Source organism: Dama dama, chromosome X (genome assembly GCF_033118175.1).
Source record: "Dama dama isolate Ldn47 chromosome X, ASM3311817v1, whole genome shotgun sequence".
In the NCBI taxonomy this organism is placed as follows: domain Eukaryota; kingdom Metazoa; phylum Chordata; class Mammalia; order Artiodactyla; family Cervidae; genus Dama; species Dama dama.
Genome location: NC_083714.1, coordinates 165,188,524 through 165,258,678, shown reverse-complemented (window position 1 = coordinate 165,258,678; position 70,155 = coordinate 165,188,524). Strand labels below are relative to the sequence as shown.

General features: G+C 51.7%; 2 protein-coding genes across 3 annotated transcripts in view; both read left to right on the top strand.

Moving 5' to 3' along the window:
* AKAP17A (A-kinase anchoring protein 17A) overlaps positions 1-3,267 on the top strand; it is a 10,596-nt gene extending 7,329 nt beyond the window's left edge. Inside the window, exon 5 of the mRNA XM_061136128.1 lies at positions 1,246-3,267. Within this exon, the coding sequence (XP_060992111.1) occupies positions 1,246-2,205 (960 nt within the window). The 3' untranslated portion in view covers positions 2,206-3,267. The remainder of the gene's footprint in view (positions 1-1,245) is intronic.
* Positions 3,268-13,639: 10,372 nt separating this feature from the next.
* Positions 13,640-43,392, top strand: ASMT (acetylserotonin O-methyltransferase). Of its 2 annotated transcripts, XM_061137137.1 has the most exons (8): positions 13,640-13,708; positions 16,553-16,727; positions 19,283-19,412; positions 20,011-20,079; positions 31,583-31,701; positions 32,726-32,866; positions 34,747-34,869; positions 43,181-43,392. In XM_061137137.1, the coding sequence occupies exons 1-8, from the start codon at positions 13,640-13,642 to the stop codon at positions 43,390-43,392; spliced, it is 1,038 nt and encodes a 345-aa protein (XP_060993120.1). The 2 variants fall into 2 exon arrangements, with proteins under 2 accessions (XP_060993120.1, XP_060993121.1); XM_061137138.1 differs by lacking the exon at positions 32,726-32,866.
* The last annotated feature ends 26,763 nt before the right edge of the window (positions 43,393-70,155 follow it).

Sequence of the window (70,155 nt, the reverse complement as noted above, 5' to 3'; positions counted from 1 at the left end):
CCAGCCTATAGGGATGCTCTACCCTGGGGGAAGACCCGCCCATGGGGGGGGCTGCCAACCCATAGATAGGCCATAGCCTTGTGGATGCCCGGGTACTCGGGGAGGCTCAGCCCTTGAGACGCCCCGTCCCGAGGGAGGCCTGGCCTTCGCAGACACGCCGGTTCTCGCCGGCGCCTGGCTCAAGCCCCGGGGTGGCTTTCGTCGCGGGGGCCCGTGGTTGCAGCACCCCGTGTCGCCCCGGGCTGTGCCGTGAGGAAGCCGCAGCACTGTGGGTCCGGGTCCCCGCTCCCGGACGGTTGGGGACCGTCTTGACGGCTGGCCCCACAGCCTCCGTGGGGCCGGGCTCTGCGATTCTCCCCACGCTGTGGCCACGGCGCCAGTATCCCTCAGGCCAGGTAGCCCGCGTGGAGCCCGGGCAGGTCAGGCAGGCGCGGGGCGACCCTCACCTGACGTCTGGTTACAGTTGTGACCAGTCTGCGGGAAGGAGAGTGGGGTGCATGCCGAGACCTGTGGCTGTGTGTTCTTGTTGTGTGGTGAACACTGAAGACCCTGATCAGGCTGGGCCTCCGCGCCTCCCACACCCATGCGGAGCGTCAGCTGCCTGGGCCATAATCTGGGGCCCACGTGGCAGGGAGCGTGCACCGGAGGGCCCGGGCCGCCCTCGAGGCTCCCCCCACCCAGGGCTGTGCCGAGGGGGTTTGCCGGGCTTGCTCCTGGCTGACGATCGTGGCCTCCGAGCGTGCCATTGGGAGGGCCCTGGGCTGCCTGAGAAGGGCCCCCTTCTCGAGGGCTGTGCCCAGGAGCTTTACTGTTCTGCTTCCTGGCTGACGAGTGTGGTCTGCGAGCGTCCCATTTGGAGGGGCCCGGGCTGCCTGAGAGGCGTCCCCCCCTGCCCCACCCCGGTTGTGCAGAGGAGCTTCGCCGGACTTGTTCCTGGCTGACGATTGTTGCCTGCAAGTGTGCCACCCTGAGGGGCCTGGCCCCGGGTAGGTGCCCCTCCCCAGGGTGGTGCCGAGGAGCTTTGCCAGGGGTCCCGGCTGACGTTCGTGGCCTCCAAGCGTGCCACCTGGAGGGGCCTGGTCCCCAGTAGGCGCCCTTGCCCGGGGACTTGCTCCTGGCTGACGGACGGTCGCAGGACCCCCAGTGTGGTCTGACCCGGCGGGCAGTGCTCCAGCTGGGCCGTCCTCGGAGCGCCCGCCTGCGCTCAGCCTGGCTCAGGCGCCGCCGCCCCCCTCTGTCCCGCAGGCCGCGAAGCTGCACGAGCAGGAGCACAAAGAGGAGAGCCTGCGGCTGCAGCAGCTGGAGGAGCGGCGGCGGCTGCAGGAGGCCGAGCTGCGGCGCGTGGAGGAGGAGAAGGAGCGCGCGCTGGGCCTGCAGCGTCGGGAGCGCGAGCTGCGCGCGCGCCTGCTCAGCCTGCTACTCAGCAAGAAGGCGGACGAGCCGCGTGCCGGCGCCGCCGCCGCCGAGCCGGGCACCGCCTCCCCCGCCGACCTGCTGCGGCCAGTGCTGGACATCCTGCACACTGTGTCGGCCTCGGCCGGCGCCACGTCCCGCGACCGGGAGCCCGCGCCGCGGCCGGCCGCCCCCCAGAACCTGAACGGGAGCGTTGCCGCCGCCCCCGCCGCTGCCCAGGAGGAGGCGGCCCCGGACAAGGAGGGGCAGGACCCTCGAGGCCCGGACGACGGCCCCTCGGAGAAGAGGTGCCCCGCCGTGCTGGCCTGCATCCCGGACAACACCCAGCAGCCCAAGGCTGCGCCCGCCGCCTGCGAGCCGAGCGCGCCCCGGAAGGATGTGCGCTCTGAGCAAGACAAGTGCAACCGGGAGCCCAGCGGGGGCGGGGGCCGGGCCGGCAGCGGGGTGGGCCGGGACGACGGCGGCGACAGCGAGCACAGGCACAAGCGCGAGCGCAGCGCGCCGCGGCGGCGGGCGGGCAGCCGCGAGGACGGCAGGCCGCGCAAGGAGCGGCGGGCGCACCGCAAGCGCTCGCACCAAGGCCGCAGCGTTAGCCCCGAGGAGCGCGGCCGCTCCCGCAAGTCCCGCAGCCGCAGCCGGGAGCGGCGGGGCCGGCGGGAGAAGAGCCAGAGCCGCGGCCGCGACCGGGACCGCAGGGCCAGCTCCAGCCGGAAGCGCAGCCGCCACCGGCGGGGAGACGACAGGCCGCGCTCGGGCTCCGCCGGCCGCCACCGCAGCGCCTGGAATAGGTAATGCAGGCCGCGCGCGCCGGGGCCGCCTTCCCAGAGACCGGCCGTGCCGCCTGCGCCTGGAGCGTCCCGTCGAGGAACGCCCGGCCCCAGGCTTTCCCGTGCCTCCAGGGAGCATCCCAGTGAGGAGCGCACGGCTCCCGGCTTTTCGTCCAGACTTTGATCCAGGCCGCGGCCTTACTGCGTTTACCTCGTGATCACAAGCTTTGGTTTCTCCTCAAACTTGATCCAGTTGCTTTAATGTTGCTGGTCCTCCTGGATCAGGAGAAGCGCAGGGGGCTGCGAGCCTTGAGCATCGGAGAGCCAGCCAGGCGCACCCAGACCCGCGGCGCGGCGTCGGGCCACTCGCAGGGAGACACCGGGTCCTGACCTCATGGGAGCGGAGCCAGGCCGCGGTGACGGGACATAGCGGGTTCCAGTCTGGCAGCCGCGGCCCCACCGGGCATTACGAACACGAAGCCCCTCGCTGGAGGTCTTTGGTTTGTTTTTTTGTTTTTTTCTGTTTTTTTGTTTCGTTTTTTCCCCCTTTTCTGTAGGGTTAATGTATCAGGAGTGAAGTTTGGGTGGGATGCCAAAGGCAAGTGTCTAGTAACGCGTTTAAGTTACCGGAGAGGAAGCTGCGTGCTCAGAAACACGGAAATTCTTTACGGGCGTGGGCTGGTGCGGAAGGGATACAGAAGGGTCCCAAACACACTTTCTATGAGTTAAAGTCATCCAACATACAAGAGAAAAAGTGTCAAGTGATACACAGGGATCCCAAACATTCACTTTTTACAAATTAAAGTTATTCAGCATAAAAAAACAAAAAAGCAGGTTGGTTTAAAATTAGCTTTCGTTTCTAGTCAAGGTTAGCCTGTGTGGTTTTTTTAAGAAGCCGTTTTGCTAAATTATTTTTACTTGGAACGTTTCAGATTTAAGGCTGCAAACTTGTTAAATTTTATAATTGTTGGCTTCTCCAAGGGAAGCTCAGAAATACTTAAAAATAGCTGTAACGTCCACCTTAGGGGAGAGGGTGTTTATTCCAGTTTGCATTTTTATGGTAAAATAAAATCTTTTTTCCAATGAACTAATGTCTCCCTTACGTGGGATTTTTTGTTTCGTTTTCAAGTTCTTTAGGCTGTGTCACTAGTTGAGCATAATCTAGCATGTTTGAGATCACTTGGTCATTTGTTCATTTCACATGCTGTTACTGTGCTGAAATAACTCCGTGGAGGACAACATGGGTCCCGAGAGGCATTTGATTTGTTTGCAAGTGAAAGTGTTAATCATTCAGTCGTGTCCTACTCTTTGCAACCCTGTGGACCGTAGCCCGCCAGGCTCCTCTGTCCGTGGCATTCTCTAGGCAAGAATACTGGAGTGGGTTGCCATTTCCTCCTCCAGGGGACTTTCCCAACCCCAAAATTAAGCCCTGGTCTCCTGCATTGGCTGGGAGATTCTTTGCTGTCTGAGACACTGTTTAGCGAGTTTACAGAAGCCATTTTTGTTCTAAAGCTACAGTGCCATCTTGAAAAAACAGTGGAAAGAAAGTGGTTCTTTTCTAACCTTGAGGTGGTAGGTAGGTGCTGGCGCCCCTGCAGGGACCCTGGTTCTGAGAGAGGGGAGACTGAGTCACTAACTCGTGTCCCTCTCTTTGCCAAGCCATGGACTTGTGCACACTCACTGTCTCCCAGGATTGGCTCAGACCCATGTCCATTGATCTGTGACGCCATCCAACCATCTCATCCTCTGTCGTCCCCTTCTCCTCCTGCCTTCCATCTTTCCCAGAATCACTGTCTTTTCCAATGAGTTGGCTCTTTGAATCAGGCTGCCCAAATAGTGGAGCTTCAGCTTCAGTCCTTCCAGTGAATATTCAGGACTGATTTCCTTCAGGATGGACTGGTTGGATCTCTTCGAAGTCCAGGGGACTCTCAAGAGTCTTCTCCAACACAACAGTTTGAAAGCACCAATTCTTTGGCACTCTACTTTCGTCATGGTCCAACTCTCACACCCATATACGACTGCTGGAGAAACCACAGCTTTGACTATATTGGCCTTTTATCGGCAAAGTGATGTCTCTGTTTTTTAATAGGCTGTCTAGGTTTGTCAAAGCTTTTCTTCCTAGGAGAAAATTAATTTATTTCTGGCTGCAGTCCCATCGGTGTGATTTGGGAGCCCACCTGTTACTGCTTACACTTTTTCCCCTGCTATTTGCCATGAAGTAACAGGACCGGGTGTCATGATCTTAGTTTTCTGAATGTTGAGTTTCATGCCAGTTTTTTCACTCCCGACTTTGACCCTCATCAAGAGACTCTTTAGTTCCTCTACAGTTTCTGCTGTTAGAGTGGTGTCATCTGCATATCTGAGGTGGTTGATATTTCTCCCGGCAATCTGAATTCCAGCTTGTGCTTCATCCAGCCCAGCATTTCGCATGATGTCCTCTGCATAGAAGTTAAATAAGCAGGGTGACAATATACACCCCTGATGTACACCTTTCCTATTTGGAACCAGTCTGTTGTTCCATGTCCAGTTCTAACTGTTGCTTCCTGACCTGCATACAGATTTCTCAGGAGGCAGGTCAGGTGGTCTGGTATTCCCATCTCTTTAATTTTGCACTGTTTATTATGATCCACACAGTCGAAGGCTTTAGCATAGTCAGTGAAGTGTAGAGGTAAACGTTTTTCTGGAATTCCCTTGCTATTTCTGTAATCCAGCGATTTTTGGCAATTTGATCTCTGGTTCCTCTGCCTATTCTAAACCCAGCTTGAGCCTCTGGAAGTTCTCGGTTCACTTACTGCTGAAGCCTGGCTTGAAGGATTTTCAGCATGATTCTCACTGGCATGTCAAATGAGTAAAATTGTATGGTAGTTTGAGCATTCTTGAGCATTGTCCTCCTTTGGGATTGGAATGAAAACTGACCTTTTCCAGTCCTGTGGCCACTCCTGAGTTTTCCAAGTTGGTTGCCATGTTGAGTGCAGCACTTTGACAGCATCATCTTTCAGGATTTGAAATAGCTCAACTGGAACTCCATCACCTCCACTAGCTTTGTTCATAGTGATGCTTCCTCAGGCCCACTTGGTTTCACACTCCATGCTGTCTGGCTCTAGGTGAGTGACCACACCATCATAGTTATCTGGGTCATTAATATCTTTTTTTGTACAGTTCTTCTGTGTATTCTTGCAACTCTCCTTCATCTGTTATGCTTCTGTTAAGCCGTTACTGTTTTCTGTGCTTTTTCATGCCCATCCTTGCATGAAGTGTTCCCTTGATGGCACCAGTTTTCTTGAAGAAATGTCTAGTCTTTCCCGTCCTGTTGTTTTCCTTATTTCTCTGCATTGTTCATTTAAGGAGGCTTTCTTTTCTCTCACTGCTGCTCTCTGGAACTCTGCATTCAGTTGGTATATCTTTCCCTTTCCTCCTTGCCTTTCACTTCCCTTCTTTCCTGAGCTGTTTGTATAGCCGCCTCAGACAACCAGTAACTCTCCGGGTGACTCAGCGGTAAAGAGTCCGCCTGCAATGCAGTAGCCCCGGGACATTCAGCTTCTATTCCTGGGTCAGGAAGAGTCCCTGGGGGAGGAAATAGCAACCCACTCCACTATTCTTGCCTGGAGAATCCCATGAACAGATGAGCCTGGTGAGCTACAGCCTGTGAGGTCACAGAGAGTCAAACACGCCTGAGCACGCACGTATGCAGAGAACCACTTTGCCTTCTTGAAGTCAGAACCCTGCACACGTCTGCCATCCACAGATTCCACCAGCCTTGCCTGAGTACGGTATTTACCATCTAAGCTTTGTTGAATCTGGTGATGCAGAACCACGGATGCAGGAGATGGAACTGTGGGACTTTAACATCAGAGAACTTTGACACCAACGGTGGGTCCTTGGAACCCCACCCAGGGTGATGGTGTCATGAGCCGGGGAGGCGTTTGGGAGGTGACAGGTTATGAGGGTGGAGCCCCCGTGCCCGTCTTCATAAAAGACTCCGCAGGGAGCTCCCTCATCCCTCCCACCACGGGGGGACACAGCTAGAAGACAGCCTCTGAGAACCAGGAGGAGCCCTCAGCAGACGCTGAATATGCCCCCGCCAGGATCTTGGGTGTGCAGCGTCCGGGAGCCTGAGGAGTGTCCTCTTGTTTCTGGGGCCCCCTCACCTGCTCTGAGACAGCACGGGAGCCGCAGGTAACCGACCCCAGGTGATGCCTCAGAGCAGCCAGCCGCGTCCCCTCCTGCTTTAGGGCGGCTAGCTGCATCATCCCACCGTGCAGTCTCCAGACTGAAAAGAAACGAAAAATGTTACTCCCTTACAGAAGAAAACCCGAGGATAGCAACAGTACTTGCCACTGTCCTCGCTGACTGTAATACAAGGGGAGAGTGCTGACAGGAAGGTGGAGAAATTGGCTCCTTTGGCGCCGCTGGTGGGAGGACAGGGCAGCTGCTGCGGGAGACAGGTGAGCAGCTTCTGAGAAAAGTCAAACATGGGGAAGGAGATGGCAGCCCACCGCCGGATTGCTGCCTGGAGAATTCCACGGACAGACCCTACATTCCATGGGGTCGCGAAACGCTTGAAAAGTCAAACATAGAAATTCCGTGGGACCTACTTGTCCCACTGCTACACATACACCCGAAAGACGTGGAAAGAGTTGTCTGGGAAAGACGTGGACAGCAGTTTTCCTAACAGCGATGTTTACAACGGCCACAAGTATGGAAATTACCCAGGTGCATGGATGGATGGATAGTTGGGTGGGTGGATGGATGGGTGAGTGAGTGGATAAATGGGTGGATGGATGGGTAAGTGGGTGGATGGATGGGTAAGTGGGTGGGTGGATGGACATAAGTGGGTGGATGCGTGGGTAAGTGGGTGGGTGGATGGATGGATAAGTAGGTGGGTGGATGGACATAAGTGGGTGGATGCATGGAAAAGTGGTTGGATGGATGGATGGGTGAATGGATGGCTGGGTGAGTTGATAAATGGATGGATGACTAGGTTGATGGATGGATGGCTGGGTTGATGGATAGGTGGATGGGGGGATAAGTGGCTGGGTGGACAGATGGATAAACAGCACGGGGTCCATGCACACAGTGGAATATGATGCAGCCAAGGAAAGGAGTGAAGCTCCGACAGGCTACAACGTGGGTGAACCCTGAACACTACGATGCCTGGTGAGACAGGCAGACGCAGAAGTCAGACACTAGTGTGACTCCGTTGACAGTAAACGTCCAGAACAGGCAAATCCACAGCGACAGGAAGTGGGTTCGTGGTGCCAAGGACGGGACGAAGAGGATGAGGAGTGACTTCTACTGGGGACAGGGTCTCCTTGGTGGGGTTGGGAATGTGATGTGATAGACGTGATGTCTCCCCAGCACTGTGAAAGGCCTGAGATCCTGCCAGTTCACTTAAAACAGTTATACGGTATCTGCATTTTTGTTGTTGCTCACTCGCTCTTTGCGACCCCATGAACTGCAGCACGCCAGGCCTCCCTGTCCATCACCAACTCCCGGAGCTCACTCAAACTCATGTCCTTCGAGTCAGTGATGCCATCCAACCATCTCATCCTCTGTCGCCCCCTTCTCCTCCCGCCTTCAATCTTTCCCAGCATCGGGTTCTTTTCCAGTGAGTCAGCTCTTCACATCAGGTGGCCGAAGGATTGGAGTTTCACCTTCTGAATTAGTCTTCGCAGTGAATGTTCAGGGTTGATTTCCTTTTGGATGGATTGCTTTGATTCTTCACTCAACATTGATTATTTTACTTGAATAAAAAAGTAAGGAGGGTGTTTTGGCTTCCACTTTTGACTTCTCCTTTCCCTGGGCTCTGGAGGATCACTTGGTCTAATGACTGGACAAAACTCGGGTCCACTCACCTGCACAGAGTTAGAAGCCAACCTCCTGACCGTGGGTGGTGGTGAAGGAGAGGGGCAGCTTTATCACAGCAGGTGCTGGACAGGTGTGGGCGGGTGCTCAAAAAGGGCAAAGTCCTCCAGAAGGGTTTCAGGCAAACTTCTTTAAAAGGCCAACGTGCTGCCGGAGGGGCCGTCTGAATGTCTGTGATCAGCTGGTGCAGTGAGACAAGGTCACAGCCCGGGGTCATGGGGGTGGAAGGTTCACAGCGTCAGTCCTCAGGCGCCAGTCTGTCTGAGGGCTCCTTGCTCCTGGGGTGCTTAATTTCAGCCACCTAGTGGTGGTGTTCGGTGTCTGCAAAACAATTCCGGAAGTGTGCATCAGAAACTGTTAGCCAAGAACTTTAGGGAGGAAGTGAATCGGAGGGCGTGGGGGAGGGGGTCTCTCCCTGCAGAGGCGCCTTGGGATCCTGCTCGGTTACAAGGATTTCCCTGGGCGCTTCGGACTTTGTCAAGGTTTCCGTTCAGTCGCTCAGTCGTGTCCGACTCTTTGCGACCCCATGGACCGCAGCACGCCAGGCCTCCCTGTCCATCAACTCCCAGAATTTACTCAAACTCATGTCCATGGAGTCAGTGATGCCATCCAGCCATCTCATCCTCTGTCATCCCCTTCTACTCCCGCCTTCAATCTTTCCCAGCATCAGGCTCTTTTCCAATGAGTTGGTTCTTCGCATCAGGTGGGCCGGGCAAAGGACTGGAGTTTCAGCTTCAGCATCAGTCTTTCCAATGAACATTTAGGACTCATTTCCTTTTGGATGGACTGGTTGGATCTCCTTGCAGTCCAAGGGACTCTCAAGAGTCTTCTTGTAATCCCCAGACATCGGGCAGCCCCGCCCTCTCAGGCCAAGGGGAAAAGACAGGATGGTGTGGCCCCCACCCTCGCGCCCCCAGGTCCCCCCCACGTCCCCACATCCCAGGATCAGAGGGTACCATCTTCCTCACGCCTGCTCAGCACCTCCTTACCATCAAACCCCCGCTGCAAGACAGAAGAGTTGCGGGTTCCCCCTCTGAGAGATGAACCCCGCCATCCACCAGTCCCCCAGCGCTCTATGACCTCCAGTTACTCGTAATGTAGCCACGCGTTCCGGGAAAACACTCACTCAGACGGACAATGCAGATCGTGGAGTGCAGTTCGTTACATGGGCGGGCCCAAGGCAGAGTCTCCTCGTAGCCGAGGACCCTGACCAGTTTTTGTGAAAACCTTATATACCCTAAGTGTACGTGCCCAAACCCACCTCCCCAAATTCCCTGAAAGGAGTCCGAACAAAGGAAAAAGAAAGATACAATCAAAGTTAACCCGTGATTCATATGCCTTAAGCCTAGGTGGTTAACAGTGGACAATTATCAGTAGGCCTGTGGTCATACCCCAATAAGCAGAATAGAATGTATGATTCTATGCACTTACACAGATAATTAGGGTCTTCTTTGAGGCGACGGAGAGTCTAGGTACAAATCCTGGGGCTCTTCCATCGGGGGGGGGGGGGGCCTGGTTTTCCAGTTGGTATCGTTTCCATAGATATTGGGCATAGAGCTCAAAGTCCACAGTCCGGCCCGAGATGGAGTCCTACTCTCAAGGTGGCGCCTCTTCTGTCTGTTCCCCGCTTCAGTAAGAAATCCGTAGGGGTTTTCTGGGGTGTGTGTGACAAATGGCCACGAGCTGGGGGCTTAAATAGGAAACACTCGTCCTGTGTGATTCTGCCCAGGCGTGTCCGACTCTTTCGTGACCCCAGGCCCTGTAGCCCTCCAGCCTCCTCTGTCCATGGGGATGTTCCCCTGTAGCTGAGATGGTGAAGAATCTGCCTGCCATGCAGCAGACATGGGTTCAAAGAGTCAGACATGGCTGAGTGACTAACACATGTACTGCAGTGGGTTGCCGTTTCCTCCTCCAGGGGATCTTCCTAATCCAGAGATCGAACCTCGTCTCCTGGGTCTCCGGCATTGCAGGCAGATTTTTTTTTTTTTTTTTTAACTAGCTGAGCCATTGGGGAAACTAAGAAACACTCATGCTCCCCCTAAGATCGAAGAGTCCACAGGCCACAACTAAGACCCAGTGCAGTCAAATAAATAAATGTTACTTAAAAATCCACACGTTGATTCCCTGCAGGGCCCCTGCGGTAGGAAGTAGGAATGTGGAGTTTCTTCAAAGTTAACCGGAGGAACTGAGGGCACTCTTGCGAAAAGGAGACCAGATGTCTGAGGTCAAGGGGTCCCAGGGCTGAGCTCCATCCAGCGGCTCCAGAGGAGGGTCCTTCCCGCCTCTTCCAGCTTCCGGGGGTTCCAGGCGTCCGTCCCTGGGCTGGTGGCTGCCTCCCTCCCATCTCCGCCTCCGTCTCCACGCGGCTTCTCCTCTGTGTCCCTGTCTCTCCCCTTCTGTGTCTTATAAGGACCCTGTCCTTGGGTTTAGGGCCACCCCCATCCAGGAGGACCTCATCTCAGACCCTTCACTCCATCACATCTGCAGAGACCCAGGAATTTTAGGGGAACAGTCTTCAACCCAGAGCAACATCCCAGTTTCAGAGATGTTAGATGTTTTTGTTTTATTATTATTTTTTCCTATGTTGTGGCCACCTGCAGTAAGTGGGTTCTTAATTCCCAAACTAGGGATTCAGCCTGTGCCCCCTGTAGTGGAAACTGCACTACCAGTGAAGTGCCTTAAAAAAATTTTTTTTTTTAATGTGCATTTTGGAATTGTGCAACCATTTCTCATGTAATGACTGGTGGTTTAGTCCGTAAGTCACGTTTGACTCTCTGTGACCCCATGGACTGTCACCGGCCTGACTCCTCTGTCCGTGGGATTCTCCAGGCCAGAACACTGGAGTGGGTAGCCATTTCCTTCTCCAGGGGACCTTCCCGCCCCAGGGATCGAACTTGGGTCTCCTGCACTGACAGGATAAAGTGGATACTTTATTGACCGAGCCACCCAGTGACTAGCTCGCGTTGAATCTCTGATTTTTACACATCAGACCTGGAGTGTTTTAAAAGCCAAAAACCTGATTTCTGGATTCAGGGGATCCAAGCTGGCCCAGGGGCAGGTCTCTGAATGGCCCCTCCCCCAGGCAACTCGCACTCGCCGTCAAGGTTGAGGATTCAGACAGATAAACATCCTGTTCCTCCAAGTCCTATCGTGGGTCCTGAGGTCAGAGACTGTGGCCACCAGGAGGGTGACCGTCCATCTGGAGAACGAGACGTGCTGATGGTCAAATAGTCAGAGGCCCTGAGTCCATGGATCCAACCCCCATCCTTCCCTAGTTGTTGTTCACCTGCCAGTCGTGTCCGACTCTTTGCGACCCCATGGACTGCAGCACGCCAGGCCTCCCTGTCCATCACCAGCTCCTGGAGCTTGCTCAAAGTCATGTCCATCGAGTCGGTGACACCATCCAACCATCTCATCCTCTGTCATCCCCTTCTCCTCCCGCCCTCAATCTTTCCCAGCATCAGGGTCTCTTCCAAGGAGTCAGTTCTTTGGAGAATTACTCGTCTGGCCTCTGATCTGTTCAGTTCAGTTCAGTTGCTCAGTCGTGTCCGACTCTTTGCGACCCCATGGACTGCAGCACGCCAGGCCTCCCTGTCCATCACCAGCTCCCGGAGCTTGCTCAAACCTCATGTCCATCGAGTCGGTGATGCCATCCGACCATCTCATCCTCTGTCCTCCCTGACGAGTTTCTGTTGATTAAGGAGGCGAAGAAACGCTGGTCGCGTAACACTTTCGGCTCCTGGAAGAGTGAATCCAAGGTCCGACCTTGAATTTCACAGTTCAGTCTCAGGGCGGAGCTGATCCTCTTCAACCCTCCATCTCATCAGTAAACTAATCGCCTTAAGTGAAGACCTGGGATTGATTCCACAGCCTCAGGAGATCTGGCTGAGAAAGGGCTGCTGGCGGTGTAATCAAGCAAATGCACTCGGTGGGCCAGTTGCTCTGTCCTCCTGTGGGTCCCTCCCGAGGGTCCCCCCGCCACCTTCCCCTTTAGGCTTTCTGACAATAAACCTTTATTGGAACCCTGTCTACCACCTGTTTTGTCAGTAAAGCTTTATTGGAACCTTGTTCCAACACATGTCTGGTCAATAAAGCTTTATTGGTATCTGTCCAGCACCTTTTTTATCAATAAAGCTTTATTGGTATCTGTTCCACCACCTTTTTTGGTCAATAAACCTTTATTGAAACCCTGTTCCACCACCCTTTTTTGTCAATAAAACTTTATTGGAACCTTGCCCCAACACCTGTCTGGTCTATAAAGCTTTATTGGTATCTGTTCCACCACCTTTTTTTTCTTTTTGGTCAATAAAACTTTATTGGAACCCTTGCCTGCCCAGCCACGAAGCAAAGAGGACCTCTCTGAGACAGAGTGTTGGTTCATAGTTGGAACTTTCCCCCAGCCCCTAATCCAGCAGGGCGTCCCCAGAAACAGGGCATGAGGTATGGCGTGGTCAGCGGACACCGAGGTCCTGCTTGCTGGGGTTCAGGGTGGAAGAGGGCAGGGAGCCCCTGCAGTGGGGGGTGGGCGGTGGAAGCTGAAGCGCCCATCTGGGCTCTGAGTCTATGAAGCTGAGCGTCAGGGATGGCTGGGAAGGAGAGAGTGTATGCCCAGTGCGGCTGGGGCGGCCCATGGCTGGACACCAGCTCAGGGCAGGTTCTGGGCTTCCTCCGGCAGCAGCAGGGCTCACCATGGTCCCTGGCGATTGAAATGCCGCTGCTGGAAGTAACTGATCACCCCAACAGAGGGGGATGCATTGACCACGCCGGAGTACAAGGTTGAATCACGGCTCCCCAAACAGTTCACGTCCTCACCCCAGAACCTGAGAACCTGACCTTGTTTGGACAAAAGTTCTCTGCAGACGTGATTGACTGAAGGGTCTGAGATGAGGTCCTTCCTCGATGGGGGTGGCCCTAAACTCAAGGACAGGGTCCATCATAAGACACAGAAGAGGAGAGACGTGGACACAGAGGAGAAGCCATGTGGAGACGGAGGCAGAGACAGGAGGGAGGCGGCCACCACCCCAGGGGGTGGAGGCGTGGAGCCTCCAGAAGCTGGAAGAGGTGGGAAGGACCCTCACCTGGAGACTCTGCAGGGAGCCCAGCCCTGGGACACCCTGACCACAGACGTCTGGTCCCTGGGACTCGGGGAGGATGGATGTCTGTGGTTTTAATCCCACAGTCTGTGGTCATTTGTTACAGCTGCACCCAAGACAATTAATAAATGCCTCCCCCCCTCCACACCCCATATGAAGGGCCCAGAGAGTGAGTCATCCTCCCTAGTGATTAGTGGTCACGCGGCTTTGGGCCTACAAGGTGGGACAGGGGCTAGGGGTGACAGGCAATTTTCGGGCTGTGTGCTCATGAGAGACAGAAGGCGTGAACAAAAGCCCCAGGGGTCCCCCGTAAGCTCTCTCATCCCCGTCACCAGGCTGACAGAATCTCCTCGAATGATCTGTCTTGGGCTCGCTTCCCGGCGTCCAGCTTGTGGGGTCAGCAGTGACGCCCTGGCCATCCGCCCAGGCTGCTCACGGACTGGTGAAGCCCAAAGCTTAGAGAGCCGGGGTCCCTCCAAGCCAGACCGGCCCGCAAGGAAGATGTGTTCCCAGGGGGATGAGGGCTATCGTCTCCTGAAGGAATATGCCAACGGCTTCATGGTCTCCCAGGTAGGAAGAGGCTCCATCGGCCGGGGTTCTGTTGCCGGGAGGTGAGGAGGACGACGGGGACTCAGTGCTGAGTGAGGACGGGGTCTCCTCCGGGGGTCGAGAGAGTGTGCTGGAACTCTTGGCGTGTCCACGGGCAGAAGCTTGGCCATCGGGGCCTGGGGCCCTTCTAGGGATGTGTTGACCCTCATGGAGGGGCGTCTCAGAATGACATTTGTAGGGACTTCCCTGGTGGTTCATTTGGTGAAGGATCTGCCTGCAATGCAGGAGGTCCAGGTTCCATCCCTGGGTCGGGCAGATCCCCTGGAGGAGGAAATGGCCACCCACTCCAGTATTCTTGCCTGGAGAATCCCACGGACAGAGGAGCCTGGTGGGCTGCAGTCCCTGGGGTCACAGAGAGTCAGACATGACTGAGTGACTAACACTTTTTTCACTGTTAGTGAAACAAGGGTTCATGCCATCTTACTAGAATAAAACAATATAAACCGAGTATTCATAAATAGCATCTCAATAGAACAAAAGGTGACTCCAACGTTGAGAATAAAACTTAATAGAATTTGAGCAGAACAGCAGACTTAATAAAATCTCGGATGGGTTGGGAGACTGGGATTGAGACATATACACTGTTGATCATGTGTATAAAACAGATGCCTAATGAGAACCGACTGTACAACTCAGGGAACTCTGGGTTTTGTGGTGACCTACATTGGAAGGAAATCCAAAAAAAGAGGGGATATATGTATAAACGACAGCTGATTCCCTTTGCTGTCCAGGAAAAACTAACACAACGTTGTAAAGCCACTGTACTCCTGTAAAATCAACTTTAAATATTTCAACAGAACAAGAGTGAATCCAGTGTGAAGAGAATAAAAGTAAATACAACGTGAGTAAAATGAGAGACTGAATAAAACTCAATAGAAGGACGTCCCTGGGGGTCCAGTGCCTGAGACTCTGCGTTCCCAACGCAGGGGCCCCGGGTTCAACCCCTAGTCGGGGAGCTAGATCCCACATACCACGACTAAGAGCTGGTGGAGACTAATGAATAAATAAATAAAAATAATTTAAAAACTCGATAGAATAAAATCTGAATACAACCTTAGTAGACTGAGTTCAAAACATCTCACTCGGACAAGAGGGACTGCAACTTTCCTATAATAAGAGTTAATACAACCTCAGTGGAAAAGCCAATGCCACGTTAGTTGGATAAAATGTAACACAAGCTCAATGGGACCATTGATAAAAATCTCGATAGAAGGAGAGCGCACCCAGCTTTCAGAGAATAAAACCTACTACAGCCTTACAGAATAAGAGTTGATATGACTTTAGCAGACTAAGAGCGGATACCATCTTAATAGAATATGGCTGAATACAACCTTCGTACGAGGAGAGCTAATAAAATATGAATAGAAGAAAACCTGAATGCAATCTAAATGGGGTGAGAGTTTATAATAGCTCAATAGAATAACAGTGCACCCAATGTTAAGGCAGGAAAATGTACTACAATCACACAGAATAAGAGTTCATAAAATCTTCATACGTAGAGAGTGAATGAAACCCGAATACCGGGGCTTACACAATCATAGCAGGTAAGTGTTAGTCACTCAGTCGACTCTGACTCGGCGACCCCACAGACTGCAGCCCTCCAGGCTCCTCTGTCCATGGAGTTCTCCAGGCAAGAATGCTGGAGTGAGCTGCCATTTCCTACTCCAGGGGATCTTCCCGACCCAGGGATCAAACCCGGGTCTCCTGCATTGTCAGGCAGATCCTTCACTGTCTGAGACACCAGGGAAGCCCCAGGTGTGCTTGTCCGTGGAAAGCCTTGAACAAAGAGTGAATAAACCTGAATACAGGAGCTTGTGCAATCACAGCGGAGTAAGAGATCATGCCAACTCCACAGAACAAGGATCAGCGCAACTTTAACAGGGTGAGAACTGATTCCATGTTAATAGAATACGACTGAATACAACCTTCGTGCAAGGAGAGTTAATAAAACCCTAATAGAAAAAAATCTGAATGCACTCCTAATGGACTGTTCATGACGTCTCAATAGAACAAGAGAGATTACAACTTAATATAATTAGACTTAGTATGAAGCTCACTGCAAGAGCTGATACCATCTTAAGAGGATAAAGCTTAAAACAATCTTAACAGAGTAAGACTTTGAGCAATCTATTAAGGATAACAACTAATAGAACCTTAAGAAGAGTAGATACAATCTTAACAGAATAAGAGTTAGTACAGTCTTAACAGGAATGGATATGGTCTTTTTAATGTAAACAGTTAATTTTGTATCGGGGTATAGCCGATTAACAGTGTTCAGATGGGCAGCAAAAGGGACTCAACTATACACACACATGCATCCTTTCTCCCCCATACTCCCCTCCCATCCCGGCTGCCACGTGACATTGAGCAGACTTCCCTGTGCCGTCCAGCAGGTTCTTGCTGGTTCTCCATGTTAAACACAGCCGTGTGTCCATGTCCATCCCAGACTCCCTGACTGTCCCTTCCCCCGTCCTTCCCCCTGGTGACCATCAGGTTATTACAGAGTATTGAGCAGAGTTCCCTGTGCTGTCCAGCAGGTCCTTGCTGGTTCTCCATGTTAAACACAGCAGTGTGTCCATGTCAGTCCCAGACTCCGTGACCATCCTTTCCCCCGCCAACCATAAGTTCATTTTCTAAGTCTGTGAGTCTCTCTCTGTTCTGTAAGTTCTTCTGTGTCATTTCTTTACAGACCCCACATATGAGGGATGTCGTGTGATATCTCTCCTCCTCTGTCTGACTCGCCCTCCTGAGAGTGTGAGTCTTCTGAGAACTAAAGCTGACCCAGGCTTCTGTCATTGCCCCGAGGTCCTCTTTGCTGCCTGTGAGCTGGGGGTGTTTGAGCTCCTGGCCGGGGCCCCGGAGCCCCTGGACTCAGCGGCAGTGTCTGCACGGCTGGGCGCCAGCCCCCGGGGGACAGAGCTGCTGCTGGACGCCTGTGTGTCCCTGAAGCTGCTGCAAGCGGACGTGAGCGGAGGGAAAGGTAAGCGCCCTGGCTCTTCAGAGGAAGGCGTTTTCAGGGTGCACCCTCAGCACAGTTTTCTGCCTTTTTTTTTTTTTTATTTTCTGGAAACAGCCACAGAGTAAGTCTTCTCAGCCTGGTGGCCCGGCCACGGGGTCTCTGCAGATGCCACCATCTCTGCCTTGGGAGCATCAGAGCTGCTGGAGGCAGACAGGTGGGCAGGGATGAGTCCTAATAAAACTTTATTGGGCAGACAGGTAGTGGAACAAGATTCCAATAAAGCTTTATTGACCAAACAGGTGGTGGAACAGGGTTCCAATAAAGCTTTATTGACCAAACAGGTGGTGGAACAGGGTTCTAGTAAAGCTTTATTGGCCAGGCAGGTGGTAGAACATGGTTCCAATAAAGCTTTATTAGCCAGACAGGTGGTGGAATAAGGTTCAAGGAAAGCTTTATTGACCATACAGATGCTGGAACAAAGTTCCAGTAAAGCTTTATTGTCAACACAGGTGGTGGAACAGGGTTCCAAAAAAACTTTATTGACCAAACATGTGGAACAGGGTTCCAGTAAAGCTCTATTGGCCAAACAGGTGGTGGAACAGGGTTCCAATAAAGCTTTATTGTCCAAACAGCTGTTGGAACATGGTTCCAATAAAGCTTTCTTGACCACACAGGTTTGGAATAGGGTTCCAATAAAACTTTATTGATCAGACAAAGGATGCAACAGGGTTCCAATAAAGCTTTATTGATCAAACAGGTGGTGGAACAGAGTTTGAATAAAGCTTAATTGGCAAAACAGGTGGTGAAACAGGGTTCCAGTAAAGCTTTATTGGCCAGACAGGTGGTGGAACAGGGTTCTGATAAAGGTTTATTAACAAACCAGGTGGTGGAACACTGTTCCAATAAAGCCTTGTTCACCAGACAGGTGGTAGACAGGGTTCCAATAAAGATTTATTGATAGATGCATGGTGGAACAGGGTTTTAATAAAGCTTTATAGACCAGACAGGTGGTGAAACAGAGTTATAATAAAGCTTTTTAGCAGAGCAAGTGATGGAACAAGGTTCCAATAAAGCTTTATTGACAAAAAACACATGGCCGAAACCAGGTACCAAAGTCGGGTTGTCATTTGCTGACTGTGGATCAGGAGGCTTCCACTGGCTGGTGTTTGCACTGAAACCCTGATGAAATATCCAAGGAACAAGACAGAAATGTGAGCAAAAAAGTTACACGGGAGTAATTTTCCCATCATGCTCAGGTGCTTCATTTCAAGGGTCACCCTTTGTGTTAGGATCACATTCTTGCTTTGGTGTTGAAGCTGCTTTTCTCTTATGGCAGATGTTCCTTGCCAGTTTTTACTTTTAATGCCCTTTCTTTGCAAAATTAAAAATTGCAAGCCCTATCTCAGTCACTCAGATTTTTTTTTTTTTTTAGAATCTTAAGAGTCTGAATTTGCAAAGTGTAGGGACCACTGCCTGACAGAACAGGAGTGGGTGGGCAGGCAATGGTAGGGGTGGGTGATGGGCTTTCTTCTTGAAGCAAGGACTTGCGTAAATCCTTGCAAGGGTGCAAACAGCGAGGGTGTGTTAACTTGAACAGGGGGACATTGTTTGGGGGTTGATGGTGCTCAGATGGCCGCGGGCTTGGGAATCAATAAAGTCACACCCCATGAGTAAGCTTTGCAGCCCCGTCCCCGCCCCCGCACTGGGAGTGCTGACCTCAAACCCCCCGCTTGGGCTGCGGTCCGGCCAGGACACACGTGTGGAGGATGGCGGACGTTCAAGGGGAAGCTCCTGGGGGCGGGAGGCACCGGCTGCCCCTGCAGACCCTCGGGTAGGCACGTCAGCACGCGGGCTACCCTGCCGGCCCGGAGACGCTGGGATGCTCGGCTCAGAGACCAGGTTACAGGACCGCCTGCTGCAGCTCTGTCTCCCTGGGGACCCTTGCAGCCCTGCAAGCATTCGGCAGGTACAGATTGTGCAGAAACAGTGAGCGGATTCAGTTCAGTGCAGTCGCTCCATCGTGTCCGACTCTTTGCGACCCCATGGACTGCAGCAGGCCAGGCCTCTCTGTCCATCACCACCTCCCGGAGCTTACTCAAATTCAAGTCCATCGAGTCGGTGATGCCATCCAACCATCTCAACCTGTGTCGTCCCCTTCTCCTCCCGCCTTCAATGTTTCCCGGCATCAGGGTCTTTTCCAAGGTGTCAGTTCTTCACATCAGGTGGCCGAAGGGTTGGGGTCCCATGGACCTGTATTATGTGTAGTCCACGGGGTCGCAAAGAGTCGGAGGCACCTGAGGGGTTGAACAACACTGGGGCTCGCCGAGCCTTTCCATTTGCCACGTCGGATCTTTCCGTGGGATTTACAAAAGCGGAAGGCAGCAGGCAGAGTGGGAAGCCACTGCACCACAGGTCACCCGGTCCTTCGGGATGAGGGTTCAGCTGTCGCAGTTCTGACAGTGCCAGGCGAGAATCATGTTTCCATCAGGATGTTGCCAGCATCGCTGTTGGCATCTTGACGACGTCTGGGTGTCTAACTTTTTTTTTTTTTTCCCCTCCGTTCTATTTGTTTTCAGCTGTATATGCAAACACGGAGCTCGCCAGCACCTACCTGGTCAGAGGCAGCCCCAGGTCCCAGCGGGACATGCTAATGTACACGGGCAGGACCACGTACGTCTGCTGGGGCCACCTGGCCGAGGCGGTCAGGTGGGTGTCGGTCACACCCCTGGGTCCCCAGGGCTGCCTGCGGGCTGGTTTCAGGGCGTCCCAGGAATCACCATGTTAGGCTTCTTATAGCGCGGGTCTCCAAACTCCCAGATCTAATGCCTGATGACGTGAGGTGGAGCTGATGGAATAATAATAGAAATATAGGGAATATTCACTGGAAGGACTGATGCCGAAGCTCCAATCCTTTGGCCACCTGATGCAAACACCTGACTCCTTGGAAAAGCCCCTGATGCTGGGAAAGATTGAAGGTGGGATGAGAAGGGGGCGACACAGGGTGAGATGGTTGGATGGCATCACCGACTCCGTGGACATGAGTTTAAGCAAGCTCTGGGAGTTGGCGATGGACAGGGAGGCCTGGCATGCTGCGGTCCATGGGGTCACAAAAGAGTCGGATATGAGTGAGCGACTGAACTGAAACGGAACTGCAAACTAGAAAACGATTCCTGAGTGGTCTTGGGTTACCGTTTCCGGCTGATGCCATCGGTGGTGCCAGGGCAAGGTCTGTGAGCACAAGGGTGCGTTAACGGTGTGCAGTGGAGTCTCAGGGCCCGAGTGACGGTCTCCTCCTTGTTTTCAGGGAAGGGAGGAACCAGTATCTGAAAGCCTTCGGGATCCCGTCCGAGGAGCTCTTCTCTGCCATCTACAGGTCACGCCGCCCACCCACGCCGATAGCGTCCTGCTTGGCGTCATGTTTGTGTGTTTTTCACTGAACGATAACCACTTTGCAGTGTTGTGTGGGTTTCTGCCAGACATCGGCATGAATCAGCCATCGGTTTACCCACGTCCCCTCCCTCCTGAAACTCCCTCCCACCTCCCTCCCCATCCCACCCCTCAAGGCTGTCCCAGAGCCCCGGTCTGAGCTTCCGGAGTCATCCCGCAAATCCCCATCGTCTGTCTGCGTCACATATGGTGACGTATGTCTCCGCGTTACTCTCTCCACACCCCCCACCTCCTCCTTCTCACTGCCTCCCGGGGGCCGTAAGTCTGTATCTCCACTGACGCCCTGCAAATACGTTCATGAGTACCGTCTTTCTAGATTCCATGTGTATGTGTCAGTATACATATTTGTTTTTCTGACTTGCTTTCCTCTGTGTAGCAGGCTCCAGGTCCATCCACCTCATCAGAACGGACTCAAAGGCGCGCCTTTTCATGGCTGAGTAATATTCCATTGTATATATGTACCACAAATTCTTTATCCATTTGTCTGTCGATGGGCATCTGGGTTGCTTGAAATGTTACGGCAGTAGTGTTGATTTACAATGTTACATTGTGTTCCGCTCTACAGTAAAGGGATTCAGTTATGCAAATATACACATTATTTCATTTTGTTACAGCTGACTAATAGTCCACCCTATGTATGTAGCATATCTTCTTTCTCCATTGGAATCTCTGTTGATGGACATTGAGATGGCGTCCATGTGTTTGCTATTGTGAATAGTATTGAGATGAACCCTGGGGTGCACGTGTCTTTTCTAATTATGGTTTTCTCCAAGTGTATGCCCCAGCAGTGGGATCACAGGATCGTAAGATAGCTCTATGTGTAGTTTTTTTTAAGAACATTCCTTACCGTTTTCCATAATGCCTGCACAGGTATACATTCCCACCAAAACTGCAGCGGGCTCCTTTCTCTCCACGAGCTCACCAACATTTAATGTTTGTAGAGTTTTCGATAGTGGCAGTTCTGACTGGTGCGAGATGATACCTGCTGTAGGTTTGACGTGCATTTCCCTAATATTCAGCAACTTTCCTGGTGGTTCAGATGGTAAAGAACCAGCTTGCAATGCAGGAGACCTGGTTTCGATCCCTGGGTGGGGAAGATCCCCTGGTAGAGGTCATGGTCACCCACTCCAGGATTCTTGCCTGGAGAATCCCACGGACAGAGGAGCCTGGTGGGCTACAGTCCATGGGGTTGCAGAGAGTCGGACATGCGTGAGCTACTAACACTTTCAATAGTTAGTGATGCTGACATATTTTCATCTGACTTTCTTAACAGGGTGTGAGCTAAAGGTACCTCTTGGCCTTGGATTCGTGCATCTCTGCCCAGTGTTGAATTCTTTCCGCTGACCACCCCCAGAAGACTTCTCGGGGGGCAGCTCTTTCATACTTAGAGCGGAGCGGACCTGGGGACGGTCAAGGGCCCTTCGGCTCAGTCTTTAGGTTGTTGTTCCAAGCTCCGGCACGAGGTGGCAGCATTTCTCCATGTCCGCCTTTTTTTTTTTTTTTTTTTTTGGTATTTTCATTGTTACTTTGTATTGGAGTAGAGTTGATTTTCCACGTGGTGGTTTTTTTTTTTTTTTTTCTTCAGGTATTCGGGAGTTTGATTCAGTTACACATAGAGGTTTATTCTTTTTTGGGCTCTTTTTCTCAGAGAGGTAATTACATCATGCTCAGCCGACTTCCCTGTGCAATTCAGCGTGGACTTTTTGATCATCTATTTCATGTATATGAGCGTGTATATGTTAATTCCTAACCCTTCATTTGTCACTTTCCCATACATTTATTTTTTTGATAGTCTTAAGTTCCTTTGGGCTTCACTGGTAGCTTAGCTGGTAAAGAAGCTGCCTGCCATCCAGGAGACCCCAGTTCTATTCCTGGGTTGGGAAGATCCGCTGGAGAAGGGAAAGGCCACCCACTCCAGGATTCTTGGGCTTCCCTGGAGGCTCAGCTGGTAAAGAATCCGCCTGCCATGCGGGAGACCTGGGTTCGATCCCTGGGTGGGGAAGATCCCCCGGAGAAGGGACAGGCTACCCACTCCAGTGTTCTGGCCTGGAGAATCCCACGGACTGCAGAGCCCACGGGGTCACAAAGAGTCGGACACAGCTGAGCACCTTTCACACTATAAGTTGCTTTGCTCACTTTCAGAGTCTGGCCATGTTGTGTAAATCAGCTCGTTCACCTGAATACCTAGGCTCCCCCCTTCATGGTTCTATAGCATCTGTGTTTCTCTGACTCCTGTCACTTCGTACAGTATTCGGCCGGCCCATCCATGCTGTTGGCAGCGGTGTTATTCCGCTCTGCTCCGTGGGTGAGCCGTATTCCTACACGGAGGTCTCCCCACCACTCTGCCTTCATTCTCCCGTCGCTGGACGTTTCGGCGGATTCCGTGTCTTGGCCATTGTGGATCGTGCTGCCCCCCCCCCCCCCCCCCAAAAACAGGACGGCGCATGTTATTTTGAAATATGACTTCTTTTCTGGATCTGAGCCCAGAAGTGAGATTGCTGGATCGTACGGTTTCTGGATGCTTACATTTTGTGAGGAAGCTCCACGCTGTTTTCCGCGTTTCCGGCACCAGTTTAGCTCCCCACCAAGAGGGCAGGAGGATTTCGCTTTTCCTCCGCCCTTTGCGGCACTTTAGTCTTCATAGATCTTACTGCAGATGGCCATCCTGACCTGTTTGAGGGGATGCCTCATTGCACTTTTGATTTGCCTCTCTCTAGTAATTACTGATGCTGACCATCTTTTCATGTGTCTGATGCCAACCTGTATGCCCTCTTGGATGAAATATCCATTTTGATCTTTGGCATCTTTTTTTTTTCTTCTTCTTCTTGGGTTGTCTGTGTTGGTCATATTGAGATGCATGAGCCCTTTATAAGTTTTGGAGTTGAATTTCTTGTGACTGTCTTTCTTTGCAAATACTTTTTCCCTGTCTGAACACTGTCTGTTCTTTCATTTAGGGTTTTCTCTGCTGTGCAAATGCTCTTCAGGTAGATGAGGTCCTGTGTTCTTCTTTCTGTTGACTGTTCATTATACTAATATACACAGTTCAGCTCAGTCGCTCAGTCGTGTCCGACTCTTTGTGACCCCATGAACTGCAGCCCTCCAGGCTTCCCTGTCCATCACCAACTCCCGGAACTTGCTCAAACTCATGTCCATCGAGTCGGTGATGCCGTCCAACCCTCTCATCCTCTGTCGCCCCCTTCTCCTCCCGCCTTCAGTCTTTCCCAGCATAAGGGTCTTTTCCAATGAGTCATTTCTTCGCATCAGGTGACCAAAGTTTCAGAACTTCAACTTCAGCATCAGTCCTTCCAATGAATACTCAGGACTGATTTCGTTTAGGATGGGCTGGTTGGATCTCCGTGCCGTCCGAGGAACTCTCCGGAGTCTTCTCCAACACCACAGTTCAAAAGCATCAGTTCTTTGGTGCTCAGCTCTCTTTATGGTCAAACTCACATCCATCCAGAGTAGCTGTCACCGATTTACACTTCCAGCTTCGGAAGAGAAGGGTTCCCTTTTCTCCACAGCCTCTCCAGCGGTTAATGTCTGAGGGTTTCTGACAGCGGCTCTTCTCATCGGTGTGAGGTGCTTCCTAGTAGGACTTGCTACACCCATTTTCCTAACATTTAGCCTTTTGGACATCGTTTCATGTGATTTTTTCTGAAAGCGTGTGAGGTACAGGTCCCTCTTAAACTTGGCTTCGTGCATCTCCGCCCTGGTTTTGAACTCTTGTTTGCTGACCACCCCGAGGGGAGTTCTGGAAAGCAGTGGTTGTTTACTGACAGCCCTGCAGATCTTGTGACTATTAAGTGCCCAACACAGCTTTTAAGGTCGCTGTTGGCGAAAACGGCCACAAGCCGCTTCCTCATGCCTCACTCCTGGGTTTTTCTTTTCTTCTATTCTCGTTGTTACTTTACACTGGAAAGTGAAAGTGTCAGTCGCTAAGTGGTGTCCGACTCTCTGCGACCCCGTGGACTGCAGCCCGTCAGGGTCCTCCGTCCATGGGGTTCTCCAGGCAAGGATACCGGAGTGAGTTGCCATTCACTTCTCCAGGGGATCTTCCCGACCCAGGGATCGAACCCAGGTCTTCTGGGGTCTTCCTGACTCCGGGATGGAACCTTGTGGGTCTCCCGCATTGCAGGCGGATTCTCTACCATCTGAACCGCCAGGGAAGCCCGTATCTTACAGTGGAGCAGAGCTGACTCCCCGTGTTGCGTTAGTTTCGGGGGTACGGGAACTTGATTGGTTTATACACAGACATTTGTCTCTTCTGTCTCAGGCTCATTTTCCCATCTAGGTAATTAGCGTCTGTTCAGCAGAGTTCCCTGTGGTATTCAGTATGTGTTTTTGATCATCACATCATATATAGGAACTGGAATATGTACATTCCAAACTCTTGAATCATCCCATCCCCATTACAGCATGTTGTGTGTGTGTGTGTGTGTGTGTGAGACACTTATAGATAACTTTCCTCCATTTCAGAGTCTGTCTCTGGTGTGTAATTAGTCCATCCGCATGAATATCTAGAATCCAGGTGCCGCTTACACCTCCGGACCTTTGTTTTCCTGTATCTGAGTTCCTGCAGTCCCCGCGTGTGATGATCACTCGGCCGATGGATGCCGCTCTCATCGGCCTTATTCCGTCCTGCTGGGTGGCTGAGCCGTGTTCCAGGGGAGAGGTGGACCCCACTCTGTCTTCATCTTCCCATCGGCAGATGGTTTGGTCGATTCAGTTTTGCGGCCGTTGTAAATAAATCACGCTGTCCTGAAGACAGGGGTGCGCGTGTCCTTTTGAATTGTGATTTTTCTCTGGATCGAAGCCCAGAAGTGGGGCTACTGGATCGTAAGTCTTCTGCATGGTTAGTGTTCTAAAGACGCTTCATGCTGTTTTCCACAGTTCCTGCCCTGATTTAGTTCCCTAGCAAAAGTGCAGGAGGATTCCCTTTTTTCCCTCCATCCTTTGTTAGCCCTTATTCTTGGTAGGACCTCTCGATGATGGTCCTGCTGACCGGTGTGAGGAAATACCTCATTGTCTTTGCGTAGCTTCGCTCTAATAATTAGTGATGCTGAGCGACTTCTCGCGAGCGGAATGGCACTGTGTATGCCTTCTTGAAAGGAATATGTATTTTCATCTTTGGACCTTTTTTATCTCTGATTTTTTTGTGTGGTTTTGATATGGAGATGTGTGAGTTATTTGTAGCAATCAGGGGTGAATTTCTTGTGGGTATCTTGGTTAGAAAAATAATTTTTTTTTTTTTTTCCATTCTGAGAGTCTCTATCTTTTGGATGTTGTTAGTTGTGAAAATGCTTTTAAGGTCTGTGCCCACATGCTTTTTTCTTATTTTTGGTTCATTTTTCACTGTCTGTGTGGTGGATCCAAATGAACATCTTACCATTGTTCAAGAGGGTTGTGAGGTGAAACTTGCTCAGTCGTTTCTGACTCTTTGCGACCCCACGGACTGCAGCACGTCAGGCTTCCCTGTCCATCACCAACTCCCAGATCTTACACAAACTCATGTCCATGGAGTCGGTGATGCCATCCAACCATCTCATCCTCTGTCGTCCCCTTCTCCTCCTGCCTTCAATTTAATGACAGTAAACACAGCTTTTATATTTGTCGTTACAAAACCCAGCCACGAGGTAGCAGCATTTCTCCATAAACTTTTTTCCTGTTTTCTTTGTAGTAGAAATGCTAGTTTACATCGGACAACACTTCATTTGCCGATGTTGTTTCATTATACATAGGTGTTTATCTCTTCTTTCCCACCCCACCCCCCCACCCCGTGTAGGTGATTAGACTGTGTTCAGTAGACGCTGTCTTGCTATTCAGGAGGTCATGTTTGATCATGTGTTTAATTATATTAATCTGGTGGCTGGGTGGATAAAGAATCTGCCTGCAAAGCAGGAGACGAAGGTTCGATCCCCGGGGTGGGAAGATGCCCTGGAGGAAGGCATGGCAACCCACTCCAGTATCCTTGCCTCGAGAATCCCACGGACAGAGGAGCCTGGCGGGCTACAGTCCATGGGATCACAAAGAGTCAGACGCGGCTGAGCCACTCAGCATGCACAAATCTGGGTGTTATTAGCCAACTCTTGATGGATCCCTCATCACTAACTTTTTTTTTGCTTTTATAAACATAAGTTTCTTTTCTCTGTTCCAACCTCTGTCTCTATTGGGTAAAGCATTTCATTTGTATCCAGTTTTAGATTCCAGCCAGGAGTGGTCTCCTATGAGACTCACTTCGCTCTGTCTCCCTTGCTTCTCTAGGTCTGATTATCTCTGCTTCCTTCTCTCAGACTGGACATGGCATTCTCTCCTGCTCGTTCATGGCTGAGTTAATGGTTCATGGTGTCTGTGTGGCCTTCTTTACCCGCTCACCTGTCCCGAACAGTCGGGCCGTTTCCGTGTCCTGGTTATTTTCCTGGCGCGGCTGTAATCTCCTGAGTGTACGTGTGTTTTGAAAACCCTGGGGTTTCTCTGGCTCTGTGCCCGTGATCGGGGTGACGTGTCCTAAGACGCTTCTATGTCTAGTTTTCTAAAGGACCCTCATGCTCTTCCCCCCCCTGCATGGACTGTTTCCCATTCCCAGCAGCAGTGCGGGAAGGCGCTCTCCCCTCCACATCCTGTCTAGCATTTACTTTTGGAGTTTTTGTGAGATGCCCATTCTCACAAGATGGGCAAGGAATACGGTGCTAAGATACCTCACCGGACTTTTAAGTGGCCTCCCTCTAATAAGCAGTGATGCTTAGCACGTTTTCATGTCCCTAATGCAATCTCTCTGCCTTCTCTGAAGACATACCCGTTCCAATCTATTTCCCCTTTATTTCATGTTTTGTGTGTGTGTGTGTGTGTGTGTGTGTGTGTGTTTGACATGGAGCCCCCCAAGCTGTTTCTGTGTTTCGGACATGAGTTCTCCGTGGGTATCTTGGTTTGCAAAGATTCTTTGTGATTCTGGGCGTCATCTTTGCATGTCGGATTTCCCGTGCTGCGCAAATTCTTTGTCGGTGAACTAGATCCTGTTTTCTTACTTTTGGTGTAAATGTCATTACTCTGAGTGGATGGCAAGGCTGGTCCTGCCTGTATTTTCCTCCAGAAGTTCCCAGCCTTCGTCCTCTGATTCAGATCTCGGTCTTTTCTGAAGTGCATCCTTGCGTACAGTCTTGGGGAATGTTCTCATTTTGTTCTGGCTTTCATTGTCTCAGGCGCCCCGAAGCCGTCCTCCGCAGCGCCCGGCGCCTCTGTGGATTGCCTGCATCCCAGGAGGAGGGTCCCCTGCTCTTCCACCGCGTCTGCGGCATTGGCTGTGTGCGGCGGGTTTGACCATGGCCATTCTCAGATGTGGGAGGTGATACCTCACTGGAATTTGATTTGCCTTTCTCTTATAATTCCTGCTGCTGAGCACTTTTCATGAATCTAATGCAACCTCTATACTTTCTTGGAAGAAATATGCATTTCCATCTTTGGCCCTTTTTCTTTTTTCTTTCGTGGATTGGTTGTGTTTTTGACATTGAGGTGCAGGAGCTGTTTGTACATTTTGGGGATGAATTTCTGGCAGGTATCTTCGTTTGAAAATGATCCCCACCCCCCGCCCCAATTTTAGGGCTTTCTCTTTCCTTGAGGATGTCCTGTCTGTGGAAATGCTTTTAAGGTTAATTAGGTCCTGTTTTCATTTCCAGTTTATTTTTCATTATTCTAAGCGAGAGTCACTCAGTTGTGTCTGACTGTTTGCGACCCCATGGACTATACAGTCCATGGAATTCTCCAGGCCAGAATACTGGAGTTGGTTGCCTGTCCCTTCTCTGGGGAATCTTCCCATCCCAGGGATTGAACCCAGGTCTCCTGCATTGCAGGTGGATTCTTTACCAGCTGAGCTATCAGGGAAGCCCAGGAATCCTGGAGTGCGTAGCCTTTCCCTTCTCCAGGGGATCTTCCCAAGCCCAGGGATCAAACCGGGGTCTCCTGCACTGCAGGCAGATTCTTTACGAACTGAGTTACCAGGGGAGCCCCGTTGTTCTAAGGGGTGGATGTCAGAATGTGTCTCGCTGGTATTTCCCCCAAGCATTTCACAGCACCTGGCCTTACATCTAGGTCTTACACTATTTGCAGATTCCTTTTGCGTGTGGTGCTGCGGAATGTTCCAATTTCCTTCTGTCTCTCTTTTTAATTGTTTGAGGAACACCCACACTGCGTCCTTACTGGCTGTCACCATTCACATGCCCAGGGGGGTAGGAGGAGAAGTCCGTTCCCTCCACAGACTCTTCAGCACTGAATGTTTGTGGAGTTGTTGACCCGGGCCGTGCTGACCGGTGCCGAGCGATTCCCCGCTGAAGTTTGGTTTGCCTCTTGCTGATGATTCCTGGGGCTGCGCGTTCTTCACCCCAGGAAAGTGGTTCAGTGCTACTAGGTACGCCTGATTTCCTTCTCCTTTTATGGCTGAGTCATGTTCCATGGTGCATATGTACCACGTCTTCCTTATCTGTTCCTCTCTCGACAGAGAGCTAGGTTGCTGCCACGTCTTGAATATTGTGAGTGGTGTTGCTATGATCATCAAAGTGCATGTATCTTTTCAAATTATCATTTTCTCCAGGTATATGCCCCGAAGGGACATTGCTGGGCCATCAGTTCAGTTCAGTCGCTCAGTCGTGTCCAACTCTTTGCGACCCCATGGACTGCAGCATGCCCGGCCTCACCGTCCATCACCAACTCCCGGAGTCCACCCAAACTCATGTCCATTGAGTCGGTGATGCCATCCAACCATCTCATCCTCTGTCGTCCCCTTCTCCTCCTGCCTTCAATCTTTCCCAGCATCAGGGTCTTTTCAAATTAGTCGGCTCTTCACATCAGGTGGCCAAAATATTGGGAGTTTCAGCTTCAGCATCTGTCCTTCCACTGAACACCTAAGGCTGATTTCCTTTAGGATGGACTGGTTGGATCTCCTTGCAGTCCATGGGACTCTCAGGAGTCTTCTCCAACACCACAGTTCAAAAGCATCAATTCTTCGGCACTCAGCTTTCTTTAGAGTCCAACTCTCACATCCATACATGACCACTGCAAACACCATAGCCTTGACTAAAAGAACCTTTGTTGGCAAAGTAATGTCTCTGCTTTTTAACATGCTGTCTAGGTTGGTCATAACTTTCCTTCCAAGGAGTAAGCATCTTTTAATTTCATTGCTGAAATCACCATCTGCAGTGATTTTTGGAGCCTATAAAAATAAAGTCAGCCACTGTTTCCCCATCTATTTCCCATGAAGTGATGGGACCGGATGCCACGATCTTAGTTTTCTGAATGTGGAGCTTTCAGCCAACTTTTTCACTCTCCTCCTTCACTTTCATCAAGAGGCTCTTTAGTTCTTCTTCACTTTCTGCCATAAGGGTGGTGTCATCTGCACATCTGAGGTTATTTATGTTTCTCCCGGCAATCTTGATTCCAGCTTCTTCTTCTTCCAGCCCAGTGTTTCTCATGATGTACTCTGCATATAAGTTAAATAAGCAGAGTGACAATATACAGCCTTGACGTACTCCTTTTCCTATTTGGAAACAGTCTGTTGTTCCCTTCCCTAATATTTGACTGTGTTGAGATCATTTCATGTGATTTTTTTCTTTTAGTGAGTGCAAGTGAAAGGTACCTGTTGACATCGGCTTCGTGACCATCTGTCCGACTTTGACTTCTTGTTGGCGGACCACCCCTAGGAGACTTCTAGGAGGGCAGTGGTTCTTTCCTTCCAGCCCCGCAGACCTTGGGAATATTACGTGCCCGTTAACTCAGCTTTGATAGTGGCAATTACCAAAGATGGCCACAGGGTGGCGCCATTACTCCATGCGATGCTTTTTCCTTTTTTCCCCCGTTTGTTCTTTAAGTTTCTTTATATTGGAATAGAGTTCACGATTGGTGTTATATTTGTTTCAGGGCTACAGGAATTTGGTTCAGTGAGACACAGACGTGTGTATATTCTTTTCTTGGTTCCTCTTCCCATATAAGGTGATTTACTGTGTGTTCACTAGACTGCCCCGCGCTATTCAGTAGGTCCGTGTCCATCATCTGTTTAATACAGATTCATGCCTGGGAAAATCCCATGGATAGAGCAGCCTGGTGGGCAACGGTCCTTAGGGTCACAAAGACTCGGACACTACTGAATCGCTTGAGCACGCTTGCCCAGGCTGTAATTTGTTATTAGCCAACTCAATTTTCCCCTTGTTCCTAACATGAAAAAAGAAATTTTTTTTTTGATAATCATAAGTTGATTTTCAAAGTTTAGGTCTTCCCTAGTGGGTCAGAGCATAAAGAATCCGTCTGCCATGCTAGAGATCTGTGTTCGATCCCTGGGTGGGGAAGATCCCCTGGAGGTGGGAATGGCAATCCACTCCAGCATTCTCGCCTGCAGAATCCCATGGACAGAGGAGCCTGGTGGGCTACAGTCCATGGGGGTCGCAAAGACGCAGACAGGACTGAGCCACTAACGTTTTCGAAGTTTGTGAGTGTGTTTGTATTGGTAAAATTGTTGCTTTGCATATGTTTCTAGAACATACTTGTTGGTGGTATCATATCTGTCTTTCTCTGGCTTCCTTTCCTCAGTATGATCATCACTCAGTCCATCCATGCTGTTATCAATGGCATTGATCCGTTCTTTTTCTTGGCTGAGTAGTATTCCAGTGGAAAAGTTAGGCACTCGTTTGATCTGTCGGGAATGAGCGAGGAAATCCTTTCCGCTTTTGGAGGTGGAGGGGGGCTGTGGAAAGAGACCAGCTTGGGGCTTGGCAGGCAGCTCTAGTGGGAGCGGTGGGTGAGTCGTCAGATGATGTGTGACGTCAGAGGGGTCAGACCGTGCTGGTGACTTGGTGACGGCGTGCCAGACGACGCTGATGGCTTCATGACTGTCTGCAGTGTGTGTGGGCTGCTCCCAGGGTGGGGCAGCAGATGCACAAAGGATTAAGGGGGGACGGTGGTCGCTGCTGGGGGTCCCGAGACCTGGGGCCTGCTCTGCACCCCGTACATCCTTCCCTGCCTCCCTACCTCCCCACTGACTCCAAAACCACAGAGCAGCCTCTGCAGAGGGTGAGAGGAGAGAGACGGCCCCCAGGAGACCCTCACCGGCCCGCTCCCCGCCCGCCCTGCAGCGTCCTGGGCTCCTCTTTACCTCTGTCGCCTCCCGAGAGCCTCCTCCCCGCTCCTCCCGGGACCCAGCCCCCCCACACTCGTCTCCACCTCCCTGAATCCCCGTCATGCCAGCCCCTCCCCCAGCCTCTGTGGACACCCCCCTGTCTCCCGCCTCCCGCCTCCCGCATTGCACAGCTGACCCGGTGGCCTGGCACTCCACCCCGGTGGGTGGAGGACCCGGGTCTTTGCTCAGCTCAGGGCCCCCCCTGGGGCGTTGCTCAGGGTGACCCCCACCGGATTCCGCACGGTTCTCACGGGCCCATCTCGTCGTGTTCCAGGTCCGAGGGCGAAAGGCTGCAGTTCATGCAGGGCCTGCAGGACATGTGGAGGCTGGAGGGGGCGAGGGTGCTGGCCGCCTTCGACCTGTCCCCCTTCCGGGTCATCTGCGATCTCGGGGGTGAGTGCCCACCCCGGACCTTGGGGCTGTGTTTGGAACTGTGTTTGTAGACCGTAACGCTTCCCCAGTGGCTGAGATGGTAAGGAATCTGCCTGCAATGCAGGATACCTGGGTTCAGTCCCTGAGTGGGGAATATTCCCCTGGAGGAGGGCATGGCAACCCACTCCAGTATTCTTGCCTGGAGGATCCCACGGACAGAGGAGCCTGGCGGGCTACAGTCCGTGGGGTCACAGAGAGTCAGACACGACTGACGTGACTTAGCACGCATGCACACTATATTGAGTAGAATTCCTTGTGCTGTAGAGTGGAAACTTCTCAAGCATCAGTGTGGTTTCTAGGAGCGTGTCCATGTCCATCCCAGCCTCCTCATTTCTCCCTCCCCTCTCTCCCCTTTTGGTAGCTGTCTGTTTGTGTCCTGCGTCTGAGAGGCTATTTCTGCTTTCTGCACGAGTTCATTTGCATCACATTTTGGGTTCCACGTATGAGGGCCGTCACGTGGTATTTGTCTTTCTCTGTCTGACGAACTTCATTTGGTATGATCATCTCTGGCTCCATCCACACTGCTGCAAATGGCATTTTGTTCTTTTTCATGGCTGCGTAATATTCCGCTGTATATGTGTACCACATCTTCTCTATCCATCCCTCTGTCGATGGGCCTTTAGGTTGAGGTGATTTGATAAAAGCAGCTTCCCTGACTGTGGGATGTTTATGCTGCTGGCATCTGGAGGGAGATCCCCATTTCTCACCCGGGTGTACTTGGGAAATGTTTCCTGCAGGGAGACATGGGCATGTCTTCCTGTAGCATCTGCCCAGCGGCATCGTCTGCCTGGCTGTTGTCTGTCCTTGGGCGGACAGACAGCCTGGCACGAGGGGAAGCCATCAGGTCAGAGTCTATGTGGAAGGTTGGCGTGTGGGTTGGTCCAGCCGGGAAGATGCCTTAGATGCAGGGCTTTGTGGGTGAGCCTGTAACCATGGAGACCAGGCTGCGGGTACCACTCGGGTCACAGTCCGTGTTCTCCTGCAGGCGGTTCTGGGGCTCTGGCCCAGGCGTGCGTGTCTCTGTACCCGGGATGTCGGGTCATCGTGTTCGACATCCCAGGAGTGGTGCAGATGGCGAGGACACATTTCTCAGCCTCGGAGGACGAGCGGATCAGCTTCCATGAAGGTGGGTGTCTGGAACACCGTCTGTGTCCATGGGGAAACAGATGGGTCCTGGCGGGCTGGGGAGACGGCGACAGTGGGCGCTCAGCGTGGCTTCCTGGATCGTCCAAATGCACCCCCTTAAAATGGAGCCTCCAGGGGGCTTAGTGGTAAAGAATCCGCCTGCCAGTGCAGAAGATGCAAGAGACGCAGGTTCAATCCCCGGGTCAGGAAGATCCCCTGGAGAAAGAAATGGCAACCCACTCCAGTATTCTTGCCTGGAGAATCCGTGTGGACAGAGGAGCCTGGTGGGCTACAGTCCACGGGGTCACAAAAGAGTTGGACACGAATGAGCACACAGGCATTTAAACCTAGAGCTGTGACGCAGGATGGATGGAAAAATGTGGGAGGGTATTGTTTTCTTGCAGTTAATTCTTTCCTGAGTGTTGCACTGGGTTCAATGTGTCTCCTCACCCAGAGTTTGTAAACAGGACTTTAGGAAATAAGGTCTCTGCAGATGTCATGAAGTGAAGGCTCCGAGATGAGGTCCTCCTGGAAGGGGGTGGCCCTCAACCCAGTGACAGGGTCCTTATAAGACACAGAAGAGGAGAGACAGGGACACAGAGGAAAAGCCACGTGGAGACGGAGGCGGAGACGGGAGGGAGGTGGCCACCAGCCCAGGGATGGACGCCTGGAGCCCCAAGAAGCTGGAAGAGGCAGGAAGGACCCTCCCCTAGAGCCTCTGCAGGGACTCAGCCCTGGGACCCCTTGACCTCAGACGTCTGGTCCCCAGGGCTGTGAGGAGCGTGGATGTCTTGGTCTGTGGGCATTTCTTACGGCCATCCCGGGAAACTCACGTAGGTATTTACAACCAGCTCAGGTACGAGTGGCAATCAGGGACGTGGGTTGGATGCAAGGTGAGGGGACAGTTACCGACGGAGAAGACAGAAGCTTCTCAGATGTCCCAAGGCTCAGAAACCATGGCAACTTTGTGGACCGCTGCCAGGGACTTGTGGCTGCCTTGGAAACGTGGGGTGCGCCTCCCAGCTGCGGGCCGTCACTTAGGTACCAAGGTCCGACCTGCAGACACCCGGTACCTCTGTGTGTAGACACAATTGCCCTGGTGGCCCAGTGGCTAAGACTGTGAGCGTCCAAAGCAGGGAGCCCTGGTTCCACCCCTGGTCCAGGAGCTAAGATCCAGCACGCAGCAAGACCCAGTGCTAGAAAGAAAGAAAGGGGTCGGGGAGGGAAGGCCGAGAAAGGGAAAAAAGAAGAAAGAAAAAGAGAAAAAGAAAAAAGAAAACAGGAAAGACAGTACAAGTCCCACTGGTTTAAGAAAAAGAGAAGAAAAAGAAGCGGGCTTTGGAAGTTGGGAAAACGAGATGGTCGTGAAAATAAAAGTGTTAGTCGCTCAGTTGTAAAAGTCTTTGGGACCCCATGGACTGTAGCCTGCCAGGCTCCTCTGTCTGTGGGATTCTCCAGGCAAGAAGACTGGAGTGGGTTGCCATGCCCTCCTCCAGGGGATCTTCCCAAACCAGGGATCGAACCCTGGTCTCCGGCATTGGCAGGCAGATTCTTGACCATCTGAGCCTCCTGGGAAGCCCAGGAAGGTTGGGAATCACTGCTTTAAGGATGCTATTTACACGAGACTTTCTGAAATCAAGTGAAAATAAAACCGTCGTCCAGAGCTGATGCAGAAAGGGGCCCCAAAGGAAATGTCCCATCATTCATAATCGTCTCATCATCACGGAGACGTCTTCTGTTCCAAGCGAGGTCGGGAGGTCAGCGGCTGGGATTACCTGGGGACAGGTCTGTGTGGACAAATGACCTGGCCACGCTGGGCGTAGGTGTCTTCACGAATTGACAGGCAGGCTGACAGGAGGCCCCCCCACCCCCGTGTTGCAGGGGATTTCTTCAAAGACCCCCTCCCAGAGGCGGACCTGTATATCCTGGCCAGGGTCTTGCATGACTGGACCGATGCCAAGTGTTCCCACCTGCTGGGGAGACTCTATCAGGCCTGCAGGACAGGTAGGTGGTGGGGATGCTGGGTGCTGGGTCTGGGGGTCAGCTTAGGGCGGAGTTACAGGCGTCTCGATGCGATGAGGGCTCGGAAACCCCGTCACATGGACATAGACACGCCTCCGTGTGTGAGGAGGTCGGAGTCCCGGCCAACCTCTGGAGGCTGCCTGCCTTTTCCAGACATCACCACTTCATGGGCTCCCTAATATCATCTCTTTTTCGCCACTCTCTTCCATTTCCCCCCCGCCCCCCCAAAATTGCAGTTCTTGTATTATAGTGTCATTTTCAAGTGTGAAGTCGTTCATGGATATTTGTGTCTAGACCCCTTCTGTGGGGGATCTCTTGAAAGTGTATTGAGCAAAAGTGAATTATTTATGTTTTAATGCATAATGATGTTACTTGACGGTAACTTTTGTTGTTGTTTTTTTTTTTTTACTTTGTGTAGAGGGACGTTTGAAACCTTTAAATTTACTTTTACTGATTCATTTCTTTAGCTGTGCTGGGCCTTAGCCACAGCACTGGAGATCTTCCATCTTCGTCGTGGGATATGGGATCTTTTTTTGTGGCTTGCAGACTGTTAGGTGTGGCAAGCAGGATCTAGTTCCCTGACCAGGCATGGAACCCGGGTCCCATGCTTTGAGAGCACAGAGTCTTAGCCAGTGGGCCACTAGGGAAGTCCCTCACTGGACCCTAATATCATCATTATTATTATTTGTTTGCCTTGTTCCAGTCCATACAAGATGTCATTTGAAAGGAACGAAAAGCAAGGCTAGTACAAACAGGAAATTTGCCAAGGAATGGATATATATGTATCCATAGCCTGGAGAATCCCATGGACAGAAAAGCCTGGCAGGCTACAGTCCATGGGGTTGCACAGAGTCAGACATGACTCAGCACACATCACCCAAGTGACTCAACACACAGCACTCAAGTGACTCAGCACACAGCACTCGAGTGACTCAGCACACAGCACTCAAGCAACTCAGCACACAGCACTTGAGCAACTCAGCACACAGCGCTTGAGCAACTCAGCACACAGCACTCAAGCGACTCAGCACACAGCACTCGAGTGACTCAGCACACAGCCATGGACGGCTGATTCCCTTTGCTGTATGGCAGAAACTAATGCAACATTGTATGTCCATACAAAATTAATTAAAAGAAGAAAAAAATATTAAAAAGTTGCCAAGTGGGGTAGTGGCTTGCCTGCAGTTTTTCTGTTTAGAATGTGCATGGCTCAGCATCTCCAAGGTCACAGAAACTATGAGTTTTCCCCGGAGGTGATGCTTTGTGGGCTCTGGTTCACTCCCTCTGTTTTCAGCTCAGTCGCTCAGTCGTGTCCGACTCTTCGCGACCCCATGGACTGCAGAACGCCAGGCCTCCCTGACCATCACCAGCTCCCGGAGCTTGCTCGAACTCATGTCCATCAAGTTGGTGATGCCATCCAAGCATACCATCCTCTGTCGTCCCCTTCTCCTCCTGCTTTCAATCTTTCCCAGCATCAGGGTCTTTTCCAGTGAGTCAGATCTTTGCATCAGGTGGCCAAAGGATTGGAGCCTATGGACATATATATACACAAATCCCTAGGAGATGCAGATTTGATCCCTGGGTCGGGAAGGTGCCCTGGAGAAGGAAATGGCAACCCACTCCAGTATTCTTGCCTGGAGAGTCCCATGGACAAAGCAGCCTGGCGGGCTACAGTCCATGGGGTCGCAGAGACTCAGACATGACTGAGTGACTGAACATGCACATTATAACACATAAAGCATGTTACATTTGCATTTAAACTTTATGTATGACTCATTTATTTTTAAACAATAAATGAATAAATGTATGTCAGGAATATAAAATAATATTTATGTAATTTTTGTTATTTTTGGATATTCTTAAAAATAAATATTATGAAAAATGTTAAAATGCAAAAATTTTAAATATTAAAATACTATATATTTACAGTAACACTATATTACATTTGTGTATATAGTTACATTATGGGATGTGAAAATTGCTCAGTCGTGTCTGATTCTTTGCAACCCCATGAACTATACAGTCCATGGAATTCTCCAGGTCAGAACACTGGAGTGGGTAGCCTTTCCCTTCTCCAGGGGATCTTCCCGACCCAGGGATCGAACCCAGGTCTCCCGCATTGCAGGCAGATTCTTTACCAGCTGAGCCACCAGGAAAGCCCAAGAATACTGGAGTGGGTAGCCTAATCCCTTCTCCAGGGGATCTTCCCAACCCAGGAAATGGAACTCAGGTCTCCTGCATTGCAGGCGGATTCTTTACTAACTGAGCTGTCAGGGACACCCACGTATGTATGGGTACGTGTGTGTATGTATGTGTGTATTACGTGTGTTTGCATCTGTTTATATATGTGCATGAATATGTATTAACACACTCAGATGTCACGTGCATGGTACAAACACGACCTTACAGATGGCTCTCGTCCCTGGCCAGCACAGCTAGGAGAACGCCCCAGATCTGGAGGCAAAGCTCTTTTCCTCACATTCTCACTGCTCGGAGGTCCCATCTCAGCCTCTCCCCACGAGCCTCCCACTGATGATCAGCCCTACTGTGTCTGCATTGTTGCAAATTACTGCCAATAATGCCCGGATCTTACTTTGATGTCTGTGGGAGGGAGTGTGGGCATTCCTAGCCACGAGATCCATTGTCCAAAAAGGACCTAAGACTCGGTTACTCTTCAAGGAAGCTGGGAAAAAATGGCTTAGGACGTGGCGTTTGGTCTGAGAATCGGGTATGGCATAAAACGGGTCAGAACGTGTATAAAGTTTACTTCCATCCCTTGATTGGCACACTCCTCTTTGAGCTTTCAGAGAAAATGACATGACACATCGTTCTGTGGATTTGTTTCTGAGCGATGAAGTTAGAAAGTGAGAAAGAACAGTCACGTGTCGTTTCCCGGGTCTGCGTTCCCAATGATGCCTTTTGAGGTTGGCTGGTTCTTTTCCCAGCCTCCCTCCCCTCACTGCCTCCATCTTCATGTGATTTCTCCTCTGTCTCATTTGTCTCCTCTCCTGTTTCTCATAAGGACCCTGTCCTTTCAGGGCAAGCCTCTCCAGTGTTCTTGGCTGGAGAGGCCCCTGGACGTAAGGAGCCTGGCGGGGCTACAGTCCACGGGGTTGGAAAGAGTCAGACACGACTGAAGGGACTGAGCACTCACCTGGTTACACCCCATGTAGCCAGGAGGGGCGGACAGTGTGTGTATACACAGCCCTGCTCACTCGTGTGGACTGTCCAGCACCTACCGGCCACGGTGGCCTCTGGCACTGGAAGGAAATGGGATGATGGCTGTGTGTCCTAGGTCAGGGTCTGCCTACAGGGGGGCTCTGAGGTCAGGGGCTGTCCCGTGGGAGGTCCTAGGTCAGGGTCTGTTCCACGGGGGGTCCTAGGTCAGGGTCTGTCCTGCAGGGGGGTGGGTCTGAGGTCAGGGGCTGCCCCATGGGAGATCCTAGGTCAGGGTCTGTCCCGTGGGGGGTCCTAGGTCAGGGTCTGTCCTGGTCAGGGTCTGTCCCAGGGGGGGTCCTAGGTCAGGGTCTGTCCTGCAGGGGGGGTCTGAGGTCAGGGGCTGTTCCGTGGGAGGTCCTAGGTCAGGGGCTGTCCCGTGGGAGGTCCTAGGTCAGGGTCTGTCCCGCGGGGGGTCCTAGGTCAGGGTCTGTCCTGTGGGAGGTCCCAGGTCAGGGTCTGCCCTGTGGGGGATTCTAGGTCAGGGTCTGTCCTGAAGGAGGTCCTAGGTTAGGGTCTGTCCTGCGGGAGGTCCTAGGTCAGGGTCTGTCCTATGGGAAGCTCTGGATTAGGGTCTGTCCTGTAGGAGGTCCTAGGTCAGGGTCTGTCCTGCAGGGGGGTCCTAGGTCAGGGTCTGCCCTGTGGGGGATTCTAGGTCAGGGTCTGTCCTGAAGGAGGTCCTAGGTCAGGGTCTGTCCTGCGGGAGGTCTCAGGTCACGGTCTGCCCTGCGGGGGATTCTAGGTCAGGGTCTGTCCTGAAGGAGGTCCTAGGTCAGGGTCTGTCCTGCGGGAGGTCTCAGGTCAGGGTCTGCCCTGTGGGGGATTCTAGGTCAGGGTCTGTCCTGAAGGAGGTCCTAGGTTAGGGTCTGTCCTGCGGGAGGTCTCAGGTCAGGGTCTGCCCTGCGGGGGATTCTAGGTCAGGGTCTGTCCTGAAGGAGGTTCTAAGTTAGGGTCTCTCCTGCAGGGGGGTCCTAGGTCAGGGTCTGTTCTGTGGGAGGTCCTAGGTTAGGGTCTGTCCTGCAGGGGGGTCCTAGGTCAGGGTCTGTTCTGTGGGAGGTCCTAGGTTAGGGTCTGTCCTGCAGGGGGGTCCTAGGTCAGGGTCTGTCCTGAAGGAGGTTCTAAGTTAGGGTCTCTCCTGCAGGGGGGTCCTAGGTCAGGGTCTGTTCTGTGGGAGGTCCTAGGTTAGGGTCTGTCCTGCAGGGGGGTCCTAGGTCAGGGTCTGTCCTGCGGGGGATTCTAGGTCAGGGTCTGTCCTGAAGGAGGTCCTAGGTTAGGGTCTGTCCTGCGGGAGGTCCTAGATTAGGGTCTGTCCTGAGGGAGGTCCTAGGTCAGGGTCTGTCCTGCAGGGGGGTCCTAGGTCAGGGTCTGTCCTGCGGGAGGTCCCAGGTCAGGGTCTGCCCTGTGGGGGATTCTAGGTCAGGGTCTGTCCTGAAGGAGGTCCTAGGTTAGGGTCTGTCCTGCGGGAGGTCTCAGGTCAGGGTCTGTCCTGCAGGGGTGTCCTAGGTCAGGGTATGTCCTGCAGGAGGTCCTAGGTCAGGGTCTGTTCTGTGGGAGGTCCTAGATTAGGGTCTGTCCTGCGGGAGGTCCCAGGTCAGGGTCTGCCCTGCAGGGGGGTCCTAGGTCAGGGTCTGTCCTGCGGGAGGTCCTAGATTAGGGTCTGTCCTGCAGGGGGGTCCTAGGTCAGGGTCTGTCCTGCGGGAGGTCCTAGATTAGGGTCTGTTCTGCAGGGGGGTCCTAGGTCAGGGTCTGCCCTGCAGGGGGGGTCTGAGGTCAGGGTCTGTTCTGTGGGAGGTCCTAGGTCAGGGTCTGTCCTGCGGGAGGTCCTAGGTCAGGGTCTGTCCTGTAGGGGGGTCCCAGGTCAGGGTCTGTCCTGCAGGAGGTCCCAGGTCAGGGTCTGCCCTGCAGGGGGGTCCTAGGTCAGGGTCTGTTCCACGGGGGGTCCTAGGTCAGGGTCTGTCCTGCAGGGGGGTGGGTCTGAGGTCAGGGGCTGCCCCATGGGAGATCCTAGGTCAGGGTCTGTCCCGTGGGGGGTCCTAGGTCAGGGTCTGTCCTGGTCAGGGTCTGTCCCAGGGGGGGTCCTAGGTCAGGGTCTGTCCTGCAGGGGGGGTCTGAGGTCAGGGGCTGTTCCGTGGGAGGTCCTAGGTCAGGGGCTGTCCCGTGGGAGGTCCTAGGTCAGGGTCTGTCCCGCGGGGGGTCCTAGGTCAGGGTCTGTCCTGTGGGAGGTCCCAGGTCAGGGTCTGCCCTGTGGGGGATTCTAGGTCAGGGTCTGTCCTGAAGGAGGTCCTAGGTTAGGGTCTGTCCTGCGGGAGGTCCTAGGTCAGGGTCTGTCCTATGGGAAGCTCTGGATTAGGGTCTGTCCTGTAGGAGGTCCTAGGTCAGGGTCTGTCCTGCAGGGGGGTCCTAGGTCAGGGTCTGCCCTGTGGGGGATTCTAGGTCAGGGTCTGTCCTGAAGGAGGTCCTAGGTCAGGGTCTGTCCTGCGGGAGGTCTCAGGTCAGGGTCTGCCCTGTGGGGGATTCTAGGTCAGGGTCTGTCCTGAAGGAGGTCCTAGGTTAGGGTCTGTCCTGCGGGAGGTCTCAGGTCAGGGTCTGCCCTGCGGGGGATTCTAGGTCAGGGTCTGTCCTGAAGGAGGTTCTAAGTTAGGGTCTCTCCTGCAGGGGGGTCCTAGGTCAGGGTCTGTTCTGTGGGAGGTCCTAGGTTAGGGTCTGTCCTGCAGGGGGGTCCTAGGTCAGGGTCTGTCCTGCGGGGGATTCTAGGTCAGGGTCTGTCCTGAAGGAGGTCCTAGGTTAGGGTCTGTCCTGCGGGAGGTCCTAGATTAGGGTCTGTCCTGAGGGAGGTCCTAGGTCAGGGTCTGTCCTGCAGGGGGGTCCTAGGTCAGGGTCTGTCCTGCGGGAGGTCCCAGGTCAGGGTCTGCCCTGTGGGGGATTCTAGGTCAGGGTCTGTCCTGAAGGAGGTCCTAGGTTAGGGTCTGTCCTGCGGGAGGTCTCAGGTCAGGGTCTGTCCTGCAGGGGTGTCCTAGGTCAGGGTATGTCCTGCAGGAGGTCCTAGGTCAGGGTCTGTTCTGTGGGAGGTCCTAGATTAGGGTCTGTCCTGCGGGAGGTCCCAGGTCAGGGTCTGCCCTGCAGGGGGGTCCTAGGTCAGGGTCTGTCCTGCGGGAGGTCCTAGATTAGGGTCTGTCCTGCAGGGGGGTCCTAGGTCAGGGTCTGTCCTGCGGGAGGTCCTAGATTAGGGTCTGTTCTGCAGGGGGGTCCTAGGTCAGGGTCTGCCCTGCAGGGGGGGGTCTGAGGTCAGGGTCTGTTCTGTGGGAGGTCCTAGGTCAGGGTCTGTCCTGCGGGAGGTCCTAGGTCAGGGTCTGTCCTGTAGGGGGGTCCCAGGTCAGGGTCTGTCCTGCAGGAGGTCCCAGGTCAGGGTCTGTCCTGCGGGAGGTCCCAGGTCAGGGTCTGCCCTGCAAGGGGGGTCCTAGGTCAGGGTCTGTTCTGTGGGAGGTCCTAGGTCAGGGTCTGTCCTGTAGGGGGGTCCCAGGTCAGGGTCTGTCCTGCAGGGGGGTCCCAGGTCAGGGTCTGTCCTGCGGGAGGTCCCAGGTCAGGGTCTGTCCTGCAGGGGGGGTCCCAGGTCAGGGTCTGTCCTGCAGGGGGGTCCCAGGTCAGGGTCTGTCCTGCAGGGGCGTCCCAGGTCAGGGTCTGTCCTGCAGGGGGGTCCCAGGTCAGGGTCTGTCCTGCGGGAGGTCCCAGGTCAGGGTCTGTTCTGTGGGAGGTCCTAGATTAGGGTCTGTCCTGCGGGAGGTCCCAGGTCAGGGTCTGCCCTGCAGGGGGGTCCTAGGTCAGGGTCTGTCCTGCGGGAGGTCCTAGATTAGGGTCTGTCCTGCAGGGGGGTCCTAGGTCAGGGTCTGTCCTGCGGGAGGTCCTAGATTAGGGTCTGTTCTGCAGGGGGGTCCTAGGTCAGGGTCTGCCCTGCAGGGGGGGGTCTGAGGTCAGGGTCTGTTCTGTGGGAGGTCCTAGGTCAGGGTCTGTCCTGCGGGAGGTCCTAGGTCAGGGTCTGTCCTGTAGGGGGGTCCCAGGTCAGGGTCTGTCCTGCAGGAGGTCCCAGGTCAGGGTCTGTCCTGCGGGAGGTCCCAGGTCAGGGTCTGCCCTGCAAGGGGGGTCCTAGGTCAGGGTCTGTTCTGTGGGAGGTCCTAGGTCAGGGTCTGTCCTGTAGGGGGGTCCCAGGTCAGGGTCTGTCCTGCAGGGGGGTCCCAGGTCAGGGTCTGTCCTGCGGGAGGTCCCAGGTCAGGGTCTGTCCTGCAGGGGGGGTCCCAGGTCAGGGTCTGTCCTGCAGGGGGGTCCCAGGTCAGGGTCTGTCCTGCAGGGGCGTCCCAGGTCAGGGTCTGTCCTGCAGGGGCGTCCCAGGTCAGGGTCTGTCCTGCAGGGGCGTCCCAGGTCAGGGTCTGTCCTGCAGGGGGGTCCCAGGTCAGGGTCTGTCCTGCAGGGGGTTCCCAGGTCAGGGTCTGTCCTGCAGGGGGCTCCCAGGTCAGGGTCTGTCCTGCAGGGGGCTCCCAGGTCAGGGTCTGTCCTGCAGGGGGCTCCCAGGTCAGGGTCTGTCCTGCAGGGGGCTCCCAGGTCAGGGTCTGTCCTGCAGGGGGGTCCCAGGTCAGGGTCTGCCCTGCAGGGGGGTCCCAGGTCAGGGTCTGTCCTGCGGGAGGTCCCAGGTCAGGGTCTGTCCTGCGGGAGGTCCCAGGTCAGGGTCTGTCCTGCGGGAGGTCCCAGGTCAGGGTCTGTCCTGCATGGGGGTCCCAGGTCAGGGTCTGTCCTGCAGGGGGTCCCAGGTCAGGGTCTGTCCTGCAGGGGGCTCCCAGGTCAGGGTCTGTCCTGCAGGGGGCTCCCAGGTCAGGGTCTGTCCTGCAGGGGGGTCCCAGGTCAGGGTCTGCCCTGCAGGGGATCCCAGGTCAGGGTCTGTCCCTCAGGGGAAGGTGGGACATGCCTGGAGCTGTGTGCTAACCTGCGAGGCGGGGGTGCTGGGCAGGAAGCCGGGTGAGGAGAGAGTGGACAGCGGGTCCTGGGTCCGGGCTGACCCTCGCTCAACCCCTCACCCTCCCCGCGGCAGGTGGCGGCATCCTGGTCATCGAGAGCCTCCTGGACGCGGACGGGCGGGGCCCCCTGACCACGGTGCTGTACTCGCTGAACATGCTGGTGCAGACGGAGGGCCGCGAGCGGACCCCCGCCCAGTACTGCGCGCTCCTGGGCCCCGCCGGCTTCCGAGACGTGCGGTGCCGGAGGACCGGGGGCACCTACGATGCCGTCTTGGCCAGGAAGTGATCCCGGCAGTGTGTGTGACCCCCTTCACGACGCAAATCCTGCAATAAACAGACGGTGTCGCTCATGCTTCTTTCTTGCCTTTTCTTCTTCTTTCCCCCCCTTGTTGTCTATCTGTTCTATACTTTTCTTGTTTTCCTGCCCCATTGAGGGATGCCAGGTTTATGCCCACAGATGGTCACTTTGCGTTTCATCTTACTTTCTTTCATTATCCTTATTTTCATTTGATGCCAATCCGTTCTATTTTCCTTCCTTCCTGTGATGGAGTGAAGTATCTGAGATGAGGTTCCTCCTGGATGGGGGTGGCCCTAAATCCAGGGAGAGGGTCCTTATAAGACACAGAAGAGGAGAGACAGAGACACAGAGAACCCACATGGAGATTGAGGCGGAGACGGGAGGGAGGCGGCCACCAGCCCAGGGACGGACGCCTGGAGCCCCCGAAGCTGGACGAGGCAGGGAGGACCCTCCCCTGGAGCCTCTGGACGGGGCTCAGCCCTGGGACCTCTTGACCTCAGATGTCTGGTCCCCAGGACTCGGGGAGGGTGGATGTGTGTGGTTTTAAGTCATGATCCCATTTGGCATAGTTTGTTTCAGCCGGCCCAGGACACTCGTACACATGGAAGTGGATGGATAGACACCCATCTCAAATTTTAATTTTGAAAAGGCAGAAAAGAATTGCTGGTCTATTTTGCAGCATAGAGTCCAAGAAGTCTGTCACGAGGATGTTTAATATCTACTCTTTTAGCAACTTTCTGGTATACAATAAACATAGTGACATTAATTGCCATCACCATGCTCTCTGTCATCTGGAAGTCTGGAAGTCTGTGCCTCTGACCCTCTTTACCCGTTTTGTTCCGCTCCCACCCCTCACCTGTGGCAACAAGCGGCCATGCCCTCCTCCAGGGGATCTTCCTGACCCAGGGATCGAACCTGGGTCTGCTGCATTGCAGGCAGATTCTTCAGCATCTGAGCCACCAGGGAAACCTATGACAATCTGTAGGTCCGTCCAGGTGGCCGCCAATGGCTGTATTTCACTCCCTTTTAGGGCAAGTCATATTCTATTGTGTATATTTACGACATCTTCTGTATCCTTTCCTCTGTGGACGGACACTTAGGTTCTTTCCACGTCTTGCCTGTTTTGCAAATTCATTTGTGTTATCTTTTAGGTTCTACATGTGAATATACATGTGAATATGTATAATATGATATTTGTCTTTCTCTGTCTGACTCACTTCACTTTGCACGAAAGCAGACGTTTTATGTTCATGTTTTTCATGGTGACATAGCGTGTGTGGTACGTGGGATCTTTCTGGACCGGAGATCAGACCTGTGTCCCTTTTATCGGCAGTTGGATTCTTAACCGCTAGACTGCTGGGGAAGTCCTGTTAGATGCCTTTCATTAGCAGAAGCCAGGCAAAACTTCAATCGTTATTTTTGAAGCAAAATTTAATCTATTATTTATTTCGGGTTGTGCTAGATCTTTGTTGCCATGTGGCTTTTCTGTAGTTGCAAGGAGCAGGGGCTATTCTCTTCCTTTGGTTTTATCCACGTTCTGCTTTCCACTGGTGAGCCTCTGATCTCTGGCTGCAGAGCCACCCCACGGCACACGGGCTTCAGTAACTGTGGCATGTGGGGTCAGTCGTTGTGACCCCCGGGCTCTGGAGCCCGGGGTCAGTAGCTGTGGCCCACGGGCTTTGTGGCTCCAACGATCTGGGGAATCTCCCTGCAGAGATCGAGCCTGGGTCTCCTGCGTTGGCAGGTGGCTTCTCCACCACTGCACGGCCAGACAAGTCCAGCCAGCTGTTAATAATCGTGGTGTTTGTATTGACGTATATGCTTCCTCCTGAATTATAACCTCTGTGATCACACCCCCGAGGGGCTCCATCCCAGGGCTGTCATTTCCCCCGCGCTTCGGTCCCTTCACTCTCCGCCTGAAACCATCACAGCATTGTTAATCGGCTGTACTTCAACACAAAATAAAAAGATTGTTTTTAGAAGTGCAGAAAGAAACATCATTTACTGCTTGAGGACACACGAGGCTGATGGGTTGTTGTTCATTTGATGTTCAGTTGCTGAGTCAACCTTTACTTTTTGTGACCCCCGTGGACCGCAGCACGCCAGGCCTCCCTGTCCATCACCAACTCCCGGAGTGTACTCAAACCCATGTCCATCGAGTCGGTGATGCCATCCAACCATCTCATCCTCTGTCGTCCCCTCTTCCTTCGGCCTTCAATCTTTCCCAGCATCAGGGTCTTTTTAAGGAGTTAGTTCTTTGCATCACGTGGCCAAAGGATTGGGGTTTCAGCTTCAGCATCAGTCCTTCCAGTGAATATTCAGGACTGATCTCCTTTAGGATGGGCTGGTTGGATCTCCTTGCAAGTCCAGGGGACTCTGAAGAGTCTCCTCCAACACCACAGTTCAAAAGCATCAATTCTTCAGCGCTCAGCTTTCTTTATGGCCCAACTCTCACATGCACACCTGACCACTGGAAAAATTATAGGTGTGACTGGACGGACCTTTGTCAGACAGGTGATGTCTCTGCTTCTTAGTACGCTGCCTGGGTTTGGATGGTGCCAGTTGCAGCGTCTTGGCCTCGTCCGACAGAGCGCACACTTGGAAACGCTGAGCCGTGTGTGGCGGGCCGGCCAGGCGTGGCTGCTCTTGGCGGGAACAGGCCTGACTGCGGAGTCTGCCCGGGGACAGGAGCGTTCGTCCCGGGTGTTGCGTCCTGGAACCCCCGAGCGCCGCCTGTGCGTGGCTGGAATTGGATGTCAAGCTGATGCAGTTACGGAAGACAGATGCCTGGAGCTGGTGCCTGGGGCCACTCGTTTTGCCGGAGATGCGGGGTTGGAATTGGCTTCCTGTCTGCTCATGTCTGACTTATGGCTGCTAATAATTTCCCCGCTGTTCTGCCTGAAGACTGGAGCGGTGTGTGAATAGATGTACTTACTTCTGCGGTTGTATAGCGGCTATTTAGACTGCAGCCTGGCGTGCTGCCGTCTGAGGGATTGCTTGTGCGTCCGTGAGTGTCCGTGACGATAGCCCTCTACCCGTGTCTTTATTCCTGACCACACTGCTGTCTTTGTATTGTCCGGAACCTAACTCTGTGGTCTGTCTGTAAGTATAGGGAACCTGTGTGTGCTAAACACATTTTTTTCCCCCAAAACAACTTTACCATTTATTTCAATAAATGGAATCTATCTATATATATATATATATATTTTTACAACTACTGAGACACCTCATTTATTCCAGGTGGTCATACAAAGAGGTATTCCACATGACTGAATTAGATAAAGTCTGAATTTAAAACTTTTTTCAGGAGTATATGCTATGCTGTGCTTGGAGTTAGATGGTGAAGAATTTGCCTGCAATGCAGGAGACCTGGGTTCGATCCCTGGGTTGGGAAGGTCCCCCTGGGGGAGGAGGAAATGGCAACCCACTGCAGTATTCTTGCCTGGAGAATCCCATGGACAGAGGAGCCTGGCGGGGCTACAGTCTATGGGGCCGCATAGAGTCAGACACGACTGAACTGACCGAGCACCCACGTGCGCCTTTTCAGATTTTTTTCTCCCCCATTTGTAACCTTCGTAGCCTGCATTATTGCATTTCCTTCCCCTTTCTCCACGTCTGTTTGAACCATCCACTCTTGGCTGCTATTTTTACCTCCTGAATAAGCAGGGTTATTTATATACAGAGAAGCGGAGGCACATTATTTGAAAAAAGGAGAAGCTGTTACCTCCGACCCAGGTTTTGGGAATTTGTAAAAATCAGAAGGAAAAGGAGTGAGGGGCCATACCTGCTTCGACGGAGGTTCCGTGCAGACCTGAGCTCGTGACTTCCGGGAGTGTGTGTATGAGGTCAGGGGCGGGTGCGCTTCTGAGACTAATTTCCGTTCTGGGTCTTTGGAGAGAGGGTGGTCCGCCTTGCATGCTGGGTTGCCACGAACAGCTGAAATTTATTGATGGATTAGGTGGTTAAGAGATGGCAATGCTGGGATGCTTTTGAATTGTGCTGCTGGAGGAGACTTTTTTCTTAGTAGATACTTTACCACATCGTGATGATTTTTGCCGTAGATCAGCATGAACCGCTCGCAGGTACACATGTCCCCTTCGTTCTTTAACCCCCTTCCCACCTCCCTCCCCACCCCGTCCCGGCGCGTGGTCCCAGAGCTCCACCCTCAAGTGCCCCGCATCAGGCTTCAAGCTTGCACGGGTCATGTCTTTTGCCTATGGTGACGTCCATGTCTCAACGCTACTCTCTCAAACCATCCCAACCTCGCCTTCTCCCGCTGAGTCCAAAAGTCTGTTCTTTACATCTGTGTCTGCTTTGCTGCCCTGCATATCGGGTTGTGGTTACCGTCTTTCTAAATTCCATTTATATGTGTTAATGTATAGTATTTGTCTTTCTCTTTCTGACTTACTTCACTCTGTATAACAGGCTCCAGTTTGATCCACCTCACTAGGACTGACTCAAATGTGTTCTTTTTAACGGCTGAGTAATATTCCACGGTGTATATGTACCACAGCTTCCTTATCCATTCGTCTGCTGATGGGCATCTAGGTTGCTTCCATGTCCTGGCTATTATAAACAGTGCTGCGATGAACATTGGGGTGCACGTGTCTCTTTCAGATCTGGTTTCCTCAAGGTATACGCCCAGTAGTGGGATTGTGGAGTCATATGGCAGTTTTCTTCCTAGTTTTAAAATCTCCATAGTTTTAATCTCCATACCGTGTCCTTGAAAGTCCCTTGGACTACAAGGAGATCCAACCAGTCCATCCTAAAGGAAATCAGTCCTGAATATTCTTTGGAAGGACTGATGCTGAAGCTGAAACTCCAATACTCTGGCCACCTGATGCGAAGAGCCTGCCTCCTTGGAAAGGACCCTGATGCTGGGAAAGATTGAAGGCAGGAGGAGAAGGGGACGACAGAGGATGAGATGGTTGGATGTCATCACTGACTCGATGGACGTGAGTTCGAGCAAGCTCCAGGAGTTGGTGACGGACAGGGAGGCCTGGCGTGCTGCAGTCCATGGGGTTGCAAAGAGTCGGACGCAAGTGAGCACCTGACCAGCAGCAACAATCAAGTACCTACCCACGAGGGAAGCCCTAACAATGCTTTGAGGCTGGTGAACAGGGTGCTCAGAGTTCATCTGGGGGTTTATAGTCTGTGTTCTGCTTCTTCAAGACCTGCTAAAATTATTTTTTTACTACTTATATTTGGCGTAGAAGAGAGGTTAAAATATTCTGTGACCCTGTAGGAGGGGACCTGTTTGCTTTTGCATGGCAGACGGTCAAAGCGTGTATAAATAAGTGTCCTGTTTGTCAGGACAGGTGTGTCCCTGAAATTTAATGTTGCATTTGTTGCTTCGTGCGTAAGGGGAGTAACACGCGTGATTAGTTTTCTTTGCCCCGTGAATTGGCTTCCTGGCCTTGTTATAATGTGCTGTGTGCTCAGTCGTGTCTGACTCTTTGCGACCCCACGGACTGTGGCCCACCAGGCTCCTCTGTTCGTAAGATCCTCCAGGCAAGAATACTGGAGTGGGTTGCCATTTCCCCCTCCAGGGGATCTTCCCGACCCAGGGATTGAACCTGGGTCTCCCGTGTGTCCTCCATTGCAGGCAGATTCTTTACCTGTTGAGTCCTCGGGAAGAACTATATTATAAAAAGTTACAGAAAGTTGTTATAAGTGGCCACAGATCTGGTGGTTTTAAAACCACAGACACCCACCTTCCCCCAGGAGACCAAACGTCTGAGGTCAAGGGGTCCCAGGGCCGAGCTCCGTCCAGAGTCTCCAGGGGAGGCTCCTTCCCACCTCTTCCAGCTTCTGGGGGCTCCGGGCGTCCTTCCCTGGGCTGGTGGCCGCCTCCCTCCCGTCTCTGCCTCCGTCTCCACGTGGCTTCTCCTCTGTGTCCGTGTCTCTCCTCTTCTGTGTCTTATGAGGACCCTGTCCCTGGGTTTAGGGCCACCCCCATCCAGGAGGGACCCTCATCTCAGACCCTTCACTCCATCACACCTGCAGAGACCTCATTTCCAGAGACGGTCCCGTTCTGAAGTTTCAGGCTAGCACTTCAGCCTAACGCTTTGGGGGTGGGGAGAGACGATTCCATCGACCACACTCTCCTCCAAGCAGCATGTGATACATATTTTATTTGGGTGAACGTGCACACTTCACCTGCGATGAGTGCCTTAATACACGTGGAAAGTCCCCTCCCGAAAGTTCTCCTTGTGAAGGAAGAGAAAGTGTTGACACCTTTTATCTAGCACGGGCAAGACCCTCTCGCTTTGTCGGCGGCCAGAAGTTCCCGTAAAACGTGGACATCAGAGTTGTTTTGGGTGAAGCCCATCCGGGGTGGACTGACCAAGCTCCCCGGCTCTGGGGTGCTCTGCTTTTGAGAAACAGCCTCCGGATGCGGGTCACCTTAACCACCATGGGCTCGTGACCTGGGTTGATGCATACAAGTTCAGTTCAATTCAGTCGCTCAGTCGTCTCTGACTCTGCGACCCCATGAGCTGCAGCACGCCAGGCCTCCCTGTCCATCACCAACTCCCGGAGCCTGCTCAAACTCATGTCCATTGAAACAAACAGTTGCCATTTCAGAGCTCGGGGCACTTGGATCCTAGGGGAGAAAAAAGAGGCATGTGGTTAGCACCAAGGTCTGGACGTGCCAATGTTTGTGCATTTGAGGAGTTGAGGAAAAGGTTGGAGGGGGTACTGGGATGCTGATCCTGGGACGATCAGGAAAGATTTCAGACCAGATGGGTGTCCCGTGTGGCTCCGATGGTAAAGAATCCACCTGCAATGGGGGAGACCTGGGTTCAATCGATCCCTGGGTGGGGGAAGATCCCCTGGAGGAGGGCATGGTGACCCACTCTGGTATTCTTGCCTGGAGAATCCCATGGACAGAGGAGCCTGGCGGACTACAGTCCACGGGGTTATAAACAGTCGGACACGGCTGAGTGACTAAGAACATTCCCCTTCTTGCACTTGCATTGCCCTTCACGGTCCCCCGTGTAGTGTTGGATTTGTCCCCCGCGCCCCCGGCCGAGCTTCAAGGCTTGTAGAATCTTACCTCCCCAACCAGGAATCGAACACACGCCCCCTGCGTTGGAAGCTCAGAGTCCTAACTGCAGGACCCATAACTAGGGAGGTCCCTAGTGATCTTTTTCATTCGGTTCCTTGAGAGGTTCTCTGCATCTCCGACCGTAAGACAGTCGTGAAGGTGTCTTGGGATGCGTGGCCCATCTCCTGGTCCTTCTGTATGCACACTGGAGTCGCCCGGAGTTTGCTCAGCCTGAAAGGGATCGGGTGGTGTTTTCTGGCTGCCGCCTGAGCTTGGCTTCCCGCAGACACGGCTGAGCACCCTCGTGGTTCCTGGAACGGCGGGAATTAGAGAGGTTTCCTTCCCCGGGGGAGGAAGTCGCTGCAGGGTGCGGGGGGAGATGCCGAGTGACTCGGTCACCTGCAGCCCACCCCAGACCACAGGCAGAGTCCGGGCGCCTTGGAGGACACTCATCTCCTCGGGGCAGGGGACCCCCAGTGTCTGGGATCCGGGGCCTGATGATCTGAGGTTGCGGCTGACGTGAGAGTCATGCAAACGAGCTGCTTGGTAAATGTGATGTGCTTGAATCAACCCGAAACCATCCTCTCCCCCAGTCGCTCGGGGAAAAATTGTCTTCTCTGAAAGCGGCCCCTGGTGCCTAAAAGCTTGGAGACCACTGCGTGGGAAGGATGGAGCCCCCCAGCCCCACCCCCATCGTTGCCGTGGAAGCCTGTGAAGGGGGCCGGTCCCTGACGCTGTGTGTGGGTCTGAGTGTCTGTGTTTCTGGGTGTCTGTATACCTTTACATTCAAGTGAGTCTGTGAGCTTCGTCTGTGCGTGTCTGCGACTGTGTACACGTGTCTCTTTACACCCGCATCTGTGCGTGTCTGTGTGTTTATAGACCTGTGTCCACCTGTTTTCCCCTGAATCCTAGCGTGTGCATTTAGATTGTGATGACTTCTCTGGTCGTGGACCACAGGCCCCACAGCTGTCGTACACAGGCTTGCATCTTTCCCAGTTTGTGGGATATTCGCAGACCAGGGATCGAACCCGCGTCTCCTGCGTTGGCAGGCGGATTCTCTCCCGCTGGGCCACCAGGGAAGCCCTGGTTCTGCACTTACACATCTGTGCGTGTCTGTATTTCTTCCTCTCTCCGTGAGTCTGTGTTTATACAGGTGTGTTTATCTCTGTCCCGCGTCCGTGCGTCTATATTTGTGACCGCGTCTGCGTTTCTCGTGCGTCTGTATGGGTCTGCAGTTATACGCCTGGGAGCATCTCTATCTGTTCCTGTTTCTCTGTGTCTGTATTTATCACTGCATCTGTGTGTCTGTATTCTTCATGCGTCTGTGTGCGTCTGTGCGCATATACCTGTGTGTCTGTATTTATTATCGCGTCCGTGTTTCTCGCGTGTCTGTGTGTGGCTGCATTTATATGCCCGATAGCGTCTACATTTATTCCCCTTTCTGTGTGTCCATATTTATTGCTGCACCTGTACGTCTGTATTTGTCACGCATCTGTGTGTCAGTGTGTGCCCCCCGAGCTTCCCCGCACGGCTGTGTTCCCCAAGTCGCTCATCTCTCAGTGACCAGGGAGTCCTATGCCATCAAGCTTGATTTAGGGGTGATTATACATTGCTCCAATACTTTGACCACCTGATGCGAAGAGCTGACTCATTGGAAAAGACCCTGATGCTTGAAAAGATTGAGGGCAGGAAGAGAAGGGGATGACAGAGGATGAGATGCTTGGATGGCATCACGACTCCATGGACATGGGTTTGAGTAAACTCTGCGAGTTGGTGATGGACAGGGAGGCCTGGCTTGCTGCAGTCCTTGGGGTCACGAAGAGTCGGACACGACTGAGCAGACACGCACCTGAATGCATTTCCTCAGGTCTGTCTGCCCTGCTTCCTGCCATGAGGGGTCCTCGTATTTCAGGGCGTGAGGACCCATGTGCCTGAGGCAGCTGGGACTGCACAGAGATAATTACGATGCTGAAAATAAACTAGTCTCGCCTTCTAGGAGGACAGGGGGGCCATGGACAGGCCCCGACACACACAGTAATGCTGGAGACGTCGCTTCAGCCTCAGGGGTCTTAGGTACGACATACGAGGGCCCCAGAGCGCCCAGGCCCCCACACTCTGCATCCTGGTTTTTATCATTCTTCGGCCACGCTCTTGTCCCCACAGAATTTATGCTCGTGCGCGAGGCTCAGCCCACAGGGTGTCGTAAAATGGAGAAGGTGCCCGTCTCGAGGACGAGTCTTATTCTGTGGGTGAAGAGATTTGGGTCTCAACAAGGCCCTGGGATCCTGAGTTAAAACCTTAAACATCGGGACTGCCCTGGTGGTCTGAAGTGGCTAAGACTCTGCGGGGAAGCGGTGCAGTTTCCATCCGTGGTTACGGAACTAGATCCCACATGTTGCAACTAAGTCCTGGTGCACGAAATACATAAATATTAAAAAAAAAAAAAAAACCTCAGTAACCATGAAGTGCTGCTGCATTGCAGGCAGATTCTTTACCATCTGAGCCACGAGGGAAGTCCACCTATTCCAATTCAGTTTGTTTAAATCTAAATGTGTTGCAATTTCCATCTCCAGGGGATCTTCCCAACTCAGGGATGCAACCCAGGTCTCCCACATTGCTGGCAGATTCTTTACCAGCTGAGCCACCGGGGCGGCCCCAGAATTCCGGGGTGCGTAGTCCGTTCCTCCTCCAGAGGCTGCAGATACTGGGAGCACCCCTGAGGAGAACACGTGGACGGGGGCATTCCCAAGCACGGTGCCCCAAGCCCATCCCCAGTGGGCACTTGGCCCCATTCTTGAAGCTTGACTTGGGTTTTCAGCCTTCGAGGCCACAGACGCGGGATGAGGGCAGTGGTGATATTTGGGGACTTGTATCTGAGCCCCGGGTATCGTTGCGGCTCGGAGGCGCGTGACGGTCAGCACCCCGATACTTGACACCTCCTAGCAAGTTTACGTGTGGGTTCATGTCCAGCAGTGTGTCCCTGTCCACCCCAAACTCCCCAACTATCCATCTCCCCTGGCGACATGTTCATTTTCTAAGTCTCTGAGTCTCTTTCTGCTTTGTAAGTCCATTTGTATCAGCGTAGGGATGTCATACGCTGTTTCTCTTCCTCTGACTTACTTCACTCAGGATGGCAATCTCTAGGCCCACCCCTGCTGCTTCAAATGGCACTATTTCATTCTTACGCCTGCGTAACATTCTGCTGTATACATGCACCACATCGTCCTCATCCCCTCGTCTGTCGACGGACGTCTAGGTCGCTTCCACGTCCTGGCCCTTGTACACGGTGCTGCAGTGAAGATGTGGGCGCGCGTACCTTTTCAGATGCCGGTGTTCACCGGATAAGCTCCCAGGAGTGGGACTGCAGGATGAGATGGTCAGCTTTCGCTTTTTTGATTGAGTTAATGATGGAGCCTTCAAAACTGAAATAACCCTAGGTTTGTGTTTCACTGCTTTCTAATTTTTTTTTTTTTTTTCCTGAGACGTGGGTTCATGAACCGTTTTGCCTTCTCAGTGGATTCCTTCTCATCCCGCTTCCCTCCTCTTTCTCCTCACCACGCTGTGTTCCGGTGTATCCACTTGAATTGCCTCCTCTGCTCTCCATTCTTAGGACCCGGGGCCTCTGATGCGCTGTCTGTCACGGAAATGCACAGGCATCTGTGTGTTACAGTTTGGCAGAGGGTGGGGGACTGTACTCTGTGAGGATCCCAGGTGATGGAAAGCGCTCGATACGGGATCTGGTGGGCTGCCTGCTGCGGTTCCGCTGGGAGAAGCACGTGCTGCTATTTAGGTGTAGGTTTTTAGGTAAAGCTCCTGGAGAGAGAGAGAGAACAGACAGGTAGTTAGCTAGGTACATAGATACGTAGGTAGATAGATACACATACATGTGGACAGACAGGTAGGTAGAAAGACAGGTAGGCAGATGGATAGATAGACAGTACATAGGTAAACAGGTAAATAAATAGGTAGGCACACAGGCAGGTAGACAGGTAGATAAATAGACACATAGATAAGTAGACAGCTAGACTCACAGGTAGGTAGACAGGAGGATAAATACATAGGTAGGCAGACAGGTAGGTAGACAGATAGCTAGACAGGGAGATAAATACATGGGTAGCGAGACAGCTAGGTAGACAGGTGGATAAATACATGAGTAAGCAGACAGGTAGGTAGACAGGTAGATAGCTAGAGAGGGAGATAAATAGAGAGCTAGGCACACGGGTAGCTAGACAGTAGATAGGTAGGTAGATACATAGGTAGGCAGACGGGTAGGTAGACAGCTAGATCAATGGTACATGGTGAGAGGTAGATGGATAGATCACAGGCAGGCGTGTGGCTAGCTAGATAATACATAGAGATTATACATGGAGACGAAAGTGTGGAGAGTATATTGTGTGGGCCCTGGGGTCTTTGGCGTGCACCCCCTTAGGTAGATAGACAGGTAGACAGACAGACAGACAGGTAGGTAGACAGGTAGGCAGACAGGTAGATAGACAGATAGGCAGGTAGACAGGTAGATAAAGCAGGTAGACAGACAGGTAGACAGACAGACAGGCAGGTAGATAGACAGGCAGGTAGGCAGACAGACAGGCAGGTAGATAGACAGATAGGCAGGTAGACAGGTAGATAAAGCAGGTAGACAGACAGGTAGACAGACAGACAGGCAGGTAGATAGACAGACAGGTAGGCAGACAGACAGACAGGTAGACAGACAGACAGGCAGGTAGATAGACAGATAGGCAGGTAGACAGGTAGATAAGCAGGTAGACAGACAGGTAGACAGACAGACAGGCAGGTAGATAGACAGGCAGGTAGGCAGGTAGATAGGCAGGTAGACAGAGACACAGGTAGACAGAGACACGGGTAGACAGACGACAGGCAGGCAGACAGACGACAGGCAGGCGGACAGACGACAGGCAGGCGGCAGGAGTCGGTCACCCCCTGAGCAGCGTTCTCCCCCACAAGCCTTCCTGTTCCACGCCTGCTTTCTTTCCAGTTCACGTCCTCGGTCTCCACCCCCGCGGCCGCCCCCCCCGCCTGGCTCTCCCGCTCAGACAGGCGCCCCTTGTGTGCTGACCCCCGTCTCCCAGAAGCTGTGGACCGGGCCGGGCGGGCCGCGCTCAGAGCTCACAGCCCGGGAGCGGGGGGCGTCCGTCTCCCCGCCGCAGTCCCCTTTTCCCGAGGACGCTTCCTCCTCCAGCCTCTGCACCTCAGCGCCGGCAGCTCACGCTTCTCTGTTTCAGACAAAGCTCGTCGCGGCGCTTAGCATGAGGTCTCAGCCTTCTGCAGCGAATTCACCGTCACTACATCCACGCACTCTCTGTTTTTCTTTCCCCACTTTGTATTTATTGCTGTTTGGCCAAAGGCAGATGCATGTATGTGTGCTGAGTCCCTTTGGCCGTGTCCGACTCTTTGCAACGCGATATAATAACAGTGAGAAACTCTTATTTTGCTATTTTGCGTTGCTTATTGGATGAAGCTTCAGTCCGTGAAGCTTATTGGTCATTTTCCCAATGAGAATACATAAAAGAAAATCACGTAAGCAAATATAGGCTTGCCTCTTTTTTTTTTTTTTTTTTAAAAGATTTAGTTAATAGTTATTTTTCTTCTGGTTTTATTGTGTTATCACTGACACACAGCACTGGTAAGTTTGTGGACTTAAAAACCATTCACAGCCTAAAAGTTGACAGTTACGTTTTATTCTGGGGGTAGGGATTTTTTGGACTTCAAGCCTAGGAGGCGGTATTTCAAATGACCCTGAGCGAAAAGGAGGTGAGGGGAGGAGACAGGTTACACAGAAATTTTGCAACAAAAGACAGGTATTCTGAACATCAAAAGACAATTGTAAAGAATGCCAGATAGTCCACGGCTTCCCCAGTGGCTGACATCTGCCTGCAATGCCGGAATCTTCCTGTAGAATCTGCCTGCAACGTGGGAGACCCACGTTCGATCCCTAGGTGGGGAAGATCCCCTGAAGGAGGGCGTGGCAACCCTCTCCAGTATTCTTGCCTGGAGAATCCCATGGACAGAGAAGCCTGGTGGGATGCAGTCCATGGGGTCACAAGAGTCGGACACAACTGAGCGAGAAACGCATTCACATCTGGAGGCTTTGAAGTCGCTGTTGCCCGTTGCATCCTTGTTTATTGATGTGGCTGGAGATGCTCCGTTTCACACGGCCATCGTTTAGAAAGACTGACCTTCCTTGCAAAGGGCAGGGACTCAGTGAGGAGGAGTCACCGCCGGTGTGTGTCCCGAAGCCTTCCCGAGACACTGTCGGTTCCTGTGGTCCTCTGAGTGGCCAAGCAGGAGTCTGCACATCACAGCATCATATGAACACCCACGAGGAGACAGGAGGGTAAGACTGAAGGACTCTTCTTCTTCTTCCTGCAGGGGGAAGGTTCTGGGCATGTCGCAGAAGCCCCCAGGGGAGCTAGGGACCCCCTCCACACTCCAGGGACGTAAAGAGAAACATGCATCTCGTCTCTGCCCATTTCCCATTTCAGTCGCTCACTCGTGTCTGACTCTTTGTGACCCCATGGACTGCAGCACACCAGGCCTCCCTGTCCATCACCAGCTCCCGGAGTTTACTCAAACTCGTGTCCATGGAGTCGGTGATGCCATCCAGCCATCTCATCCTCTGTCATCCCCTTCTCCTCCTGCCCCCAGTCCCTCCCAGCATCAGGGTCTTTTACAGTGAGTCAGCTCTCTGCATCAGGTGGCCAAAGTACTGGAGTTTCAGCTTCAGCCTCAGTCTTTCCAATGAACACCCAGGACTGATCTCCTTGACGATGGACTGGTTTCACACACCCCCTCCCCTTGCTACTGATTTCATCAGACATGCCTGCAGTCCTGTGTACAAAGAAGGTCGCCTATATTGACTGGAAAAATAAATGAACCATGCATGTCCACATGAAACTATTACACCGTTGTTAATTGGCTCTGTTCCAGGATAGAATAAAAAGTTTTTAAAGAATGAAATTGTCAGGGTCCGTGTGTGGGTTGGAAAAGGATTTCCAGACATGCTTCTCAAGAAGAATTAAGTTTCTTAGGGCAGGAGATGCTGTTAGAACAGGGGACCAGCTCAAGGGAGAGTCGAACCCTTTCTGAGGCTACTGGCCAATTTTTATAGCCTCAAGAGAGAGAAAATTCCTGCTGGAAGCGTGGCATGAGCTGATTGGTTAGGATGCTAGATGGGGTGGAAACTAAGGTGGGTATTTTACCTAACACGGGGTCAGGGAGCTGGCTGGTTTATGTCTGGAGTCTCATAGCAACAGTTGCTATGGGGCTTGGTCTGTTCCAGAGATGCTTGTCCTGTGACCTTGGTCCAGGGCCCCACAGAAAACGAATTTAGCAATTAAGATAATGCACAACTTGGGCTTCCCTGGAGGCTCAGCTGGTAAAGAATCTGCCTGCAATGCAGGAGACCTGGTTTTTGATTCCTGAGTCTGGAAGATCCCCCGGACGAGGGCATGGCGACCCACTCCAGGACTCTTGCCTGGAGAATCCCACGGACCGAGGAGCCCGGCGGGGCCACAGTCCACGGGGCTGCAAAGAGTTGGACACGACTGAGCGACTGACAGCAACTTACGTGCGGCTGAAAGTATCACAGCATTGTTAATTGTCTGTAAGTAAGTGTTAGTCACTCAGTCATGTCTGACACTTTGTGACTCCACGGTGTGTGGACGGTAGCCCCGCCAGGCTCCTCTGTCCATGGGGATTCTCCAGGCAAGAATAGTGGAGTGGGTTGCCATGCCCTCCTCCAGGGGATCTTCCCGACCCAGGGATGGAACCCAAGTCTCCTGCATTGCAGGCAGATTCTTTACCGTCTGAGCCACCAGGGTATTCTCCAGTATAAAATGAGAGGTTTTTAAAAAGTGAGAAGAATTTAGCAGTTAAAAGAAAATGCACAACCGATAGGTTGAATCATGGCTTATTTGGCAGAGAAAACTGAGGCATGAAGCCCAGAAGGCAGCCTGTCAGATCGCTCTGAGCAGCTGCTGCAAAGAGATGGGAGAGGCGGCAGGACGTGGAGGAGTTTCTGCAACAAAGAGCAGGTAGTGGGAACATTGAAAGATTTCTGTCAGTGAAAGAGACCAGGCATCTCCAGGTAACGAAGTCACAGCTTTTCTTTGTATGGTTGTTGTTCAGTTGCTAAGTTGTGTCTGACTCTCTGCAAACCTCAGTGATTGCAGCACACCAGGCCTCCCTGTCCTTCACTAACTCCCAGAGTTTGCTCAGATTCATGTCCAATGAGTCGGTGATGCCATCCAACCATCTCACCCTCTGTCATCCCCTTCTCCTCCTGCCTTCAATCTTTCCCAGCATCTTTCCCAGCATCCCTGGGTCTTTTCCAATGAGTCAGTTCCTTGCATCAGGTGGGCAAAGGATTGGAGCTTCAGCATCAGTCCTTCCAATGAATATTCAGGACTGATTTCCTTTAGGATGGACTGGGTTGGATCTCCTTGCAGTCCAAGGGACTCTCAAGAGTCTTCTCCAGCCCCACAGTTCAAAAGCATCCATTCTTTGGCCCTCAGCTTTCTTAACGGTCCAACTCTCGCATCCATACAGGACCAGTGGAAAGACCATAGCTTTGACTAGATGGACCTTTGTCAGCAAAGTGACAAAAAGCAGGCATCCGGTTGGTTTCCCCAGGACTCTTTCCTGTGTGAAGGAAGTGGTCGATAGCTTGATTGATAGGTGCGGCATCCTTTGTTTGTTGAATTGGCAGATGACGTTTTCCGTTCACTGCTGGCCTGTCAATAAACAAAGGATGCTGAGGCCTTCTGGCCCTCCTGCCCCAACAATGCACCCCAAGAAGGTTCAGGAAGGGAGAAAAAAGGATGCAGGCCCCAGATGCAGCCAAGCTGCATCTTAAAGGAATGATTTCAGTGAGCCCAGACACTGTTGCATCTTCCCCGATGCAGAAAAGCACTAGGGATGTCCTTCGTGGTCGAGTGGTTAAGACTCTGCCTTACAAAGCCGGGGACGTGGGATGGATTCCTGGTTGGGGGCCTAAGATCCCATGTGCTGTGAAGCAGCTACGTCCTGACACAGTGAAATAAAGAAACACTTAAAAACAAAATTCTTTTAAGAAGAGACTCTGCCTTGCAAAACTGGGGGTTCTGGTTCAATTCCTGGTTGGGGAACTAACATCCCATGTGCCCTGTGGTCAAACCAGTCCATCCTAAAGGAAATCAGCCCCAAATATTCATTGGAAGGACTGATGCTAAAGCTGGAACTCCAATCCTTTGGCCATCTGATGTGAAGAGCTGACACATTGGAAAAGACCCTGATGCTGGGAAAGATCGAAGGTGGGAGGAGAAGGGGACGACGGAGGATGAGGTGGTTGGATGGCATCACCGACTCGATGGACATGAGTTTGAGTAAACTCTGGGAGTTGGCGATGGACAGGGAGGCCTGGCGTGCTGCAGTCCACGGGTCACAAAGAGTCGGACACGACTGAGTGACTGAACTGAACTGAGAATTTGAGAGCTGTGTTTTATTCAGTGGGGGGAATTTTTAGGGCTTCAAGCCCAGGGTCAAAGCCAGTCAAGTGTCCACAGGGTCACAGAGCGTCAGACGTGATTGAGCGACTGACAGTTTTTACTTTGAAATGGCAAGAAGCCCCTCTGCGAAGGCGACATCTACGTACCCCAAGAGATAGCTATCACTGTTCCATATCAACAACCCACATGGTTTTCTTCTCTGACCACAGGTAACATGCCCCGGATGGTTTTCCTGCTACATAATTAAATGTTCTCCAGATAGCTTCACTCGGTACCTAAATGGCCAGGTAGACTGCTTTCCTTCTAATGAAAGATGCTCAAAGAATCCCCTGGATGTTTCTACCACATCTACACTCCAGACGGGAAAAAAATCGAAACAGAAGCAGCAATATTTCCACTTATTTCTGCTTTGCAGATAGGTTCATCCGTACCTTTTTTCTAGATTCCATGTATATGTGTTAATACATGATATTTGTTTTTCCCTTTCTGACTCTAGGTAAGATAGACTCTAGGTCCAGGCATGTTGCTGCAAAATGCATTAGTTCATTCTTTTTTCATGGCCGAGTAATATTCCATCGTATATAAGTGTCTTCTTTATCCATTGGTCTGTTGATGGACGTCTAGGTTGCTTGTCTGTTCTGGCTGTTGTAAATAGTGCTTCTGTGAATACTGGGGTGCATATGTCTTTTCGAATTATGGTTTTCTCCTGGTGCAGAGATCCAGATGTAAAGACAAATGTACGGACCCCAAGGAGGGTAGGGGGTGGAATGAATTGGGAGATTGGGATTGAGACTCATACACTATTCCTTCAGCTCAGTTCAGTCGCTCAGTCGTGTCCGACTCTTTGTGACCCCTGTGAACCACAGCACCCCAGGCCTCCCTGTCCATCACCAACTCCCGGAGTTTACCCAAACCCACATCCATTGAGCCGGTGATACCATCCAACCATCTCATCCTCTATCGTCCCCTTCTCCTCCTGCCCTCAATCTTTCCCATATATGTGTGTTAATATACGATATTTGCTCTTCTCTTTCTGGCTGACTTCACTGCACAACAAACTGTTGGTTCATCCGCTTCACTAAAGTGAAAGTCGCTTCAGTCACATCCGACTCTTTGCGACCTCATGGACTGTAGACCCTCAGGCTCCTCTCTCCCTGACGATTCTCCAGGCAAGAATACTGGAGTGGGTTGCCATGCCTTCCTCCAGGGGATCTTCCTGACCCAGGGATCCAACCCAGGTCTCCCCCATTGCAGGCAGATTCTCTACCGTCTTAACTAGGGAAGCCCATCCACTTCACTAGAGTGGACTCAAATTTGTTCTTTTCTATGGCTGCGTAATATTCCATGGTGTATATATACCACCTCTCTTTCCAGTTCATGTATCACACACCCTTCAGGGACACAGATGCAACAAAAAAGCCTTTGTTTATAAATCAAATGTTTCCACTGTTAAAAAAGGGGAACATGAAATAGTTGACATGGTGTTCATTTATGAGCTGAGTCTCCCCAAAGCCACCTTGTCGCTGAGTATCTCTTTCCCGTGGTTCCTCAGACTGGCCTCCGTCATTGCAGTTAGGATGCAAGTCTATATGCCACTGAGGCTTTATGGTTATTATTCCAATTCTGATGCTAATGGGAGGGTCTCCAGCCTGGAATAACAGGAGATGCAGGGGACCATGGGGATGGTCCTCTTTCCTCCTTCAAGATCGTCTCAATATTGCAGAGCTGAAAGGGCAGCAAGAGACACCCCCCTCCTCCCTGTCTTGGGTTCTCTGTTCTCCTCCACCATCACCGGATCCTCAGCCAAGGGGTGAGGAATACAGAGAGGTCCTTTCACAGAGCTTGTTTTCGAACGCATGCAGCAGGGAGCGGCCGCTTTCGGCAAGTTGCCGTGAGAGACACCCCCCTCCTCCCTGTCTTGGGTTCTCTGTTCTCCTCCACCATCACCGGATCCTCAGCCAAGGGGTGAGGAATACAGAGAGGTCCTTTCACAGAGCTTGTTTTCGAACGCATGCAGCAGGGAGCGGCCGCTTTCGGCAAGTTGCCGTGAGCCGTCAGCTGAAAGTAAGGTCTTTGTTTCCCAGACCGGACCACAGGGGCCTCAGGGGCCCACATTTAGGGCTCAGGTCCCTGGTCTTGCCTGTCCAGTCAACAACGAATTCAGGAGGCGTAAGGTAGACAGTAAAGTCAAAAGGGTATTGAAAAGAAAAGTACGTGCGGAAAGGCGCCAGGGTGAGCTCAGAGAGACTCATGCCTTTGGGAAGTTTAAATCTTTTATTGTTGTTTTTGAGTTGCTCAGTCATGTCCAACTCTTTTTGCGACCCCATGGACTGCAGCACGCCAGGTCCCCCTGTCCTTCACCATCTCCTGGAGTTTGCTCAAACTCATGCCCATGGAGTCGGTGATGCCATCCAACCACCTCATCCTCTGTCGTCCCCTTGTCTTCCTGCCCTCAATCTTTCTCAGCATCGGGGTCTTTTCCAATAAGTCGGCTCTTCCCATCAGGTGGCCAAAGGATCCGAGTTTCAGCTTCAGCATCCGTCCTTCCAATGAATATTCAGGATTGATTTCCTTTAGGATGGACTGGTTGGATCTCCTTGCAGTCCCAGGGACTCTCAAGAGTCTTCTCCAACACCACAGTTCAGAAGCATCAATTCTTCAGTGTTCAGCTTTCTTTATAGTCCAACTCTCACATCCATACATGACTACTGGAAAAACCACAGCTTCGACTAGACAGACCTTTGTTGGTAAAGTAATGTCTCTGCTCTTTAATATGCTGTCTAGGTTGGTCATAGGTTTTTTTTCCCAAGGAGCAAGCGTCTTTTAATTTCATGGCTGCAATCACCATCCGCAGTGATTTTGGAGCCCAAGAAAATAAAGTCTCTCACTGTTTCCCCATCTGTTTGCCATGAAGTGATGGGACCGGATGCCATGATCTTCTTTTTCTGAATGTCAAGTTTTAAGCCAACTTTTTCACTCTCGTCTTTCACCTTCATCTCTTTAGTTGCTCTTCACTTTGTGCCATAAGGGTGGTGTCATCTGCACAAAGGGACAGTTTTCCTGGTTGTCATCATCCCTCCAACTAGTCACCTGGGTTTGCTCCCCCCCACCCCGCCACCCGCGGTTAATTTGTCTCAGGACCCTCCGCTGGGGTGGGCACACATACCCTGGCCTATATGTATCTCGAAGTGAAGGCTTCGGGGAGGAGCAGGACTCACTGTGGTCTGGAATTATCCCCTGACTTTGCACTGCAAGGAGGCTTTCTGCGTCTGTGTGATGTCTCCCTCATCAGACAGGCTCTTTCCCTTTGCTTGTGCTTGCCTTCATCATTCCCTTGAGGGAAGAGAAAAAGACTGGCTATCTACCCTGTTTTTGGTTGGTTGAAAAGTCCTCAGCTGCAGCCCAGCTTTCTGTTATCTCAAAAAATGTCTGACTCTGTTGTGACCCCCTGGACTGTAGCCCGCCAGGCTCCTCTGTCCATGGGATTCTCCGGGCAGGAATACCGGAGTGGGTTACCATGACCTCCTCCAGGGGATCGTTCTGACCCGGGGATCGAAACCAGGTCTCCTGCGTTGCAGGCGGGTGGAAGGGTGGCTGACTGTAAAATTTCCAACCTGGAGCCTGTCTGTCTTCCTACCTCAAGCTGATGCCTGTCTGGCTCCGGGTTCCTTCGTCCGTTCGGCCAGTTCAAGAATCCGCCTCCCTCCCTCCGGGGAAAAATTACTGGGATTTGCCCGATGGATGCTCTTTGCTGATGCCCTGGAGTAGGGGCTGGGACCCACGGGGATGACCTGGGACTGGGCAGACAGCAGCATCTCCTCTCCTGGATTCATGAGGAACACCCACCCCTAGGTGGGCGTCACTGGTGGCCCAGACGGTAAAGACGCTGCCTCCAGTGCAGGAGATGTGGGTTCGATCCCTGGGTCAGGAAGATCCCCTGGAGGAGCAAACAGCAACCCACTCCAGTGTTCTAGTTTGGAGAATCCCAAGGACAGAGGAGCCTGGAGGGCTACAGTCCACGGGGTCACAAAGAGACAGGACTGAGTGACTTCACACCACACACCCACCTGCAACCTGCACTTGCAGGCGCCTGGACATTCCAAGTCTTTGTCCGTGAGAAAGGGGGTAAGCCGCCTTCTGCAAGGAAGGAGTGCCTTCCTCTGCATTCTGCTTCAGATGGAAATTCTTCACACAATAGCCCTTTCTTTGGATTTCCAGCCAGAGGCTAGAGTAAGTTTCTTTCAGAGAAGAAACTTTAGTATTTTGGGGGGAGAGGGAGCAGGGCTCAGAAAGGAAGATTATAATCTCATTTCTCTAAGAATTATAAAAGAGAGAGATGTATTGTTTTGAACTATTTACAGATTTTTAAAACATACATTTGTAGTGTTTTGATATAAAAGTAAATGCAATGGTAATGGACAAGGGAAGTATATGTCACACTATTAAAAGCAAATATAGACAAAGAAATATGAAACATGTCAGGAGATTAAAGGCAAATATAGAGGAAGTAAATATATAAAATGTCAGCACATTAAATGCAAATATAGACAAAGAAGATATGTAAAATGTCACCATATGAAATGCAAATATAGACAAATGAAGACAATATATAAAATGCCATAATATTGAAAGCAAATATAGACATATAAAGAGAATATGTAAAATATCACCACATTAAAAGCAAATATAGAAAAAAATACATAAAATATCACCGTATGAAATGCAAATATAGACAAATAGGCAGTATTTAAAATGTCATAATATTAAATGTAGATCTAGACAAAGACAATATATGAAGTGTCACCGTATTGAATGCAGATATAAACAAGATATGCAAAATGTCACCATATTAAATGGAAATTTAGACAAATAAAGACTATATAATGCCACAATATTAAAAGAAATACAGACAAATAAAAGAAAATATGTAAACTGTCACCAGATTAAAAGCAAATATAAAAGAAAAATACATAAAACGTCACCATATGAAATGCAAATATAGACAAATTGGCAGTATTTAAAATGTCATAATATTAAATGTAGATTTAGACAAAGACAATATATGAAGTGTCACCAGATTGAATGCAGATATAAACAAGATATGCAAAATGTCACCATATTAAATGAAAATTTAGGCAAATAAATACTATATAATGCCACAATATTAAAAGAAATACAGATAAATAAAAGAAAAAATGTAAACTGTCACCAGATTAAGAGTAAATATAAAAGAAAAATACATAAAATGTCACCATATGAAATGCAAATATAGACAAATAGGCAGTATTTAAAATGTCATAATATTAAATGTAGATCTAGACAAAGACAATATATGAAGTGTCACCAGACTGAATGCAGATATAGACAAAGAAGATATGCAAAATGTCACCATATTAAATGAAAATTTAGACAAATAAATACTATATAATGCCACAATATTAAAAGAAACACAGACAAATAAAAGAAAAAATGTAAACTGTCACCAGATTAAAAGCAAATATAAAAGAAAAATATATAAAATGTCAGCATATTAAATGCAAATATAGACAAAGACAACATATAAAATATCATCATACTTTTGAAGGCAAATGTTGATAAAAGCAGTATATAAAATGTCACAACAGTAAACGCAAACACGGACAAAGATAGTGTATAAAGTGTCACCATTTTAAATGCAAATATAGACAAAGACAATTTATAAAATCCCATAATATTAAAAGCATATGTAAACAAGGAAAATATGAAAAAGCCACAAGGTTAAGGGCGAATATAACTAAAAACTATTTCAAGTTTCTCCATCTTCTCCCCCTTCAACATGGTATATCCGTCCCATTGAAGGAACGGTGGTGCTTTAAGGAAACCGTTCTGGGTAGGCTAAGTGCTCTGCTAGCTCCACGTCGTTATAACCCTCATTAATATAATGTCTGCTACGCTCAGTCTTGTCCGACTCTGTGAGACCCCGTGGACTGCAGCCCGCCAGCCTCCTCTGTCCGTGGGCTTCTCCAGGCAAGAATACTGGAGCCGGTTGCCATTTCCTCCCCCAGGAAACCTTCCCAATCCAGGGATCGCATTGGCGTCTCCTGCATTCACTGCCTGTGGGTTCCTTACCGCTGACGCCACCTTCTCTGTGCTGAGACATGAAGAATTGTGCTACCGGAGCTCCTCAGAGTCCTCTGAGCTGACATCTGTAGCTTCTGCTACCATAACGCTCCAAAAGTCCAGGTGACAAGTTAATCTTCACACCAATAGCCAGAGAAGTCTCAATGTCTGGAAAAGATACTCCACACACACCTACCTCAAGATGACATAGATACTGGAGTCATCAGAGATATAGTTTATTGTTTTGTTTGGAATTGTAAAAAAAGCAACTTGAAGGTATAATATGCATAAAATAAGGGCTTCCCTGGGGACTCAGCGGGTCAAGAATCCACCTGCAACGCAGGGGACCGAGGTTTTGTCCCTGGGTCGGGAAGACCCCCTGGAGGAGGGCATGGCAATCCACTCCAGTGTTCTTGCCTGGAGAATCCCACGGACAGAGGAGCCTGGCGGGCTGCAGCCCATCAGGTCGCAAAGAGTCAGACACGACTGAGCAATAACACTTTACACACGTTTGGGCTTGTGTCGGTTACGTTTTCGGGAGAACTGCGTGTAACCGAGCTGAGGCGTGGAGCCGACGTGGGCAGAAATCCAACATGCGCTCATCACAGTGTGGACCTATCGGAGTCCCCCGTGGTCACTGCTGGTTTCAGCCGTGCTAGCCTGGGTGTCTGCAGCTCCGACGGGTTATCTGTTTAGATGCTGGCTGTGATCATTTCAGACTCGCCCGGGGAGGCGGGTTATCTCCCTTTTAAAAGGGTGCAGGAACCATCTCTGACGATGCAAATATCCCAGGCAGTGCTGTCATTGAAAACTGACGCTCAGGGTCTCGCTCAGTTCCTTCTAAAGAGGCTGGATACCAGAAAAGAGATGGGTGGAGAACGTCACCAAGGACCACGGGCTCAGTCAGGTCTTTGTCTGTCTCTTTACGACCCCATGGACTGCAGACCCGCCAGGCTCCTCTGTCCGTGGGATTCTCCAGGCAAGAAGACTGGAGTGGGTTGCCTGTCGTCCTCCAGGGGATCTTCCTGACCCAGGGATCGAACCCACGTCTCCTGTATCATAGCCAGGTTCTTTACCATCTGAGCCATAGTAGGGAAGCCCCGTTAGGGGACCGCGTAAGGGGCAGAAACAGCTCTGAATATTTTGTAGTTTTGTGAAGTGACATGCTCTCATTGTGCGGCTTCTGGGACTAAGTATTAACACACCCCCCTCCCCCAACCACCAAATTCCTATCTTGGCACTGTTGGCTTCTGTTCGGTTTGGCCACTATAGCTTTTTTAATCAGGGAAGCATCATGGAGAATTCTTTGACTCCCCCAGGGACCAAAGGATGTGACTGCATTTGGAGATGAGGGTGTTTGAAGATGGGGATGAAGGTGAAATGAGGTGGGTCCTGACCCAAAGGACTGGGGTCCTCATACCAAGCGGGGGTCAGGACCCAGACGTACACTCAGGGATGACCATGTGAGCAGATGGGGAGGAGACGGCCGTCTACACGCCCAGGAGAGGGGCCTCGGGAGGAGTCAGCCCTGCCCACACCCGCGTCTCATGTTATAGCCTCCGCAACTTGGGGCCGTGAATGTCTATGCTTGGAGACACTGAATGTCTATGCTTGGAGACACTTGGAGACACAGTTCTTCTGTCATGATGGCCCCCAGAGGAGTCAGGCATTCCTTTAAAGCTCTGTCAGAGCTCACTTGGAGATTTTAGGGGGTGCGGTTGGCAACTGGAGCCCCAATTATTTTCCGTTTCTATCTAACGGTGCTCACTGGCACGGAAGCCACTCTCCCTCAGGCAAAAGTCATCAAGTTCAAGCAGGCATCGTTAAGCTGCCAATTCCTCGACTAAGGATATAAAGAGTTGGAGGCGTTTTTGTGAGGCTGGTTGAATTAAACATTCACGTTTCCCCCTGATATTTTTTTAGTAGAAAACCATTAAAATATAGGCCGTTAAAATTTCTAACCATGCGGGGTTTTTAAAGAGTGATTATTTTTCATATGTACTGTTGGCCTCTGTTGAATTTGGCAAATAACTGCTTTCTTAATCAGGGAAGCGTGATGGGGAATTCTTTGAGGATGTGTGGATGACCTTGAATTTTACGTCCTGGGCAGAGTGGAATGTTTCTCTTGCCTGCCAAAGCCCATAAAAGCCAGTGATTGAATGTTCATAGCCCTGGCCTAAAGCCACCCTTGCAAAGTTGTTGATCAGGAAGCCCATTCATTGCTTTCTCTTTTCTGTTTATTATTGAAGTATAGTTGATTTACAATGTTGTGTTCGCTTATTCTGTGTAGCATACTGACTCCGTTACACACATACATCCCTTCCTCTTCATATTCTTTTCTGTGAGGGTTTATCACGGGGTATTGAATCTAATTCCCTCTGCTATATGGCAGGACCTTGTAGTTTATCCACCCAATATGTAATAGTTTTCATCTGCTAAGCCCAAACTCCGAGTCCATTATTTCCCCTTGGCAATCACACATGTTCTCTATGTCTGTGAGTCTGTCTCTGCTTCGTAGACAAGTTCATTGGCACCGTATTTTATTTTATTTTGGGGGGGGGAATTTTATTTATTTGCGAAAAATTATTATGGGAGTATAGTTCATTTACAACGTTGTGCTAGTTTCGGGCATACAGCAGAGGAGCCCAGCTCTCCATCTGCGTACATCCCCTCTTTTCCAAATTCTTTTCCCATATTGATTGTTACGGAGCATTGAGTAGAATTCCCTCGACGACACACACGGTCATCCCTGTGTGTGTATAGGGAACTGTCACTGATTATTAACTAATAATAGCTAATTATTATAGCTCCCTATTTGAGGTAGAGTAGCGCTTATGGGTCAGTCCCGACCTTCTAACTTATCCCCGCAACCACCCTCACCCTTTGGTGACTGTAGGTTTGTTCTCTATGTCTCTGCGTCTGTTTCTTTTCTGCAAATAAGCTCATCTGCACCACTTTAAACTTTTTAAAATACCCGATGTGGATTTGTCCCGGGTCTTCACGGCTCCGAGGGCTTTCTCTGGTTGCTGTCGGCGGGGGCCCACTCTCCAGGGGTGGTGGGTCGGCTTCTCTTTGCAATGGCTTCTCTCGCAGAGTGCAGGGTTCCAGGCTGGGCAGAGCCCAGAGCTGAGGCTCACGGGCTTAGTTTTCCCACGGCATGTGGGATCTTCCTGGACCATGGATCGAACCTGTGTCTTCCTGCATTGGCAGGCGACCTTTCACACCCAAGCCACCAGAGAAGCCTTGTAGCATTATTTTTTTTAGCTTCCACATATTATTGATATCATATGATACGTGTCTTTCTCTGTGTGACTTAATTCACTTAGTACGCCCACCTCTAGGTCCATCTGCGTTGCCGCAAATGGCATCATTGAATCATTTTCACGGCTGCATAGTATTCCCTCGTGTATACATAGCCCATCTTCTTTATCCATCCCTCTGTCGATGGACCCTTAGGTTGCTTCCACGTCTTGGCTGTTGTGAATAGTGCTCTAGTGAACACTGATGTGCAGAGCTATTTAATTTCGGATGACATCTTCTTTGTGTTCCTTCATGGGTCCCGGGATCTCCCATCTGTTACTTTCCATTGGCTGATCCAGTGAGTAGTACGGTATTAATTTTTTTTTTTTCTTTTTTGGTCTTCTCCTTATTGTGGATTCTGTAATCACTCACAAATATGGCTGCCCCGGGGGAGGGAGCTCATAGTTTCTACGGAACTGACCTCGGTCACCACGGCGCATGGCCTTGGGTAGAAATGAGTTGTGCTGTTTTCCTATCTGGAGTTTGACAAGCTGCCTCCTGCTTCCACACAGCTCTGGTTCTTTCTCTCTCCCTTGTGAGGTTGGTAATGTTGCAAGTCTGGGCTGTCCCATCACCCTGGGTCCTGGTCCTGAGAAGAGCTGGGAGCCCATTGATGGGCAGGTAGACTGAGCGTGCGTGAACCACTGAGGTCCTGGGGCTGTGTGTTACAGCATCATCCGCTAGCCTGTCCTGACCAATACCTCCATCAGCGGTCCTCTGTCCCCTGGGCTGTCTCTCTCGGTTCTGTATTTACAGGGTGAAACGGCTCCTTTGTGCAGAAATACAAAGATGGACCTT

Coding starts and splice junctions, on each gene's coding strand:
- ASMT (XM_061137137.1), top strand. CDS start 13,640: ATGTGTTCCCAGGGGGATGAGGGCTATCGTCTCCTGAAGGAATATGCC. Junction 13,709..16,552: donor ACGGCTTCATGGTCTCCCAG/GTAGGAAGAGGC, acceptor CATTGCCCCGAG/GTCCTCTTTGCTGCCTGTGA. Junction 19,413..20,010: donor CACCTGGCCGAGGCGGTCAG/GTGGGTGTCGGT, acceptor CCTTGTTTTCAG/GGAAGGGAGGAACCAGTATC.